The 72089-nt window shown below is 45.1% G+C and overlaps 2 protein-coding genes and 1 long non-coding RNA gene across 4 annotated transcripts; all 3 read right to left on the bottom strand.

Moving 5' to 3' along the window:
* Positions 1–38488: 38488 nt before the first annotated feature.
* LOC127338608 (heavy metal-associated isoprenylated plant protein 28) lies at positions 38489–39522 on the bottom strand. Its single transcript, XM_051364654.2, has 3 exons — positions 39422–39522; positions 39246–39321; positions 38489–39134 (listed from the first exon to the last, which is right to left on the bottom strand). The coding sequence occupies exons 1-3, from the start codon at positions 39425–39427 to the stop codon at positions 38776–38778; spliced, it is 441 nt and encodes a 146-aa protein (XP_051220614.1). The 5' UTR covers positions 39428–39522; the 3' UTR covers positions 38489–38775.
* A 21220-nt stretch (positions 39523–60742) lies between these two features.
* LOC127343946 (uncharacterized) lies at positions 60743–66184 on the bottom strand. 2 transcript variants are annotated; one of them, XM_051370165.2, is made up of 10 exons: positions 65555–66184; positions 65227–65418; positions 64596–64703; positions 64470–64511; positions 64273–64368; positions 64090–64185; positions 63858–63968; positions 61188–61220; positions 61055–61105; positions 60743–60974 (listed from the first exon to the last, which is right to left on the bottom strand). In XM_051370165.2, exons 1-10 carry the CDS (start codon positions 66167–66169, stop codon positions 60876–60878), a joined length of 1443 nt encoding a protein of 480 aa, XP_051226125.1. In that variant the 5' UTR covers positions 66170–66184; the 3' UTR covers positions 60743–60875. The 2 variants fall into 2 exon arrangements, with proteins under 2 accessions (XP_051226125.1, XP_051226124.1); XM_051370164.2 differs by lacking the exons at positions 60743–60974; positions 61055–61105; positions 61188–61220 and adding exons at positions 63077–63510; positions 63591–63641; positions 63725–63757 and having other exon boundaries at positions 65555–66183.
* LOC139838553 (uncharacterized) lies at positions 61448–62352 on the bottom strand. The gene is made up of 4 exons (XR_011755839.1): positions 61916–62352; positions 61790–61831; positions 61594–61689; positions 61448–61506 (listed from the first exon to the last, which is right to left on the bottom strand). It is a non-coding gene; the product is annotated as an uncharacterized lncRNA (long non-coding RNA).
* Positions 66185–72089: the final 5905 nt, after the last annotated feature.

Raw genomic sequence — 72089 nt, 5'->3', positions numbered from 1 at the left:
ATTTCCTTGGCATCCTCGATTGCTGTCAGCCAATAGAATCCTGCCCGAAAAACTTTGGCTGCAATAGCTCGACTACTTGCGTGGTGGCCACATATCCCTTCGTGCACGTCCTTCAGAATTACTCTTCCTTCTTCGGGTGTGACACACCTTTGGAGGACGCCCGAAATACTTCGCTTGTATAATTCTCCTTTGATCACTGTGAAAGCTTTGGATCGTCGAATAACTCGCCTTGCTTCAACTGGATCGTCGGGTATTTCTTTCCTGAGGATGTATGATATATATGCTTGCATCCACGGAGTTTGTACCATCATCACAAGTTCTTGGTCCTCTTCATCCTCCGTGGTTTCTTTGAGAAGCGTCGAAGTTGTCTCCTCTTTTGCTTTTTTCTGCACCTTTTTTGGCTTTGTGGATCTCTCTGCTATTTCTTCCCAAAATACTCCCGGCGGGATTGAGAGGCACTGCGACCCGATGTTTGCGAGGACGTCGGCTTCATCGTTGCTCAATCTACTGATGTGATTTACCTCGCATCCATCAAATAGCTTCTCGAGCTCATTGTACACTTCCTTGTATGCTACCATGCTATCATTGACTGCGTCACATTGGTTCATAACTTGCTGAGCCACCAATTGTGAGTCGCCAAAGATTTTTAGTCGAGTTGCACCGCAAGCTTTCGCCATCTTCATCCCGTGTATGAGGGCTTCATATTCTGCTTCATTGTTAGATGCGTTAGGGAACGTCATCCGAAGGACGTATTTCAACTTGTCGCCTTCAGGTGATATAAGTACTACTCCTGCGCCAGCTCCTTCTACTCTCTTGGACCCGTCGAAATTCATGGTCCAGGTTCTCGACAAATCTGGGGGTCCCGTGTTTTGTAGCTCCATCCATTCTGCAATGAAATCTGGCAGAACTTGCGACTTGATTGCCTTTCTTTTTTCATACGTGATGTCCCGAGGGGAAAGTTCTATTCCCCAAAGGGAGACACGCCCTGTAGCTTCTGGATTGTTTAGTATATTTGAAAGAGGTGCTTCATTGACTACTATTATCGGGTGTGCCGAAAAATAGTGGCGCAACTTCCTTGCCGTTGCAATTACTCCATATGCTAGTTTTTGGTACTGCGGGTACCGCTGTTTGGAAGGCGACAGAACTTCACTGATGAAATATACTGGCCTCTGCACTCCATGAATTTTTCCTTCTTCTTCTCTTTCGACGACTAGCACCGTGCTAACCACTTGGGGGGTGGCTGCAATATAAGCAGGAGAGGTTCCTTTTCCTTCGGCGCCACCAAAATTGGTGGTGTCGAAATTGTGCACTTCAAATCCTCGAAAGCTCTGTCGGCCTCTTCGTTCCACTGGAATTTATCTCCTTGCTTTATCAGAGCGTAAAATGGTAACGCTTTTTCTCCCAGCCTGGCGACGAATCTGCTCAAAGCTGCGACTCGCCCAGTTAGCTGCTGTATCTCTTTCAACTTTGTTGGCTTCCTCATTGTTACTATAGCTTGTATTTTGTCGGGATTTGCTTCAATCCCTCTTGCTGAAACTAGAAACCCCAGAAGTTCTCCTGCTGGGACGTCAAAAGAGCACTTCGTCGGGTTCAATTTTAGGCAGAATTTGTCGAGGTTGTCAAAGGTTTCTTTGAGATCCTCGATCAACGTTGCCCCCTTTTTTGATGTTATGACGACATCGTCGATGTATACTTGCACGTTTTTCCCAATCTGTGTCGCCAAACACTTCTGCATTATCCTCTGATATGTTGCTCCCGCATTTTTTAGAGCAAAGGGCATTGTTCTGTAGCAAAACACGCCGTAAGGTGTAATAAACGCTGTTTTGGCCTCATCATCTTCTTTTAGTCTGATCTGGTTATAACCAGAGTATGCATCCAAAAAGGAAAGACGTTCACATCCTGCCGTGGAGTCGATGATTTGATCGATCCTTGGGAGGGGAAAGTGATCCTTAGGACAATGTTTATTGAGACACGTGAAGTCGACGCACATGCGAAGGACTATCGTGTGTTTCTTTGGCACCATCACTGGGTTAGCGACCCATGTGGCTTCTGTAGATATCTCTTTGATAAAACCAGCATCCTTAAGTCGATCTATTTCTGATAACATAGCTTTGCGGTTTGGTTCCGAAAAACGCCGCAAGGGTTGTTTGATTGGTCTCGCGAGAGGATCTAATTTGAGATGGTGCTCGGCAAGTTCCCTGGGTACTCCTGGCATGTCAGCTGGACACCATGCGAAGATTTTCCAGTGCTCACAGAGAAATTTGACGAGCGCGCTTTCCTATGCGATATCCATATTTGTTGCAATGGACGTCGTCTTTTTCGGGTATGTCGGGTGAATCTGCACCTCCTTAGAATTTTTCTCGGTATTGAAAGTTGATTCTTTATTTGGCCTTCCAACGTCTGGCAGCACGTCGTAGTCAGTCATACTTTTTGACGCCAAATACTCAGCTTGCATCCCGAAAGTTTCTGATAGCCGATGAAAATCCTTGTCGCACTTATCAGCTAAGGCGAAGCTTCCTTTGACTGTGATTGGTCCCTTTGGTCCAGGCAATCTCCACAACAGGTATGTATAGTGTGGTACCGCCATAAATCTAGCATATGCTGGTCGTCCCAACAAAGCGTGGTACTGCGACGGAAAATCCACGACTTCAAATTCGAGCCTCTCGATTCTATAATTTTCTCGGGTTCCGAACTGAACGTCGAGATTGATCTTCCCCAATGGATAACTTGGTTTCTCCGGTGTGATGCCGTGGAACCTTGTGTCTGTTGGCTTCAAGTTTGCTAAGGATATGTTCATCTTCCTCAATGTATCTGCATACATAAGGTTTAAGCTGCTGCCGCCGTCTATGAACACTCGAGAGACATCAAATCCCGCAATAACTGCTGGTAGAATAAGTGCTGACTGCCCTAGTCGAGGAACTTGCTGCGGGTGATCTGCTATGGTGAAGCCAATATCTTGCCCTGACCAGTTGAGATACTCGACTGTTGGTGGAGGCATTTTTTCTGCCATAAACACCTGCCGTGAGATTACTTTCTGAGCTCTATTGGATGGCCTTCCCTTCTGAATCATCGACACCACTCCATTGGAGTTAGGATCAACATAAGGTGGTGGTGGGGGTGCTGCCGCTATTCTGAGCTGATGTCGATTGTCGTCTGTAATCGCGGGAGGTGGTGGCAAGTGAATCTCGCTCCTGGGTTCTCGAGGATTTCTCTGTGCTGCTCGAGCGTTAGCGTGCTCTGCATACCTTAGCATTGCCTGGAAATTACGACAGTCTTTCTGCAGGTGCCCTGACTGTCTTTTTCCATTGCTGTCGAGGAAAAAGTGCATCTGACACGACCCATTCATCATTTCTTCGGGGGAAACGAAAGGCCTTGGGAACCTAGGACCGCTATTTTGCCTGTTGTTGCGAGAATCGTCCCTGTTATCGCCTCATTGCTCACTGCTTCTCTGATAATCATCTCTGTTGTTTCCTCCTGTGTTTGCCCGAAAACCTGCCGAAATTTGTCCTAGAGCGTCATAGTTCTGGTACTGCCGAGGAAATCGTCGCCTCGGTTGATAATTTCGACCACGGTCTTCCTCTGGCGACCTGTGCCTTTTGTTGTGGACACCATCTTCTCCATCTGCCCATCTGTTTGCTATTTCCATTAACGCGGATACTGTCTTTGGGTTGGTCCTTCCCAAATCCTCGACGAAATCTCCGCGCCTGATTCCTGCGACAAACGCATCTATCGCTCTCTCGTCAGATATATTTTCTGCCGAGTTTTTGATGATGTTCCACCTTTGGATGTATTTTCTCATTGGCTCGTCCGGCTTTTGTCGACATGCTCTCAACTCCTCCAACGACGTAGGTTTCTTGCATGTGGACCGGAATTTCTTGACGAACACATCCTCGAAGCTTTCCCAACTGTCGATGGATCCTGGGGTAAGTTTCTTTATCCAAGATCGTGCTGCTCCACTCAGATGCACCTGGATGCTTTGCATAGCTGTTGCTCTGGTTCCTCCTGTGAGCTTTACTGTCTCGAGATAATCAACTAGCCAATCCTCTGGATCTTGAAGGCCGTCGAATTTCTTGAAGTTATCGGGTAACTTGAATCCTGAAGGGACTCGAGTTTTTCGAACTCTCCTCGTGAAACACGGCAAGCCGCACATATCTTCGTCGTTAAGCTCCGGGGATTGCCGATATTCCCTTCTGCTTTGCCGTGCTCTATCGACCCTGGCTTGTGCTACCGTGTCTCTTGCTCCGCTTGGTCCTTCAGGGGCTGCCGCCGTTGCTGCTGCAGGTCGTGGACTATTTTGCCTTGCCGTTCCTTCGGGAGGCGTTGATACAAACGCTGTCCCCATAGCTCCAACTCCTGCTATCGCCATATTGTACAGTGTTTCCCTTGGATCACCTGGAGGTGGTTTAGACGCGAGGATAAAAGCTTGTGTTGCCATATACCCAGCTTCTGGTGTCTTAGGGATAATGTTCCCTCTTGTATCTATCGACATAAAGGACATGTCGAGATTTTGAACCAAGTGCTCTCTTTCTGCTTCGGGTATGTGTTGTAACCTTGATCTTCCTCTGTTCCGAGCCTCCCTGTGGCTATCGCCCGAAGTTCTAGATTGTCGACTTAGATCTGCCCTTCTCCTGTTGGATGCAGAAGCTGCCTCCTTTCTCCTGTTTAACTCAGCTGTCTGTTTTCCAATTCTCTGGCAGCTCGTGCGAGCCTATATTGATATGCTTGTAATTCCTCTGGTGTGGCCGTGGTAGCCATTGGTTCTGTACCGTTCATAGCTCTCGCGGCTCTGTCCCACGCTGCTTGCGAAAGTTGAACTCTGTCTCGCGGCTGTGGCCCGACGTATTTATTGCCCAGGCCTCGTCGCAGATCAGAGGGATCGACGTATGGATTTCCCAGATCGTCGAAAGCCTCAGATGTTTCCTCTTGATCTTCAATAGCATAAATCTGATGATATTTTGTATTCAGATCTATGTTGGGTTTGGTGACATCATCGTTGAGGTTGATGAAGACCTTGCTCACTGTGATAGATTTGTCGATGAAGTCATAACTGTCGACATTGCTGGAGCCATCGCTTATATATGAGTCCGCGGATGACTCAAACGACATGTCGCTGAAGATCTTGGCGAGTTTCTCTCTTGCCCTGGTGCTGACGTAGCGTGTCGACGAAGTTTCTTCTTCTCCTGATTCGGTTGACGATGTATAGCTTGAAAAATCGGAATCGACCGCCGACGATCCCGACGAAATCGGAATTTCGACACGATACGATCCTTCCTTCTCGACGCGAAAGCGAAACCTTCCGAACGTCATCTCCATAGGCTCCGCCAGATACGCATATGCATCCAAACGGGAGGGTGGGTGAGGAACAAAATTGACAAGACCAGCAGTGATCTGTTTACCTCGATCCATTATGTTGCTTGCGGTTGATGATGTCGAAGATCTTGAACGTGCCATCGAGATCAGATCCTTACGCCTCTAGTTCCCACAGACGGCGCCAATTGACAAGGTATCAACTTGTCAATGCCTATGGATTATAGGCTAGGGTTTAGTTGGAAGTAGAGGGCAAGTAGATCTCGAAGGTTTCAGCCGAAAAGTACTCGACGATTATGAAAACTAGGGTTGAAAACAATGATTCGATGATCTCTTCGTCCCTCGACTCCCCCTTTATATAGGAGGCGGAGCCGAGGGATTCGTGTTGTACAAGTTACAGAGTCCGGGACGGTTTCTAACTCATCCCGCCAGATTACAAATAACACTTCCTATTACAACTCTAACTTTCCTTAATATATCTTGGGCTCCCGAATCTTCTTATTCTTCGGGTAGTAGGCCTTCAGCAAACCCCGGGTACTATCTTCAGCAGGCCCATTTGGGATGCCTATGTCAACTGGCCCTCAACTTTTGTGGAAGAAACAACCAAGCCCCGACAAAAATTGCTTGTCTCTAACTCCTACTACCCCACTCTAGCTCAATTTAACAGGCACATACGTAGATTAAGAAAATACTTTGACCATTAATTTGGTTACTAAAAAATAAATTATATATCATAAAATTTATATAATACCTCCATTTCAAGGAATAAGGCGCACGCATATTCCAAAACGAACTTTGACCATAAAAATTAAGCAACAAAATCTTGATTATATGATACGTAATTATTACCGTTGGATTCGTACTGAAAAGAACTTTTTAATGGTACTAATTTCATGCAAACAATTTTGATCTATTTAAAGTAATTCTTGGTCACACAAAAAGCTCGTAACACGAGGGCGCCTTATTCTTTGAAATGGAGGTAGTAGAATTTTAAAATATGATTCTAACATGATAGTTTCTTAAGGAGATATGCCCTAGAGGCAATAATAAACTGGTTATTATTTATATCTCTATGTTTATGATAAATGTGTATATGTCATGCTATAATTGTATTAACCGAAATATTAGTACATGTGTGATATATAGACAAACAAAGAAGTCCCTAGTATGCCTCTTAACTAGCTTGTTGATTAATGGATGATTAGTTTCATAATCATGAACATTGGATGTTATTAATAACAAGGTTATATCATTATATGAATGATGTAATAGACACACTCAATTAAGCGTAGCATAAGATCTCGTCATTAAGTTATTTGCTATATGCTTTCGATACATAGTTACCTAGTCCTTATGACCATGAGATCATGTAAATCACTTATACCGGAAAGTGTTATCACCAGAATTTGACCGAATCAGAGGTGGGCCGCGATCAAGATTGGGCTTGAAGAATATACATGGAAGAAATACGTGAACCGGCCTTATACACGAAGTTTGGGCAGTTTGCCCTTGTATCTGTAAATATAGTAGGATACGTGTCGGTTAGTTAGAGTTTGGCTCGTACACGGTTGGGATTATTCCCACGTTAGAAAGTCTACGGACTATAAATATGTATCTAGGGTTATCAAGAAAAACAACAATCATGTTCATCACAAACCAATCTTGGCGCATCGCCGACCCCTTGTTTCGAGGGTTTCTTCCGGATAAGCATCATGCTGCCTAGATCGCATCTTGCGATCTAGGCAGTATACGTTTATTCGTTGTTCATGCGTTGCTCGTACTGAAGCCTCTTTGATGGCGAGCAACGTAGTTATATTAGATGTGTTAGGGTTAGCATTGTTCTACCGCGCTACATGCTTTCGTCTATGCAACCCTTAAACGTCTAGCCGTCCTTACACCTTTCTTAGGTGTAAGGGCGACACCTTGCTTGATCATTGTTTAGTAGATCCGATCCGTTATGATTGCTCCTTGATTCTTCAAGGACTAGTTTAACATCTGCATAGTTAGGCCTTACAAACAGGTTGAATGATCCAGTAGTACGTAGGGTGTAGTTTGCTAACCCTAAACAAGATGTTCCGGGGATCAACTTAATGTTGGTTTTTAGGCCTTGTCTAGGGTCGGTTTATTATCACCGTGCGTAGCTGCCAGGCTCAATCACGAGTAGGATGTTCCGATTATGTGGTGAAAACCCTAAATCGTCGTAGGTCGTTTTAGCTACATATTGATCGAGCAGGACCACCATGCAATCGTAAACCCTATACGAGTCATGGGTGGATCGGCTCCTTGAGCCGATTCACGGGACAACCTGAGAGCCGATCGAGGCTCGTATTTAATGTTTACGTGTATGCCATGCAGGAAACTTAGCGAAGCAAATCCATCACCTTCCTGATCAGGTATAGATCAGGTGGCACGCCCTTGCACCAGCATCGGGACGTGTGTACCAGGAGCTTTGCGGGCCGTCGCTCGGAGGGACCAGGGCCAGCCGCAGCCCTAAGGTTGTTCCCGGCTCTTCGTGTTGCCAGCCGTAGCTCGCCGGTGGGTTTCAGACGCCAACACATTCTGGCACGCCCGGTGGGACAGTCTTCGACATCAACTGCATCGCCATCTACATCTGAGATGGCGGAAGGTACTCCAGTCACGTACGAGGATCTGCCTGAGGAGCTCAAGAAGAAGTACGACGAGGTCAAAGCTATCCTCGAAGCCGACCTCATCGGCTCTTTCCACAGGACCCGCTCGCACGGCATCAGATGGAGAGGGTTCACACCTGAAGGCGCGCTCGATGGAGTGGACCTATCCACCCCTTCGGAAGAACGCACCAGGTCCTTGCGTCAGGAAATCAATTTCATGGTGGCTCATTCGCTACACCGCCATTCTGAGAGCCTGGTGAACACTTTGGAGCGTGTCGCCCTTCGGGTGCTCCATGAAATCTTGAGGCATCAGTACTCTCCGTCAGGACCTGCTCTAGGGACTCACCAAGGAGAGCTGCCACTCCAGAGCCGACCACCGCTGCCGTTCGCGTTGGCAGCACCAGAGGTGCCGAGTACACCGGCATTCGTCGTCTACAAGATCGGTGGCGATCCTAGCGACTACCAGTTCTTGTATGAGGCGTCTAAGGAGATCCCTCACGGATACACGTGCACATACGTGCCAGACAGAAGTAACTGGGCACTCACGAACCAGGCTGCAACAGCAGGGACTTCCATAACAGCAGGAGGAGCCTCTGGATCAGATCTTGAGAAGCAGACGTGGCTAACTAAGTATGCCACTCCGACGAACGTCCAGAGCTCAACTCCTGCAGCTAGCTCAGATCTTGAGAAGCAAGCGTGGCTAGCTAAGTATGCCACGCCAGCGAATCTTCAGAGCTCCACTCCTGCAGCTAGCACTGCAGATTAGATCAGCACGATCTTGAGAGACCAGTTCGGCATGGTGCCGAAAAGGAGGGCAATCGGCTATTCCAAGCCGTACCCCAATGACTACGATTTGATCCCGCTACCACCCAAATATCGGCTCCCTGAATTCTCCAAGTTTAGTGGGTCAGATGGCTCCAGCTCTATCGAGCATGTAAGCCGATATTTGGCGCAGCTGGGCACGATCTCAGCTGCAGATGCACTACGCGTGAGGTTCTTTGCACAGTCCCTCACGGGATCGGCTTTTGGGTGGTACACATCACTGCCACCAGACTCGATCCGGACTTGGAAGCAGTTGGAGGAACAATTCCACATGCAGTATCACTCAGAAGCTTCCGAGGCTGGCATTGCCGATCTAGCCCAAGTACGACAGAAGCGCGGGGAAATAGTGTCAGAGTACATCCAGCGCTTCAGGACCGTAAGGAACCGATGTTATTCGGCTCGTTTGACTGAAAAGGAAGCAGTCGAATTGGCGGTGGTGGGTCTCGCATCACCCATCAAGGATATGGCTTCCCAAGCAGACTACCCTTCACTGGCGCACATGGTTCAGAAGCTGTCATTATATGAACAGCGCCACCCAGAGCTGTACCAGGACAAATTCAAGCGTGCAGTAGTCCTGGTTCAAACAGAGGAAGATGAAGGGTCTGTGGGAGATCAAGAGGTAGCAGTGGCTGAGTGGACTCGGGGGGCAACCCCCGTGTCCTGCAAATGGGTTAAGCCACAAGGACCGCCCAGAGGGTTTGATTTTGACGTAACGAAAGCTGAGCAAATTTTTGACCTCTTACTTAAGGAGAAGCAGCTGAAGTTACCCGAAGGCCTCAAAATCCCCACGGTACAGGAGCTGAACGGAAAGCCATACTGCAAATGGCATAACACGTTCTCCCATACCACCAACGACTGCAGGGTGTGGCGTCAGCAGATCCAAATGGCGATAGAACAAGGACGTCTAATTTTCAACCAGTACGCCATGAAAGTCGACACACACCCCTTCCCCGCCGTTAACAATGTGGAATACGCTTACCCAGAAGGGTGCCAGCCAGGTTTCTCGTTAAGTATTAACATGGTCGAGCCTGGGCACTACTCTGGTAAGGACAAAGGCGAGAGCAGCCGCTCTCGTAGCAAGGACAAAGAGGAAGCCGCTCCACGCGATCGGCTCCGGCACGATGGCAAACGCTACATCACAGAGGGAGAAGTGAGGAATGTGCGATATCAACGACCTCTCTCTGATCATCTCCTCAACAAATATGTAAGTCAGTACGACCAACGCCGGCGGTACAACAGCGACGATGAAAGGGATCGTCTAGCTAGCAGGGACGCCAGGAGACATCGTCGGCATGATCGCGATGAGGAGAGATACGAGCGCCGTGCCAAGGAAAGGTCAAGCGAACAAGACGACATGGACAAGCACTGGGACTGTCCTTTCTTCAAACACTGCTGGGATTCAGGAATGAGCCGATTGCCTACAATCGGCAACTGCCCAGAATGTAGACAGAAGAAGAAGGGTGCAACAGACGTGTCAGTGTTCAAACGTCTTGGGCCTCTCCCATCTAGGAACAAGCAAACTGAGTCCTCTCGGGAAGAAGACCTCGAGGAGTTGGAAGATGACTATGAAGAACAAGAGGACAAGTACCACCGGCCAAGGTGGTGCCCTGATGGACTCAGCCGTTCCCAAAAGCGTAGGGTTAAGCGACTGCGTGGCTTGGAGGAAGCCGAAAGGTTGTACCTACACACGTTAAGGAAGGCGCGGCCCGATCTGGCCGCGAAAATTCAACGAACCCTAGACGAAGAGGGACGACCACAAAAGATGGAGTGGCGCCCCAAGCAAAGGAAAGCCGATGATGAGACATCGGCTAGTACAAACATGGTGTTCATCCTTCCAGCGGAGTTTTGTGCTCCAGGATTAGACGAAGCACCTGTGGCACAACTTGACTGCGGCCCACGGCCGGTTATCTTTGAGAAGCCACGTGAAAGAAGCTACATACACCTGAAGGCCCTGTACTTACAAGGTTATATCAATGGGCAGCCTGTCAATAGGATGCTGGTGGACACCGGAGCGGCAGTCAACATCATGCCATACTCCATGCTACGTCGGTTGGGACGCTCTAGCTCGGATCTGATCAAGACCAACGTTACACTGAGCGATTTCAACGGCCAAGCATCTGATGCACAAGGTGTTCTGAACGTGGATCTAACAGTAGGGAGGAAAACCATCCCTACGACGTTTTTCATTGTCGACAGCAAGAGCACTTACACTGTCCTGCTAGGGAGAGATTGGATCCACGCCAACTGTTGCATTCCATCTACGATGCACCAATGCCTAATCCAGTGGGATGGGGATGAAGTAGAAGTCGTCCATGCAGACGATACAGCCGAGGTTTCAACGGCTGGCATGAACGTTTGGGAGACGGAAGGCCAAGAGCCACTCTCAGGCATAACTTTGGACGACTGCGAGTACATCGACGTGTCAAAAAACGGGGTGAGGCTGGTCTTATCCACTGGCCTGACCGTGTAACAGGAGCAAAGTCTATGAACGTACATGGGAAGGCCGATCCTTGTGATCGGCCCCAAAAAATAAAACGTAATGATCTTGTCTCAACCATGTCACGTGGTCATAGTGAGGCACGAACAAGATGTAAACCTCTTTTGAGCAATGCAATCAAGATGGGGGCCGATTCCAGCAATCGGCCCATATTATCCTCGCCACACGTTTTCCCTGTGTTCAGTGTCGATCTAACAGGTGACGGAAAGCTAGGGTATGGGTTTACATCGGCTGATGAGCTAGAAGAAGTCGACATTGGTCCTGGGGATAAGCCACGACCAACCTTCATCAGCAAGAAGTTAGATCCACATCTCAGGAGCCAGATGATAGCTCTGTTAAAAGAGTACCCAGATTGCTTTGCATGGGATTACACAGAGATGCCTGGGTTAGACAGGAGCATTATTGAGCATCGGCTCCCTCTCAAGAAAGGATTTCGGCCATTCCAACAACGAGCACGTCAGATGAAGGCCGAAATTCTCGAAGAAGTCAAGAAAGAGATCGAGAAAATGTTAGCCGCCGGTACAGCCGATGCATGGACATCGACTTTAGAATAATGAAAAAGCCGATGCGTAGCCATCGACTCTAGAGGAACAGAACTCAATGGAGCGGATTAACAGAGTACATGGCATCTGAGATGATTCTCCCGTTGGATTTGCTGAATCTGTGCGTTTGAGACCAGGAGATGGCGTGGACACGAATTGGATTTGTTGACCGTGTGAGTAGGCAACTTTTATGGCCTTAAAGCATGTTTATGGCATAAGCCGATGCCCTGCCATCGGTTCTTTGTGCATCGCCTTCGTTTGACAATCGGCAAAATCGACAAAGAAGCAAAATTATTTGGGGAATATTTCTTCATTAATAAAGGATTTCTTACAAAGAAAGAGCCGATTGCTCAAGGAAGGAAGAACAAAAGAAAGGCCTATTGGCCGATCTACTACTACTGCTAGGCCTATGCTACTAGGTCCTAGTCTACGGGCCGTTGCTGCCCTCGTCATCGCCGTCATCGCCGCTGTCGGCGCTACTCCCGGCTGACTCGTCGTCGCTGCTGCCGCGGCCGTCGGCAGGGCCCTCGTTGTCCTCGTCCTCCTCGTCAGCGTCGTCGTCGCTGTCGAAGTCGCTGAGGTTCCCCGTCCAGGGGCAGAAGCGCTTGGCCGGCGGTTCATCGGAGGAGGTGTCGTCGTCCTCCTCCTCCTCCTCCTCCTCGAAGGAGGTGAAGTCGTCCCAGGAGAAGCGATCGTCATCGCTCTCCTCCTCCGTTTCCCCGTCGGCAAGGAAGCGGAGGTCACTTTCCCCGTCGGTCGAGGACTTGTCGTCCTCAGACCAGACAGAGAAGTCGTGACTGGACTCGTCCTCGTCTTCTATGGCGCGGCGAATGTGGGCCTCGTGGGCCTCCTCTGGGTCCCACTCCGGTGTCGGCTCGCGGGAGGGGGAGGACTGGGTGGAAAGACCCGACGAGGCAGAGGAGGAAGAAGACATGGTGGCAGAGGAGGGCTTTTGGAGTGCTAATGCGAAGGGGATGAAGAAGTGAACTGTTCGGCGCGGTTAAATAAAGGGGATATAGTGGAGATTCAATGCCACAGCAGTTTCCGAGGAGGTGGTGCCCAAAGAAAAAAAAACAACGGTCAAATCACGCGGAGAAGTTGAGAAGGCAAGGAATCATGACGAAGGATACTGCGACAGTTTTGCTCTGCCACGACATGACCCGACGAAGAAAAAGCAGAGTGATTTTGGAATTATCAATTCCAAAACCAGGGGGGCATGTGTTATCACCAGAATTTGACCGAATCAAAGGTGGGCCGCGATCAAGATTGGGCTTGAAGAATATACATGGAAGAAATACGTGAACCGGCCTTATACACGAAGTTTGGGCAGTTTGCCCTTGTATCTGTAAATATAGTAGGATACGTGTCGGTTAGTTAGAGTTTGGCTCGTGCACGGTTGGGATTATTCCCACGTTAGAAAGTCTACGGACTATAAATATGTATCTAGGGTTATCAAGAAAAACAACAATCACGTTCATCACAAACCAATCTTGGCGCATCGCCGACCCCTTGTTTCGAGGGTTTCTTCCGGGTAAGCATCATGCTGCCTAGATCGCATCTTGCGATCTAGGCAGCATACGTTTATTCGTTGTTCATGCGTTGCTCGTACTGAAGCTTTTTTTATGGCGAGCAACGTAGTTATCTTAGATGTGTTAGGGTTAGCATTGTTCTACCGCGCTACATGCTTTCGTCTATGCAACCCTTAGACGTCTAGCCGTCCTTACACCTTTCTTAGGTGTAAGGGCGGCACCTTGCTTGATCATTGTTTAGTAGATCCGATCCGTTATGATTGCTCCTTGATTCTTCAAGGATTAGTTTAACATCTGCATAGTTAGGCCTTACAAACGGGTTGAATGATCCAGTAGTACGTAGGGTGTAGTTTGCTAACCCTAAACAAGATGTTCCGGGGATCAACTTAATGTTGGTTTTTAGGCCTTGTCTAGGGTCGGTTTATTATCACCGTGCGTAGCTGCCAGGCTCAATCATGAGTAGGATGTTCCGATTATGTGGTGAAAACCCTAAATCGTCGTAGGTCGTTTTAGCTACATATTGATCGAGCAGGACCACCATGCAATCGTAAACCCTATACGAGTCATGGGTGGATCGGCTCCTTGAGCCGATTCACGGGACAACCTGAGAGCCGATCGAGGCTCGTATTTAATGTTTACGTGTATGCCATGCAGGAAACTTAGCGAAGCAAATCCATCACCTTCCTGATCAGGTATAGATCAGGTGGCACGCCCTTGCACCAGCATCGGGACGTGTGTACCAGGAGCTTTGCGGGCCGTCGCTCGGAGGGACCAGGGCCAGCCGCAGCCCTAAGGTTGTTCCCGGCTCTTCGTGTTGCCAGCCGTACCTCGCCGGTGGGTTTCGGACGCCAACAGAAAGGTACTTTGATTACACCAAACGCCACTGCGTAAATGGGTGGTTATAAAGGTGGGATTAAGTATCCGGAAAGTATGAGTTGAGACATATGGATCAACAGTGGGATTTGTCCATCCCGATGATGGATAGATATACTCTGGGCCCACTCGGTGGAATGTCGTTTAATGTCTTGCAAGCATATGAATAAGTTCATAAGAGACCACATACCACGGTACGAGTAAAGAGTACTTGTCAGGAGACGAGGTTGAACAAGGTATAGAGTGATACCGAAGATCAAACCTCGGACAAGTAAAATATCGCGTGACAAAGGGAATTGGTATCGTATGTGAATGGTTCATTCGATCACTAAAGTCATCGTTGAATATGTGGGAGCCATTATGGATCTCCAGATCCCGCTATTGGTTATTGGTCGGAGTGAGTACTCAACCATGTCCGCATAGTTCACGAACCGTAGGGTGACACACTTAAAGTTGGATGTTGAAATGGTAGAACTTGAATATGGAATGGAGTTCGAATATTTGTTCGGGGTCCCGGATGAGATCCCGGACATCACGAGGAGTTCCGGAATGGTCCGGAGAATAAGATTCATATATAGGATGTCATTTTATGTGAATTAAAATGATGCGGAAGGTTCTATGGAAGGTTCTAGAAGGTTCTAGAAAAGTCTGGAAGAAACCACCAAGGAAGGTGGAGTCCCGGTGGGACTCCACCACCATGGCCGGCCAACCCTAGTGGGGGAGGAGTCCCAAGTGGACTCCCCCATAGGGGGCCGGCCACCCCCTCCATGGAAGGTGGAACTCCCACCTCAAGTGGGAGTCCTAGCTTGGGTAGGTTTCCCTATTCTATGGAAGGTTTTGGGTTCGGGTCTTATTCGAAGACTTGGAGTCCAACACTTGGGGTTCCACCTATATAATGAGGGGCCAAGGGAGGGGGCCGGCCACCCCAAGACCACAAGCTGGCCGCCCCCCTTAAAGTGGCCGGCCACCCCCTCCCAAACCCTAGCCCCCCCCCTCTCCTCCATATCTCCCGCGTAGCTTTAGCGAAGCTCCGCCGGAGTTCTCCACCGCCACCGACACCACGCCGTCGTGCTGTCGGATTCAAGAGGAGCTACTACTTCCGCTGCCCGCTGGAACGGGAGGTGGACGTCGTCTTCATCAACAACCGAACGTGTGACCGAGTACGGAGGTGCTGCTCGTTCGTGGCGCCGGAGCGATCGTGATCAAGATCTTCTACGCGCTTTTGCAAGCGGCAAGTGAACGTCTACCGCAGCAACAAGAGCCTCATCTTGTAGGCTTTGGAATCTCTTCAAGGGTGAGACTCGATACCCCCTCGTTGCTACCGTCTTCTAGATTGCATCTTGGCTTGGATTGCGTGTTCGCGGTAGGAATTTTTTTGTTTTCTATGCAACGTTATCCTACAGTGGTATCAGAGCCGTGTCTATGCATAGATGGTTGCACGAGTAGAACACAATGGTTTTGTGGGCGTTGATGCTCTTGTTATCTTTAGTTTGAGTACTTTGCATCTTTGTGGCATAGTGGGATGAAGCGGCTCGGACTAACTTTACATGACCGCGTTCATGAGACTTGTTCCTCGTTCGACATGAAACTTGTATTGCATAAGAGGCTTTGCGGGTGTCTGTCTCTCCTACTATAGTGAAGATTCAATTTACTCTTCTATTGACAACATTAGTATCACCGTTGTGGTTCATGTTCGTAGGTAGATTAGATGTTACTCGAAAACCCTAAACCACGTAAACTATGCAAACCAAATTAGAGACATCTAACTTGTTTTTGCAGGGTTTGGTGATATGATATGGTCATAATGTGATAATGAATATGTATGAGATGATCATTATTGTATTGTGGCAACCGGCAGGAGCCTTATGGTTGTCTTTAAATTTCATGTTGAGTAGTATTTCAAAGTAGTTGTAATAGTTGCTACATGAGGTGAACAACCATGAAGACGGCGCCATGGACCTTGACGCTACGCTGACGATGATGGAGATCATGCCCGTTGATGATGGAGATCATGTCCGTGCTTTGCAGATGAAGATCGAAGGCGCAAAGACTAAAGGGCCATATCATATCACATATGAACTGCATGTGATGTTAATCCTTTATGCATCTTATTTTGCTTAGATCGCGACGGTAGCATTATAGGATGATCCCTCACATTAATATCAAGATAATAAAGTGTTCTCCCCTCGTATGCACCGTTGTACAGTTCGTCGTTTCGAAGCATCTCGTGATGATCGGATGTGATAGATTCAACGTTCACATACAACGGGTGTAAGCCATATTGCACACGCGGAATACTTGGGTTTGCTTGACGAGCCTAGCATGTACAGACATGGCCTCGGGACAACGGAAACCGAAAGGTTGAACACGAGTCATATGGATGATATGATCAACATGTTGATGTTCACCATTGAAGCTACATCATCTCACGTGATGATCGGTTTTGGTGTAGTGGATGTGGATCGTGTACCACTTAACAACTATGAGGGATGTTGTATTAAGTGGGAGTTCATTAATAATTAGATTAAAACATGAACTAATTATCATAAACATAGTCTGAGTAGTATTTTGAATTAATTTTGTAGTATTGGCATCCGTTTTCTACCATGCGCTAGTCTTGTAATTGAAATAGAAATACTGTTAAGTCTGATAAGAAACTTTACGGACTGGTACCGTATTGTTAAAAAATCAAGAAATGATTAAGTCCTATTGCAAACTTTTAGTAAACCTCACATTGTTGATTCAAAGAGTTGTGGTTTCAATTAGTACCTAAAGTTATCTTGTCTCCGTAAAACTTGAAGTTCAAATCTGTTTGAAAAGTAAGGAGCTGAAAATTTAATTTTCAGAAATAATCAAGGTATGAGATATATGTGATATCTAAGACCTTATTGCAAGATGATAGAATATAATTTGGTGAGACTACATAAACTCATAAGTTTTATGGGAGTGTACGAAGGTTGAAGACGCAAGGCGTCCCAATCCTCCAACTATTGGGGTGATACGTCTCCGACGTATGGATAATTTCTTGTGTTCCATGCCACATTATTGATGATATCTACATGTTTTATGCACACTTTATGTCATATTCGTGCATTTTCTGGAACTAACCTATTAACAAGATGCCGAAGAGCCGATTCTTTGTTTTCTGCTGTTTTTGGTTTCAGAAATCCTAGTAAAGAAATATTCTCGGAATTGGACGAAATCAACGCCCAGGGTCCTATTTTGCCACGAAGCTTCCAGAAGACCGAAGAGGAGACGAAGTGGGGCCACGAGGTGGCCACACCATAGGGCGGCGCGGCCCAGCCCTTGGCCGCGCCGACCTATAGTGTGGGCCCCTCGTGTGGCCCCCTGACCTGCCCTTCCGCCTACTTAAAGCCTCCATCGCGAAACCCCCAGTACCGAGAGCCACGATACGGAAACCCTTCCAGAGACGCCGCCGCCGCCAATCCCATCTCGGGGGATTCAGGAGATCGCCTCCGGCACCCTGCCGGAGAGGGGAATCATCTCCCGGAGGACTCTACGCCGCCATGGTCGCCTCCGGAGTGATGAGTGAGTAGTCTACCCCTGGACTATGGGTCCATAGCAGTAGCTAAATGGTTGTCTTCTCCCCATTATGCTTAATTGTCGGATCTTGTGAGCTGCCGAACATGATCAAGATCATCTATCTGTAATTCTATATGTTGCGTTTGTTGGGATCCGATGAATAGAGAATACTTGTTATATTGATTATCAATTTATGTCTATGTGTTGTTTATGATCTTGCATGCTCTCCGTTACTAGTAGATGCTCTGGCCAAGTAGATGCTTGTAACTCCAAGAGGGAGTATTTATGCTCGATAGTGGGTTCATGTCTCCGTGAATCTGGGGGAGTGACAGAAACCTCTAAGATTATGGATGTGCTGTTGCCACTAGGGATAAAACATTGGTGCTATGTTCAAGGATGTAGTTACTGATTACATTACGCGCAATACTTAATGCAATTGTCTGTTGTTAGCAACTTAATGCGGAGGGGTTCGGATGATAACCTGAAGGTGGACTTTTTAGGCATAGATGCATGCTGGATAGCGGTCTATGTACTTTGTCGTAATGCCCAATTAAATCTCACTATACTCATCATAATATGTATGTGCATGGTCATGCCCTCTTTATTTGTCAATTACCCAACTGTAATTTGTTCACCCAACATGCTGTTTATCTTATGGGAGAGACACCTCTAGTGAACTGTGGACCCCGGTCCTATTCTTTACATCGTGATACACCCATCTCCGCAATACTTGTTTTACTGTTTTCTGCAAACAATCATCTTCCACACAATACGGTTAATCCTTTGTTACAGCAAGCCGGTGAGATTGACAATCTCACTGTTTCGTTGGGGCAAAGTACTTTGGTTGCGTTGTGCAGGTTCCACGTTGGCGCCGGAATCTCTGGTGTTGCGCCGCACTACATCCCGCCGCCATCAACCTTCAACGTGCTTCTTGACTCCTACTGGTTCGATTAAACCTTGGTTTCTTACTGAGGGAAACTTGCCGCTGTGCGCATCACACCTTCCTCTTGGGGTTCCCAACGGACGTGTCAACTACACGCATCAAGCAAATTTCTGGCGCTGTTGCCGGGGAGATCAAGACACACTGCAAGGGGAGTCTCCACTTCCCAATCTCTTTACTTTGTTTTTGTCTTGCTTAGTTTTATTTACTACTTTGTTTGCTGCACTAAATCAAAATACAAAAAAATTAGTTGCTAGTTTTACTTTATTTGCTATCTTGTTTGCTATATCAAAAACACAAAAAATTATTTACTTGCATTTACTTTATCTAGTTTGCTTTATTTACTACTGCTAAAATGGCTACACCTGAAAATACTAAGTTGTGTGACTTCACAACCACAAATAATAATGATTTCTTATGCACACCTATTGCTCCACCTGCTACTATAGCAGAATTCTTTGAAATTAAACCTGCTTTACTGAATCTTGTTATGCGAGAGCAATTTTCTGGTGTTAGTTCTGATGATGCTGCTGCCCATCTTAATAATTTTGTTGAACTATGTGAAATGCAAAAATATAAAGATGTAGGTGGTGACATTATAAAATTAAAATTGTTCCCTTTCTCATTAAGAGGAAGAGCTAAACATTGGTTGCTATCTCTGCCTAAGAATAGTATTGATTCCTGGACTAAATGCAAGGATGCTTTTATTGGTAGATATTACCCCCCTGCTAAAATTATATCTTTGAGAAGTAGCATAATGAATTTTAAACAATTAGATACTGAGCATGTTGCACAAGCATGGGAAAGAATGAAATCTTTGGTTAAAAATTGCCCAACCCATGGACTGACTACTTGGATGATCATCCAAACCTTCTATGCAGGACTAAATTTTTCTTCGTGGAATTTATTGGATTCAGCTGCTGGAGGTAACTTTATGTCCATCACTTTGGGGGCGGCTACAAAGCTTCTTGATAATATGATGATCAATTACTCTGAATGGCACACGGAAAGAGCTCCACAAGGTAAGAAGGTAAATTCTGTCGAAGAAACCTCTTCCTTGAGTGATAAGATTGATGCTATTATGTCTATGCTTGTGAATGATAGGACTAATGTTGATCCTAATAATGTTCCGTTAGCTTCATTGGTTGCACAAGAAGAACATGTTGATGTCAACTTCATTAAAAATAATAATTTCAACAACAATGCTTACCGGAACAATTCTAGTAATAACTATAGGCCATATCCTTATAATAATGGTAACGGTTATGCTAATTCTTATGGGAATTCTTACAATAATAATAGGAACACACCCCCTGGACTTGAAGCTATGCTTAAAGAATTTATTAGTACACAAACTGCTTTTAACAAATCTGTTGAAGAAAAGCTTGGGAAAATTGATATACTTGCTTCTAAAGTCGATAGTCTTGTCTTTGATGTTGATCTTTTGAAATCGAAAGTTATGCCTAATAGGGATATTGAAAATAAAATTGTTACTACAGCAAATGCCATCCAAGTTAGAATTAATGAGAATATAAGATTGATGGCCGAATTGCGTGCTAGGTGGGATAGAGAAGAAAATGAAAAACTAGCTAAAGAGAAAAATGTAGCTAAAGTTTGGACTATTACCACCACAAGTAATGTTGATTCTTCACATGTTGCTGCACCTCCTACTATTAATGGTAAAATAATTGGTGTTGGCAATGTTTCTACTCCTAGTGCAAAGCGTACAAAACTGCCCGAAACTGCTAAAAGCTATTAAACTGCCTGTGATAAAACTGCTGAAATTTTTTCCAACATTGGGGATGATGATCCCATTGATTTAGATTATAATGGTTTGAATTTTGATGATTGCCACATCTCTGAAGTTATAAAGTTCTTGCAAAAACTAGCTAAAAGTCCTAATGCTAGTGCTATAAATTTGGCTTTCACGCAACATATTACAAATGCTCTCATAAAAGCTAGAGAAGAGAAACTAGAGCGCGAAGCCTCTATTTCTAGAAAGCTAGAGGATGGTTGGGAGCCCATCATTAAGATGAAGGTTAAAGATTTTGATTGTAATGCCTTATGTGATCTTGGTGCAAGTATTTCTGTTATGCCTAAGAAAATTTATAATATGCTTGACTTGCCACCGCTGAAAAATTGTTATTTGGATGTTAATCTTGCTGATCATTCTACAAAGAAACCTTTGGGGAAAGTTGATAATGTTCGCATTACCGTTAACAATAACCTTGTCCCCGTTGATTTTGTTGTCTTGGATATTGAATGCAATGCATCTTGTCCCATTATATTGGGAAGACCTTTTCTTCGAACTGTTGGTGCTATCATTGATATGAAGGAAGGTAATATAAAATATCAATTTCCTCTCAAGAAAGGCATGGAACACTTCCCTATAAAGAGAATGAAGTTACCTTTTGATTCTATTATTAGAACAAATTATGATGTTGACACTTCGTCTCTTGATAATACTTGATACACACTTTCTGCGCCTAGCTGAAAGGCGTTAAAGAAAAGCGCTTATGGGAGACAACCCATGGTTTTTACTACAGTACTTTGTTTTTATTTTGGGTCTTGGAAGTTGTTTACTACTGTAGCAACCTCTCCTTATCTTAGTTTAGTGTTTTGTTGTGCCAAGTAAAGTCGTTGATAGTAAAGTTCATACTAGATTTGGATTACTGCGCAGAAACAGATTTCTTTGCTGTCACGAATCTGGGCTGTTTTCTCTGTAGGTAACTCAGAAAATTATGCCAATTTACGTGAGTGATCCTTAGATATGTACGCAACTTTCATTCAATTTGAGCATTTTCATTTGAGCAAGTCTGTTGCCTCGATAAAATTCGTCAATACGAACTGTTCTGTTTTGACAGATTCTGCCTTTTATTTCGCATGGCTCTTTTGCTATGTTGGATGAATTTCTTTGATCCATTAATGTCCAGTAGCTTTATGCAATGTCCATAAGTGTTAAGAATGATTGTGTCACCTCTGAACATGTTAATTTTTATTGTCCACTAACCCTCTAATGAGTTGTTCTAAGTTTGGTGTGGAGGAAGTTTTCAAGGATCAAGAGAGGAGTATGATGCAATATGATCAAGGAGAGTGAAAGCTCTAAGCTTGGGGATGCCCCGGTGGTTCACCCCTGCATATTCTAAGAAGACTCAAGCGTCTAAGCTTGGGGATGCCCAAGGCATCCCCTTCTTCATCAACAACATTATCAGGTTCCTCCCCTGAAACTATATTTTTATTCCATCACATCTTATGTGCTTTTCTTGGAGCGTCGGTTTGTTTTTGTTTTTTGTTTTGTTTGAATAAATGGATCCTAGCATTCACTGTATGGGAGAGAGACACGCTCCGCTGTAGCATATGGACAAGTATGACCTTAGGCTTTACTCATAATATTCATGGCGAAGTTTCTTCTTCGTTAAATTGTTATATGGTTGGAATTGGAAAATGATACATGTAGTAAATTGCTATAATGTCTTGGATAATGTGATACTTGGCAATTGTTGTGCTCATGTTTAAGCTCTTGCATCATATGCTTTGCACCCATTAATGAAGAAATACATAGAGCATGCTAAAATTTGGTTTGCATATTTGGTCTCTCTAAGGTCTAGATAATTTCTAGTATTGAGTTTGAACAACAAGGAAGACGGTGTAGAGTCTTATAATGTTTTCAATATGTCTTTTATGTGAGTTTTGCTGCACCGGTTCATCCTTGTGTTTGTTTCAAATAACCTTGCTAGCCTAAACCTTGTATCGAGAGGAATACTTCTCATGCATCCAAAATCCTTGAGCCAACCACTATGCCATTTGTGTCCACCGTACCTACCTATTACATGGTATTTCTCCGCCATTCCAAAGTAAATTGCTTGAGTGCTACTTTTAAAATTCCATCATTCACCTTTACAATAAATAGCTCATGGGACAAATAGCTTAAAAACTATTGTGGTATTGAATATGTACTTATGCACTTTATCTCTTATTAAGTTGCTTGTTGTGCGATAACCATGTTTCTGGGGACGCCATCAACTACTCTTTGTTGAATATCATGTGAGTTGCTATGCATGTTCGTCTTGTCTGAAGTAAGGGAGATCTACCACCTTATGGTTAAGCATGCATATTGTTAGAGAAGAACATTGGGCCGCTAACTAAAGCCATGATCCATGGTGGAAGTTTCAGTTTTGGACATATATCCTCAATCTCATATGAGAATAATAATTGTTGCCACATTGATACGCGTACAGCACGCGTCCGTTGGGAACCCCAAGAGGAAGGTGTGATGCGTACAGCGGCAAGTTTTCCCTCAGTATGAAACCAAGTTTTATCGAACCAGTAGGAGCCAAGAAGCACGTTGAAGGTTGATGGCGGCGAGATGTAGTGCGGCGCAACACCAGGGATTCCGGCGCCAACGTGGAACCTGCACAACACAATCAAAGTACTTTGCCCCAACGAAACAGTGCGGTTGTCAATCTCACCGGCTTGCTGTAACAAAGGATTAGATGTATAGTGTGGATGATGATTGTTTGCAGAAAACAGTAGAACAGTATTGCAGTAGATTGTATTTCAGTATAGAGAATTGGACCGGGGTCCACAGTTCACTAGAGGTGTCTCTCCCATAAGATAAACAGAATGTTGGGTGAACAAATTACAGTTGGGCAATTGACAAATAAAGAGGGCATGACCATGCACATACATATTATGATGAGTATAGTGAGATTTAATTGGGCATTACGACAGAGTACATAGACCGCTATCCAGCATGCATCTATGCCTAAAAAGTCCACCTTCAGGTTATCATCCGAACCCCCTCCAGTATTAAGTTGTTAACAATAGACAATTGCATTAAGTATTGCGCGTAATGTAATCAGTAACTACGTCCTCGAACATAGCACCAATGTTTTATCCCTAGTGGCAACAACACATCCATAATCTTAGAGATTTCTGTCACTTCCCCAGATTCACGGAGACATGAACCCACTATCGAGCATAAATACTCCCTCTTGGAGTTACAAGCATCTACTTGGCCAGAGCATCTACTAGTAACGGAGAGCATGCAAGATCATAAACAACACATAGACATAACTTTGATAATCAACATAACAAGTATTCTCTATTCATCGGATCCCAACAAACGCAACATATAGAATTACAGATAGATGATCTTGATCATGTTAGGCAGCTCACAAGATCCGACAATTAAGCACAATGGGGAGAAGACAACCATCTAGCTACTGCTATGGACCCATAGTCCAGGGGTAGACTACTCACTCATCACTCCGGAGGCGACCATGGCGGCGTAGAGTCCTCCGGGAGATGATTCCCCTCTCCGGCAGGGTGCCGGAGGCGATCTCCTGAATCCCCCGAGATGGGATTGGCGGCGGCGGCGTCTCTGGAAGGTTTTCCGTATCGTGGCTCTCGGTACTGGGGGTTTCGCGACGGAGGCTTTAAGTAGGCGGAAGGGCAGGTCAGGAGGCGGCACGAGGGGCCCACACCCTAGGTCGGCGTGGCCAGGGCTTGGGCCGCGCCGCCCTATGGTGTCGCCACCTCATGGCCCCACTTCGTCTCCTCTTCGGTCTTCTGGAAGCTTCGTGGCAAAATAGGACCCTGGGCGTTGACTTCGTCCAATTCCGAGAATATTTCGTTACTAGGATTTCTGAAACCAAAAACAGCAGAAAACAGCAACTGGCACTTCGGCATCTTGTTAATAGGTTAGTTCCAGAAAATGCACGAATATGACATAAAGTGTGCATAAAACATGTAGATATCATCAATAATGTGGCATGGAACATAAGAAATTATCGATACGTCGGAGACGTATCAGCATCCCCAAGCTTAGTTCTGCTCGTCCCGAGCAGGTAAAACGATAACAAAGATAATTTCTGGAGTGACATGCCATCATAACCTTGATCATACTATTTGTAAAGCATATGTAGTGAATGCAGCGATCAAAACAATGTATATGACATGAGTAAACAAGTGAATCATATAGCAAAGACTTTTCATGAATAGTACTTCAAGACAAGCATCAATAAGTCTTGCATAAGAGTTAACTCATAAAGCAATAAATCAAAGTAAAGGTATTGAAGCAACACAAAGGAAGATTAAGTTTCAGCGGTTGCTTTCAACTTGTAACATGTATATCTCATGGATATTGTCAACATAGAGTAATATAATAAGTGCAATATGCAAGTATGTAGGAATCAATGCACAGTTCACACAAGTGTTTGCTTCTTGAGGTGGAGAGAAATAGGTGAACTGACTCAACAATGAAAGTAAAAGAATGGTCCTCCATAGAGGAAAAGCATCGATTGCTGTATTTGTGCTAGAGCTTTTATTTTGAAAACATGAAACAATTTTGTCAACGGTAGTAATAAAGCATATGTATCATGTAAATTATATCTTACAAGTTGCGAGCCTCATGCATAGTATACTAATAGTGCCCACACCTTGTCCTAATTAGCTTGGACTACCGGATCATCGCAATGCACATGTTTTAACCAAGTGTCACAAAGGGGTACCTCTATGCCGCCTGTACAAAGGTCTAAGGAGAAAGCTCGCATTGGATTTCTCGCTATTGATTATTCTCAACTTAGACATCCATACCGGGACAACATAGACAACAGATAATGGACTCCTCTTTTATGCATAAGCATGTAACAACAATTATTATTCTCATATGAGATTGAGGATATATGTCCAAAACTGAAACTTCCACCATGGATCATGGCTTTAGTTAGCGGCCCAATGTTCTTCTCTAACAATATGCATGCTTAACCATAAGGTGGTAGATCTCTCTTACTTCAGACAAGACGAACATGCATAGCAACTCACATGATATTCAACAAAGAATAGTTGATGGCGTCCCCAGAAACATGGTTATCGCACAACAAGCAACTTAATAAGAGATAAAGTGCATAAGTACATATTCAATACCACAATAGTTTTTAAGCTATTTGTCCCATGAGCTATATATTGCAAAGGTGAATGATGGAATTTTAAAGGTAGCACTCAAGCAATTTACTTTGGAATGGCGGAGAAATACCATGTAGTAGGTAGGTATGGTGGACACAAATGGCATAGTAGTTGGCTCAAGGATTTTGGATGCATGAGAAGTAATCCCTCTCGATACAAGGTTTAGGCTAGCAAGGTTATTTGAAACAAACACAAGGATGAACCAGTGCAGCAAAACTCACATAAAAGACACATTGTAAACATTATAAGACTCTACACCGTCTTCCTTGTTGTTCAAAACTCAATACTAGATATTATCTAGACTTTAGAGAGACCAAATATGCAACCAAATTTTAGCATGCTCTATGTATTTCTTCATTAATGGGTGCAAAGTATATGATGCAAGAGCTTAAACATGAGCACAACAATTGCCAAGTATCACATTATCCAAGACATTATAGCAAATTACTACATGTATCATTTTCCAATTCCAACCATATAACAATTTAACGAAGAAGAAACTTCGCCATGAATACTATGAGTAAAGCCTAAGGACATACTTGTCCATATGCTACAGCGGAGCGTGTCTCTCTCCCACAAAGTGAATGCTAGGATCCATTTTATTCAAACAAAACAAAAAACAAAAACAAACCGACGCTCCAAGAAAAGCACATAAGATGTGATGGAATAAAAATATAGTTTCAGGGGAGGAACCTGATAATGTTGTCGATGAAGAAGGGGATGCCTTGGGCATCCCCAAGCTTAGACGCTTGAGTCTTCTTAGAATATGCAGGGGTGAACCACCGGGGCATCCCCAAGCTTAGAGCTTTCACTCTCCTTGATCATGTTGCATCATACTCCTCTCTTGATCCTTGAAAACTTCCTCCACACCAAACTTAGAACAACTCATTAGAGGGTTAGTGGACAATAAAAATTAACATGTTCAGAGGTGACACAATCATTCTTAACACTTCTGGACATTGCATAAAGCTACTGGACATTAATGGATCAAAGAAATTCATCCAACATAGCAAAAGAGGCAATGCGAAATAAAAGGCAGAATCTGTCAAAACAGAACAGTTCGTATTGACGAATTTTATCGAGGCACCAGACTTGCTCAAATGAAAATTCTCAAATTTAATGAAAGTTGCGTACATATCTGAGGATCACTCACGTAAATTGGCATAATTTTCTGAGTTACCTACAGAGAAAACATCCCAGATTCGTGACAGAAAATAAATCTGTTTCTGCGCAGTAATCCAAATCTAGTATGAACTTTACTATCAACGACTTTACTTGGCACAACAAAACACTAAACTAAGATAAGGAGAGGTTGCTACAGTAGTAAACAACTTCCAAGACACAAAATAAAACAAAGTACTGTAGTAAAAACCATGGGTTGTCTCCCATAAGCGCTTTTCTTTAACGCCTTTCAGCTAGGCGCAGAAAGTGTGTATCAAGTATTATCAAAGGGTGGTGCATCTACAGCGGGATGCGGAGTTTTCTCAACCATGCATAGTATATTGGATACATAAGTTTTAGCGTCTCCCTTTTCATTAGTCTTGGGCTTGCTACTCTCATCAAACAAATTTTTAGGAACAAGCCAAGCATAGTTATTTTCTAGTGCTTCATGCATTGCTAGGAGCTTACATGGTATTGGTGCTTTGATCTCCCCACCATCATTAATATTATTAGTGTACTTTATTCTATCCATATCCATCTTTTCAAGGAGACTAACAAAATTGGTATGAGAACCAAGCATATCATATTTAGCAAAGACCTTTCTAGCCTCTCTTGCTATACCACCAAATTCTCTAAGAAGGGTTTCTAAAACAAAATCTTTCTTTTCCCCTTCTTCCATATCACCTAGTGTAAGAAACATGTGTTGGATTATAGGATTGAGATTAACAAATTTAGTTTCCATCATACGAACTAAAGCAGCAGCAGCAATTTCATAAGTAGGAGCAAGGTCTACCAAGTGTCTATCTTCAAAATCATCAACGGTACTAACATGGTTGAAAAATTCTTCTATATTATTTCTCCCAATTATAGACCCGCGCCCTACCGGCATGTTTTTTACGGTAAAATTAAAGGGAAACATAATGAAATAAGTAAAGTAACTGCAAGTAACTAATTTTTTTTTTGTGTTTTTGATATAGTAAACAAGATAGCAAATAAAGTAAAACTAGCAACTAATTTTTTTGTATTTTGATTTAGTGCAGCAAACAAAGTAGTAAATAAAACTAAGCAAGACAAAAACAAAGTAAAGAGATTGGGATGTGGAGACTCCCCTTGCAGCGTGTCTTGATCTCCCCGGCAACGGCGCCAGAAAAAGAGCTTGATACGCGTACAACACGCGTCCGTTGGGAACCCCAAGAGGAAGGTGTGATGCGTACAACGGCAAGTTTTCCCTCAGTATGAAACCAAGGTTTATCGAACCAGTAGGAGCCAAGAAGCACGTTGAAGGTTGATGGCGGCGAGATGTAGTGCGGCGCAACACCAGAGATTCCGGCGCCAACGTGGAACCTGCACAACACAACCAAAGTACTTTGCCCCAACGAAACAGTGAGGTTGTCAATCTCACCGGCTTGCTGTAACAAAGGATTAGATGTATAGTGTGGATGATGATTGTTTGCAGAAAACAGTAGAACAATATTGCAGTAGATTGTATTTCAGTATAGAGAATTGGACCGGGGTCCACAGTTCACTAGAGGTGTCTCTCCCATAAGATAAACAACATGTTGGGTGAACAAATTACAGTTGGGCAATTGACAAATAAAGAGGGCATGACCATGCACATACATATTATGATGAGTATAGTGAGATTTAATTGGGCATTACGACAAAGTACATAGACCGCTATCCAGCATGCATCTATGCCTAAAAAGTCCACCTTCAGGTTATCATCCGAACCCCTTCCAGTATTAAGTTGCTAACAACAGACAATTGCATTAAGTATTGCGCGTAATGTAATCAGTAACTACATCCTCGAACATAGCACCAATGTTTTATCCCTAGTGGCAACAGCACATCCATAATCTTAGAGATTTCTGTCACTTCCCCAGATTCACGGAGACATGAACCCACTATCGAGCATAAATACTCCCTCTTGGAGTTACAAGCATCTACTTGGCCAGAGCATCTACTAGTAACGGAGAGCATGCAAGATCATAAACAACACATAGACATAACTTTGATAATCAACATAACAAGTATTCTCTATTCATCGGATCCCAACAAACGCAACATATAGAATTACAGATAGATGATCTTGATCATGTTAGGCAGCTCACAAGATCCGACAATTAAGCACAATGGGGAGAAGACAACCATCTAGCTACTGCTATGGACCCATAGTCCAGGGGTAGACTACTCACTCATCACTCCGGAGGCGACCATGGCGGCGTAGAGTCCTCCGGGAGATGATTCCCCTCTCCGGCAGGGTGCCGGAGGCGATCTCCTGAATCCCCCGAGATGGGATTGGCGGCGGCGGCGTCTCTGGAAGGTTTTCCGTATCGTGGCTCTCGGTACTGGGGGTTTCGCGACGGAGGCTTTAAGTAGGCGGAAGGGCAGGTCAGGAGGCGGCACGAGGGGCCCAAACCCTAGGTCGGCGCGGCCAGGGCTTGGGCCGCGCCGCCCTATGGTGTCACCACCTCGTGGCCCCACTTCGTCTCCTCTTCGGTCTTCTGGAAGCTTCGTGGCAAAATAGGACCCTGGGCGTTGATTTCGTCCAATTCCGAGAATATTTCGTTACTAGGATTTCTGAAACCAAAAACAGCAGAAAAAACAAGAATCGACACTTCGGCATCTTGTTAATAGGTTAGTTCCAGAAAATGCACGAATATGACATAAAGTGTGCATAAAACATGTAGATATCATCAATAATGTGGCATGGAACATAAGAAATTATCGATACGTCGGAGACGTATCACACATGCTTATGCATTCAAGTGGAGTCCATTATCTGTTGTCTATGTTGTCCCGGTATGGATGTCTAAGTTGAGAATAATCAATAGCGAGAAATCCAATGCGAGCTTTCTCCTTAGACCTTTGTACAGGCGGCATAGAGGTACCCCATTGTGACACTTGGTTAAAACATGTGTATTGCGATGATCCGGTAGTCCAAGCTAATTAAGACAAGGTGCAGGCACTATTAGTATACTATGCATGAGGCTTGCAACTTGTAAGATATAATTTACATAACTCATATGCTTTATTACTACCGTTGACAAAATTGTTTCTTGTTTTCAAAATCAAAGCTCTAGCACAAATATAGCAATCGATGCTTTTCCTCTATGGAGGACCATTCTTTTACTTTTATTGTTGAGTTAGTTCACCTATTTCTCTCCACCTCAAGAAGCAAACACTTGTGTGAACTGTGCATTGATTCCTACATACTTGCATATTGCACTTATTATATTACTCTATGTTGACAATATCCATGAGATATACATGTTACAAGTTGAAAGCAACCGCTGAAACTTAATCTTTCTTTGTGTTGCTTCAATGCTTTTACTTTGAATTATTGCTTTATGAGTTAACTTTTATGCAAGACTTATTGATGCTTGTCTTGAAGTACTATTCATGAAAAGTCTTTGTTTTATGATTCACTTGTTTACTCATGTCATATACATTGTTTTGATCGCTGCATTCACTACATATGCTTTACAAATAGTATGATCAAGGTTATGATGGCATGTCACTCCAGAAATTATCTTTGTTATCGTTTTACCTCGCTTCGGGACGAGCGTAACTAAGCTTGGGGATGCTGATACGTCTCCGACGTATCGATAATTTCTTGTGTTCCATGCCACATTATTGATGATATCTACATGTTTTATGCACACTTTATGTCATATTCGTGCATTTTCTGGAACTAACCTATTAACAAGATGTCAAGAGCCGATTCTTTGTTTTAAACTGTTTTTGGTTTCAGAAATCCTAGTAAAGAAATATTCTCGGAATTGGACGAAATCAACGCCCAGGGTCCTATTTTGCCACGAAGCTTCCAGAAGACCGAAGAAGAGACGAAGTGGGGCCACGAGGTGGCCACACCATAGGGCGGCGGGGCCCAGCCCTTGGCCGCGCTGACCTATAGTGTGGGCCCCTCGTGTGGCCCCCTGACCTGCCCTTCCGCCTACTTAAAGCCTCCGTCGCGAAACCCCCAGTACCGAGAGCCACGATACGGAAACCCTTCCAGAGACGCCGCCGCCGCCAATCCCATCTCGGGGGATTCAGGAGATCGCCTCCGCCACCCTGCCAGAGAGGGGAATCATCTCCCGAAGGAGTCTACGCCGCCATGGTCGCCTCCGGAGTGATGAGTGAGTAGTCTACCCCTGGACTATGGGTCCATAGCAGTAGCTAGATGGTTGTCTTCTCCCCATTATGCTTAATTGTCGGATCTTGTGAGCTGCCGAACATGATCAAGATCATCTATCTGTAATTCTATATGTTGCGTTTGTTGGGATCCGATGAATAGAGAATACTTGTTATGTTGATTATCAATTTATGTCTATGTGTTGTTTATGATCTTGCATGCTCTCCGTTACTAGTAGATGCTCTGGCCAAGTAGATGTTTGTAACTCCAAGAGGGAGTATTTATGCTCGATAGTGGGTTCATGTCTCCGTGAATCTGGGGGAGTGACAGAAACCTCTAAGATTATGGATGTGCTGTTGCCACTAGGGATAAAACATTGGTGCTATGTTCAAGGATGTAGTTACTGATTACATTACGCGCAATACTTAATGCAATTGTCTGTTGTTAGCAACTTAATACTGGAGGGGGTTCGGATGATAACCTGAAGGTGGACTTTTTAGGCATAGATGCATGCTGGATAGCGGTCTATGTACTTTGTCGTAATGCCCAATTAAATCTCACTATACTCATCATAATATGTATGTGCATGGTCATGCCCTCTTTATTTGTCAATTACCCAACTGTAATTTGTTCACCCAACATGCTGTTTATCTTATGGGAGAGACACCTCTAGTGAACTGTGGACCCCGGTCCTATTCTTTACATCGCATACAATCTACTGCAATACTTGTTTTACTGTTTTCTGCAAACAATCATCTTCCACACAATACGGTTAATCCTTTGTTACAGCAAGCCGGTGAGATTGACAACCTCACTGTTTCGTTGGGGCAAAGTACTTTGGTTGCGTTGTGCAGGTTCCACGTTGGCGCCGAAATCTCTGGTGTTGCGCCGCACTACATCCCGCCGCCATCAACCTTCAACGTGCTTCTTGACTCCTACTGGTTCGATTAAACCTTGGTTTCTTACTGAGGGAAACTTGCCGTTGTGCGCATCACACCTTCCTCTTGGGGTTTCCAACGGACGTGTCAACTACACGCATCATGGGGCACTAATAATATTCGCATATCCATGAAGTGATTGTCCTTAGTATGCACCGTTGCTAAGACTCGTCGTTTCGAAGCATCACGTGATGATCGGGTGTTATAGATTCTACGTGTGCTTACAACGGGTACAAGCCAGATTTGCACATGCGAATACTGAGGTTAAACTTTACGAGCCTAGCATGTACAGACATGGTCTCGAAAATTCGTCATGATATGATGGATAAAATTATGAGTGAAATTGTTCATCATATTAAAAGGTTATTAATAGAGAAATCCGGAACACTTGTCATATGATGATCTACTTCAAAGTAAGAACCTCAAGGTTATTGGTATTTGACCAACAAACCTAGAAGTTATCGATGTTGAAGTGTTTTTCTGAATAATGAGGAAAGCTAAAAGAGAAACTGCAAAAGATAGTTTGGTAGAAAGAAAGAAAAGACTAGAAAGTCTAGCTCAGGTGTATATAAATGATATACATGTTATGGTTGTATTCCTAGTTAGGTCACACTATGAAATTCTTGGGTATTAGTACTATATTGGTTGGTATGAAGTGTCATACAAAACAACACAATACAAGAATACAATGGCCTAAGTGACTAACAAGGAATATGATAGGAATACACGTCTGGAACAAAATGAAGTGTTATTATGTTCGTCGTTGGCATTCTATCTAGCCCTTAGAATTTATAATAAAGAACTTAATAATTGTTATTTTGCTCTGGTCAAATGAAAACAATGAGTTGTTCAAATTATGACATTACTCCATGTACGATGGATAAGTTATTATAAATCTTAATGGTCAAACACACATACATAACACTGACGCTAAAATGCCATAAGGCAAATGATTTGAATTCCACTTATTTGTGGAACCGCCATTTAGGTCATGTTAGAAAGGAACGCATGAAGGAACTCCATGCAAATGGATTTTTGGAGTCATTTGATTTTTGAATCATTTGGCGCTTGCAAATCTTTTCTAAAGAGAATGATTAAATACCGTTCATAGGCCAAGAGTTGAACGGGCAACAAACTTAGTGGAAAAATACATGATGATGTATGTGGTTCACTGGGCATAATTGTGTGCGGGAGATTCTTATACTTCATGAAAACTTTCAACAATGAATTGAGTATACATGTGGATATATTCAATAAGGAAGAAGTTTGAAACATTTGAATGGATTCAAATAAATTTCAGCATGAAGTAGAAATCATCGTAATAGAAAAGTCAAATATCTATGATTGGATCATGGTGAAAATATTTGAATTACGAGTTTTAGCGAACATCTAAGAGAGTCATGAAATTGTTCTACAACTCACATTTCTTGGAGTATCATAATGATGATATAGTATCCGAGAGATGTATCCAAACCTTGTTGGATTAATGATGAGATAAAATATTATGACGCCATTATATTTTTGTGGATTATGCTTTAGTGACTACCGCTTTTACACTGAATAGAGCATCATCATGATCCGTTGAAATGACACCATACAAGTTATGGTATGGGTATAAACCCTAATAGTCTTTTCTTTAAATTTTGGTCTAAAAGTTAACAACCAAAATCGGATGAATGTCTTTGTTGGTTATCCCAAAGAATTGATTGGGAATTCTTCCCACAAGACAAAGACAAAAGTGTTTGTCAATGTTTCTTATTTCCGAGAAATTGTTTCTAGTGAAGTATTTGAGTGGGAGGACAATATAATTTGATAAGGTTTATGAACCTGAGCATAATGATTAGAGTAGCGCAGCATCGGAATTGGTTTCGGAAGCGGCCACGACGATCATGGCTCCCATGACTACAAAGTGTTTTAGCCATGGAGATCGAAGTACATATTGAACCTTGTAGGTATGGTTTACTTTGTGATCAAATAAATGATTTGTGGACAAAGGATTGATTTTGAACAATGATAAACCAACTACAAACAAAGAAGTTATGATGGGCCCTGACTCCGTTAAAATGGCTATACGTCATGAAATCCAAGATAGATGAATACTTTTTGAAAGTAAATGGATCTATAAAATTGATGGACTTGAATGAAATATCCTTGAAGAAGTTCAACTTTTCGAAAAGTTGTTTACGATAAAGTTCAAAGAGTTGACTACGATAAGATTAGACCTTCCGTAGCAATGCTTATAGTCTATGTGGATTATTCTAGTAATCACTACATATTTCTTTTATGAGATATGTTAGTAGGATGGCAAAATACATTACTTATCAGAAGTGTGTATTAAAGGTGTATACAAGATACAACCAAGAGTTTTGCTGGTCCGTGGAATACTAGATAGGTATACGAACTTCAATTGGATGAAGTAAGTATCACGGAGTTGGAATCTTCACCAGATGAAATAGTCAAAGAGTTTTTGATTTCATCAGAGACGATGAAGAGGCTTGCATTTGCAAGAAATTAAGTGGGAGCGCTAAGACATATTTATAATACTTTATGTAGGTGACATATAGTTGGTTATAAATGATGTAATTATATACTTGATTAAAAGGTTTCATTGAGAAATTAATTTCAATGAAAGGATATGGACTGAAACATATCTAGTGTCAAGATCTATGAAGATAGATTGAAACACAAAATAAGTTTAAGTCAAAGTACATAGAATGGATATTAAAATAGTTCAATATAGAAATATTAAGAAAATATTCTTGTCATGTGAAGTTTTAACAAGACTTGAGTGTATCTGACACTCAATGAGTAAAAACACATGAGTGATTATAGATCACGAATAAAATGTACACAATCAGATGTTCTATGCTCTAAAAGTGTTATGAGCATGTACCGGAATGATTCATGTGATGATTATTGAAAAACAGTAAGAATATTCTTGAGTACTTAAGAAGAACCAAGTATATATATATATAATTTTGTATGGAGAAATGACAAACAAATCGCTGTAAGGTGTTACACCGATATTGGTTTTGTCACATATAAAATATAATTTCAATCTCAAATTTGACTAAGTGTTGTTTAAAAGGTAGCACAATGAGTTAGAAGTTGTCTATGTTAGATTTAGAAGAGTTCTAAATATTGTGACGGATTATACAAACTAAAGGCAGAGTATGTCATTGTTTTGATAATGACTGAGGATGTTAAGTCAAGAAGTTCTTTGAGAACTTGGTGTAGTTCCGATAGTGTCAGAACTTTGAAGCTATATTGTGTGTGACAATATTAGTGACATATTTCAGACCGCGGAATTAAGGTTCCACCAGAAGACCAAACATATTTAATGCCGACTCATTAGGAAATGAGTGATGCGTTGTGACGCAAATGAATTGCAAAATACATACGTTTCTGAGCGTGTCAGATCCGTTGACTAAAACCTCTCCCGTGAGCAAAATATGATAAAGCACCAGAAGGCCAAGGTGTTATATCTTTACAAATGTAAACTAGATTATTGACTCTAGTGCAAGTGGGAGACTGAAGGAGATATGCCCTAGAGGCAATAATAAAGTGGTTATTATTTATATCTCTATGTTTATGATAAATGTTTATATGTCATGCTATAATTGTATTAACCGAAACATTAGTACATGTGTGATATATAGACAAACAAAGAAGTCCCTAGTATGCCTCTTAACTAGCTTGTTGATTAATGGATGATTAGTTTCATAATCATGAACATTGGATGTTATTAATAACAAGGTTATATCATTATATGAATGATGTAATGGACACACCCAATTAAGCGTAGCATAAGATCTCGTCATTAAGTTATTTGCTATATGCTTTCGATACATAGTTACCTAGTCCTTATGACCATGAGATCATGTAAATCACTTATACCGGAAAGGTACTTTGATTACACCAAACGCCACTGCGTAAATGGGTGGTTATAAAGGTGGGATTAAGTATCCGGAAAGTATGAGTTGAGGCATATGGATCAACAGTGGGATTTGTCCATCCCGATGACGGATAGATATACTCTGGGCCCTCTCGGTGGAATGTCGTTTAATGTCTTGCAAGCATATGAATAAGTTCATAAGAGACCACATACCACGGTACGAGTAAAGAGTACTTGTCAGGAGACGAGGTTGAACAAGGTATAGAGTGATACCGAAGATCAAACCTCGGACAAGTAAAATATCGCGTGACAAAGGGAATTGGTATCGTATGTGAATGGTTCATTCGATCACTAAAGTCATCGTTGAATATGTGGGAGCCATTATGGATCTCCAGATCCCGCTATTGGTTATTGGTCGGAGTGAGTACTCAACCATGTCCGCATAGTTCATGAACCGTAGGGTGACACACTTAAAGTTGGATGTTGAAATGGTAGAACTTGAATATGGAATGGAGTTCGAATATTTGTTCGGAGTCCCGGATGAGATCCCGGACATCACGAGGAGTTCCGGAATGGTCCGGAGAATAATATTCATATATAGGATGTCATTTTATGTGAATTAAAATGATGCAGAAGGTTCTATGGAAGGTTCTAGAAGGTTCTAGAAAAGTCCGGAAGAAACCACCAAGGAAGGTGGAGTCCCGGTGGGACTCCACCACCATGGCCGGCCAACCCTAGTGGGGGAGGAGTCCCAAGTGGACTCCCCCATAGGGGGCCGGCCACCCCCTCCATGGAAGGTGGAACTCCCACCTCAAGTGGGAGTCCTAGCTTGGGTAGGTTTCCCTATTCTATGGAAGGTTTTGGGTTCGGGTCTTATTCGAAGACTTGGAGTCCAACACTTGGGGTTCCACCTATATAATGAGGGGCCAAGGGAGGGGGCCGGCCACCCCAAGACCACAAGCTGGCCGCCCCCCTTGAAGTGGCCGGCCAGCCCCTCCCAAACCCTAGCCGCCCCCCTCTCCTCAATATCTCCCGCGTAGCTTTAGCGAAGCTCCGCCGGAGTTCTCCACCGCCACCGACACCACGCCGTCGTGCTGTCGGATTCAAGAGGAGCTACTACTTTCGCTGCCCGCTGGAACGGGAGGTGGACGTCGTCTTCATCAACAACCGAACGTGTGACCGAGTACGGAGGTGCTGCCCGTTCGTGGCGCCGGAGCGATCGTGATCAATATCTTCTACGCGCTTTTGCAAGCGGCAAGTGAACGTCTACCGCAGCAACAAGAGCCTCATCTTGTAGGCTTTGGAATCTCTTCAAGGGTGAGACTCGATACCCCCTCGTTGCTACCGTCTTCTAGATTGCATCTTGGCTTGGATTGCGTGTTCGCGGTAGGAAATTTTTTGTTTTCTATGCAACGTTATCCTACAGTTTCTATATACATACAATTCATATTTTGTTAACTACATTAGTGGTCAAAGTTTATCTTAAACTTCATACGCGCATGTTCAACTGAAATGGAGGGAGTAGGTATTAATAGCAAGAATGCATTTCTTGTATAAAAAAAACAATGTCATCACTTTTCCCATAATCTCTTGCATGTCATTAAAAAGTTGATGTCCTCATCTTCTAAGAAAGCCTTTAGACGCGCCCCTAAATGAGGGCCTACTCTATTTTAGAGGGTGTGGGGCCAAAAATTCAAGGGTGCTAAATTAGGGATGCCCCCAAAAAATTCCTCAAATTCCCAAGTTAAGTATGACTAGTTTCACCTGGCATGTTGATGTCACCATTGCTCCTCCACCACCATGTGCCGCGCCGCTGCTCCCTTATTTCATGATATCGTGGTTGGTCGACCCCTCCTCTTACTCTTTCTTGCCACAACATTTTCCTCCTTGCCTTGGCTATGTTGACACATGCCCCTCCCGATTAGGGCTATGTCTGAATTCTGGGAGGTGGGATCCCATTACATGTCAAGCGGTGGCGACTATTTCCTCCCCTTCTCTTGTCCTCCCACAAACCTCCTTCTTTTCCCACAATCTATGTTCGGTGTACCTTGTCTTGGTAACAAGTGGAATTACAAGAAACTTAATAACACATTAGAACATTTTTTTAAACATATTTAAAATATTTAGTACTACAAATAAAAATCGTGTGTATTTTTTCGATGCAGAGGCACTTTTTTTTTAAAATATCTTAGTACTGCTTATATGCCACAGTATTATTTTCAACACTACTGTGATCAACTCTAGGCAAGGGAATGTGTGGAAGGTGAGTTATGATATGCTCACCGTGCGGTTATTAGACTGGGAATAAACTATCGAGCAAGGAATATTACAGTCGTGTACGGTGTACCACCGTTTGTGCATAAGTGCTCGTATAGTGGCATGCTACAGGAATAACAAAAAGTTGCATGGAGAACCAACCTGAGGTTGGGTGGTTAGGAGGATGGTTGTATCCCCAGCCCACCAGAGTTCAAACCCCAGGTTTGACATCTGTGTGTCTCATAAAGGTGGAATATACATTCAGTGGGAGGCGACGTTCCCGTCGACAGCGAGGCGCCTGTGGTGACTTCGTCAATTTCAAGATCCAATCCGCCGACTCAGTCTTTCGGAGGTGCTCATAGGGGTAGGGTGTGCGTGTGTGCGTTCATAGGGGTGAGTGTATACGCGTGTATATGAGCGTCTACGTTTGTACTGTGTTTCTCAAAAAAAAACAAAAAGTTGCATGCTTAAGTTGCTCGTATACTGGCATGCTACACGAATAACAAGATATTGTTCCATTTGGCTCATCTATTGGCCATATGCCCGCACCTTCCAAGTCTACACCATTCAGACTTCATATACATACGGCTTCTCAATATGCCTAAACAAACGATTTGAAATCGTGGAATCTGTTCGAACTTTTTCCAAAAGATTGTGCTTAATTTACAGATAGAGGATAAATTAAGTCCTCATACTAGAGTAAAACTTATCCAGGTGATGGTCGTGCTGGTCACATCCGCATGGTCACATGACGGAGCAGCCTCCCGTGTTCTCGTCGCTGAAGTAATCCGTGGCCCTGGTGCCGACGACGGACGAGTTGGCGCCGTAGAGGCGCGAGTCGTCGTAGCCGTGCTTGTAGTAGTTGTACGAGGAGGTGGGCCCCGCCGCGTACGTCTGGGCCCCGCCCGGGTGGTGCTGGAGCTGGTGCTGCGCGAGGAGCTGGACGGCGCCGCCCGCGACGCCGGCGGCGATGTACGGCGCCGTCGGCCACAGCACGGCTCGCTTGCCCGTCCTCCGCACCGCCTTGAGCACCTTCTTCTGCTCCACATCCCCGTTCACCGTCACCTTCTGCATCTCCATGTCGATCTCCACTTCGTCCACTCCTGTGATCACCAGATGGTCGATTAGTTTCATCTTCAAAGATCAAACAGACAGCAACTAGCTCTAGTACGTAGTGGTCTTGGATAGAAGCTGTATATATACACAGCGCGTACCTTCTAACCTTTCCACCGCCTTCCTGATCTTCTTCTCGCACCCGGCGCAACACATATGCACGCACATCTCCACGATCTTCAAGGCGATGAACCAACGCAGCATCAGAATCAAGGTACCATGAACCCATAACGGTGCAAATCACAAAGCATTCAGGGATATGGGGAGATTAGCTTACTGTCATCTTCTTTCGCGAGCTCTGTGCGTGCTTCCCACGATCGCTTGGGGAAGTGTGAGGCGTTGACAATTGGTAGGAGTATCCAACAGCAGGAGCTGTGTGTCAACTGCCAAGTTGCGTATCTCCTGTTCCCCTGTATGTATATATATATACACGCGCTCGGCACTCCGCTCCCATGTGGCGTACCCGTGAAGCATGGGCGCGGCGGTTGATCGAGCTGCGATCGACGTCGGCGTAGGCGGGCGTCGACGCGTCGTGGACAGACGAGCTATTTCACGTGCAAGCTGCACCGACTGCTTCGTCCTCCCTCCACATTCCGCGCTATAAAAAACGACAATGCTGAAGACTCAACGCTGGCGGAGCTGAGAGCAAGCAACGAGCGCCGGCCTGTCGCTGCTGGCATGTGAGCTCGGCTCTCGATCGCACTACGGGAGAAACTTCATGTGCCGACGGCCAGCCCATGTGCCGACGGCCAAATGTCGGGGCCGTCGGCACAGAGGCCCTCGTCGACCGGCGACGGAGTTGACCGTCGGCGCAAGGTCACCGTCGGCACACTGCTGTCTAAACCGACGGTCACCGTCGGCGCAAACCGGACCGTTGGCACAGAAAGTTGGCGCCCGAAGGTCACCGTCGGCACAGCCGCGGCCGTCGGTACACGCGCAGACAGGCGGGCCCAGCCGTTAGGCTGTCACGGCGCCGTCTACAGTGTGCCGACGGTAGCCCACGGCGCAACGGCGGCCGTCGGCACAGGGACTGAAAACTGGGTCCCCCTTCTGCTGTGCCGACGGTCACCCACGGCACAAACAAGGCCGTCGGCACAGCCATTTATGCACATTTTTTTGTTTTTCCATTTTTTTTGCATCAAAGAGATAATTATTAATCACAATCATTTTTTTTGTTTATTTATTTCTCACTGCTATTTTGGCGAACCCCTTTGCGGGAAACCTATATATATGTATAAGGGCGGTATAGAACCCCTTCGCCAGAAATCGAACCTCGGAGGGGGTGAATGGCCCACACACGATACAAAATACTTAAGACCCACACACGATACAAAATACTTAAATAACTAGACTCACACACATACCAAAGCGCTTACAGAACTAGACCCACATACGAACCGAAATAGTTAAAGAACTACACCCACACAGAGGAAGCAAAACACTTAAAGAAACTACACCCACACACATGAACCAAAACACTTAAAGAACTAGACCCACACACAAACCAAAGCATTTAAAGAACTACACCCACACACGAACAAAACACTTAACACTGGGTCGACACATGACCCGCTAGACACACGGACTCGACACACACATATTAATCAGAGAAGTCGAAATCTTCATCCTCGCTGGGGGTGTCCTCTGAAGCGGTGGTTGTGAGGTTCCACAACCACCGTTCATCATTCCCCGCACATGTGGACGCCTCTCCTTTGGCGTACTGCCTTCAACCTCGGCCTTCCTCTGCCGCTTTCCCGCACTCCTCTCTCTCTGTACGTCCGCTTCTCCTTCCGTAATGCGCGCGTTGCCTCGACGTCTCCGGGATGGTCTGCGCCACCGTGCCATGAACCGCTCGTCCGCCTCGGTGGTATCAATCCGCCGGCCAGCCCCCGTACCGCCGCGCTTCACCCTGTGAGCGAAGTAGTGGCTCAGTAGAGAGACTCTGAGCTTCCGTCAGAGACCTGACCTCCGGGAAGTTCATTTCGTGGCGCGGCCGGCCAAACCTCCAAGCCGCAACGTCGTATGCGCGGGCAGCAACCTCCTTCGTGTAGAAGGTGCCGAGCCACACACGCGTACCACCGGCGGTGATTTCAGCCGCGAAATGTCCCGCAGGCCGCAGGCGAACGCCGATGAAGCCCGTGTTGCTACGGCGACGAGGAGCCATCTCAGCGGCAGCTCAGCTCAGAGGATTTTGTGGTTCTATTGGATGAGAGAAGTGATGAAGGGAGAAATGTTGCTGGTGCTGTTAGTGGAGAAGCCATGGCTATATATAGGCCGACGAGGGGCTGAAACGGCGGGAAAACATGGCGGGAGAGAATGGGCGGGAAAGGGTGGGCGGGAAAAAAGGGCGGGAGAGAAGGAGCGGGAAAGGGTGGGCGGGAAAAAAGGGCGGGAGAGAAGCAGCGGGAAAAGGGTGGGCGGGAAAAAAAGGGCAGGAGAGATTCTGCATGTATAGGGGGGAACTCCCTCGGAGGTGAACCGGATGGCATGCACAAAAGTGATTTGAGATGGTTCTATATCCAATGCTACCCCCTCCGGGTGTGCCCGGCTTCTCGGACATGGGGTTCCTACACTTAGGCAGATTCTGCATGTATAGGGGGGAACTCCCTCGGAGGTGAACCGGAGAGAACCTTGGGATCATAGGGTATGATCCTTGTTTCCACATATACCTATGACCTAACCAAGCTCAAACGTAGGCATACGCCCACCGGGGGACCCCCGATGGGATGCAGTCAAAGGGGTAGACGGCGCGGTCAACAGAACTAGGGTTTCGTCAGAAATCGAGCATCAGACCTAGGGAATGGCCCCAAAAGTTGTGTGTATCCACATGGCATGCACAAAAGTGATTTGAGATGGTTCTATATCCAATGCTACCCCCTCCGGGTGTGCCCGGCTTCTCGGACATGGGGTTCCTACACTTAGGCAGATTCTGCATGTATAGGGGGGAACTCCCTCGGAGGTGAACCGGAGAGAACCTTGGGATCATAGGGTATGATCCTTGTTTCCACATGTACCTATGACCTAAGCAAGCTCAAATGTAGGCATACGCCCACCGGGGGACCCCCGATGGGATGCAGTCAAAGGGGTAGACGGCGCGGTCAACAGAACTAGGGTTTCGTCAGAAATCGAGCATCGGACCTAGGGAATGGCCCCAAAAGTTGTGTGTGTCCACATGGCATGCACAAAAGTGATTTGAGATGGTTCTATATCCAATGCTACCCCCTCCGGGTGTGCCCGGCTTCTCGGACATGGGGTTCCTACACTTAGGCGGGTCTGCATGTATAGGGGGAACTCCCTGAGGTGAACCGGAGAGAACCTTGGGATCATAGGGTATGATCCTTGTTTCCACATGTACCTATGACCTAAGCAAGCTCAAACGTAGGCATACGCCCACCGGGGACCCCGATGGGATGCGATCAAAGGGGTAGACGACGCGGTCAACGTAACTAGGGTTTCGTCGAAATCGAGCATCGGACCTAGGGAATGGCCCCAAAAGTTGTGTGTGTCCACATGGCATGCACAAAAGTGATTTGAGATGGTTCTATATCCAATGCTACCCCCTCCGGGTGTGCCCGGCTTCTCGGACATGGGGTTCCTACACTTAGGCGGATTCCCGCATGTATAGGGGAACTCCTCGGAGGTGAACCGGAGAGAACCTTGGGATCATAGGGTATGATCCTTGTTTCCACATGTACCTATGACCTAATCAAGCTCAAACGTAGGCATACGCCCACCGGGGACCCCGATGGGATGCGATCAAAGGGGTAGACGGTGCGGTCAACGTAACTAGGGTTTCGTCGTAAATCGAGCATCGGACCTAGGGAATGGCCCCAAAAGTTGTGTGTGTCCACATGGCATGCACAAAAGTGATTTGAGATGGTTCTATATCCAATGCTACCCCCTCCGGTGTGCCCGGCTTCTCGGACATGGGGTTCCTACACTTAGGCGGATTCTCGCATGTATAGGGGGAACTCCCTCGGAGGTGAACCGGAGAGAACCTTGGGATCATAGGGTATGATCCTTGTTTCCACATGTACCTATGACCTAACCAAGCTCAAACGTAGGCATACGCCCACCGGGGACCCCGATGGGATGCGATCAAAGGGGTAGACGGCGCGGTCAACGTAACTAGGGTTTCATCAGAAATCGAGCATCGGACCTAGGGAATGGCCCCAAAAGTTGTGTGTGTCCACATGGCATGCACAAAAGTGATTTGAGATGGTTCTATATCCAATGCTACCCCCTCCGGGTGTGCCCGGCTTCTCGGACATGGGGTTCCTACACTTAGGCAGTTGCGTCTTGTATAGGGGGGAACTCCCTTGGAGGTGAACCGGAGAGAACCTTGGGATCATAGGGTATGATCCTTGTTTCCACATGTACCTATGACCTAACCAAGCTCAAACGTAGGCATACGCCCACCGGGGGACCCCCGATGGGATGCAGTCAAAGGGGTAGACGGCGCGGTCCAACGTAACTAGGGTTTCGTCAGAAATCGAGCATCGGACCTAGGGAATGGCCCCAAAAGTTGTGTGTGTCCACATGGCATGCACAAAAGTGATTTGAGATGGTTCTATATCCAATGCTACCCCCACCGGGTGTGCCCGGCTAAACGGACATGGGGTTCCTACATTTAGGCAGATTCTGCATGTATAGGGGGGAACTCCCTCGGAGGTGAACCGGAGAGAACCTTGGGATCATAGGGTATGATCCTTGTTTCCACATGTACCTATGACCTAAGCAAGCTCAAACGTAGGCATACGCCCACCGGGGGACCCCGATGGGATGCGATCAAAGGGGTAGACGGCGCGGTCAACGGAACTAGGGTTTCGTCAGAAATCGAGCATCGGACCTAGGGAATGGCCCCAAAAGTTGTGTGTGTCCACATGGCATGCACAAAAGTGATTTGAGATGGTTCTATATCCAATGCTACCCCTCCGGGTGTGCCCGGCTTCTCGGACATGGGGTTCCTACACTTAGGCAGATTCTGCATGTATAGGGGGGAACTCCCTCGGAGGTGAACCGTAGAGAACCTTGGGATCATATGGGATGATACTTGTTTCCTCATGTACCTATGACCTAAGCAAGCTCAAACGTAGGCATACGCCCACCGGGGGACCCCCGATGGGATGCAGTCAAAGGGGTAGACGGCGCGGTCAACAGAACTAGGGTTTCGTCAGAAATCGAGCATCGGACCTAGGGAATGGCCCCAAAAGTTGTGTGTGTCCACATGGCATGCACAAAAGTGATTTGAGATGGTTCTATATCCAATGCTACCCCCTCCGGGTGTGCCTGGCTTCTCGGACATGGGGTTCCTACACTTAGGCAGATTCTGCATGTATAGGGGGGAACTCCCTCGGAGGTGAACCGGAGAGAACCTTGGGATCATAGGGTATGATCCTTGTTTCCACATGTACCTATGACCTAACCAAGCTCAAACGTAGGCATACGCCCACCGGGGGACCCCCGATGGGATGCAGTCAAAGGGGTAGACGGCGCGGTCAACAGAACTAGGGTTTCGTCAGAAATCGAGCATCGGACCTAGGGAATGGCCCCAAAAGTTGTGTGTGTCCACATGGCATGCACAAAAGTGATTTGAGATGGTTCTATATCCAATGCTACCCCCTCCGGGTGTGCCCGGCTTCTCGGACATGGGGTTCCTACACTTAGGCAGATTCTGCATGTATAGGGGGGAACTCCCTCGGAGGTGAACCGGAGAGAACCTTGGGATCATAGGGTATGATCCTTGTTTCCACATGTACCTATGACCTAACCAAGCTCAAACGTAGGCATACGCCCACCGGGGGACCCCCGATGGGATGCAGTCAAAGGGGTAGACGGCGCGGTCAACAGAACTAGGGTTTCGTTAGAAATCGAGCATCGGATCTAGGGTTTAGGGTTAGGGTTAGGATTAGTGTTAGTATTTGAGATGATATATTGTGTTCTTATTATTTGGAATAAATAGTGATAATGTTTATTTTAAAAAACTAAAAAAAAACTTGTGCCGACGGTCACCGTCGGTCACCGTCGGCACAACCTAAACCCTATTATTTGAGATGATATAGTATTAGTATTTGAGATTATATATTCTTTTTTTACTATTTGGAATAAATAGTGACAATGTTTATTTAAAAAAAATAAAAAAAATAAAAAAAATAAAAAAATAATGGTGCCGACGGTGGCCGTCGGCACAGCCGGCCTGCCTTAACACGGCCAGACCGACACGCGCGCGCCTCAGCCCCACACTCTTCTCCCCCACAGCCCGCAAGCCACCACTGCCGCCGCCCGCCACCACTGCCGCCGGCCGTCCCCTTCCCAGCCGCGCGCGCCACTCGGTCGCCGCCCGCCGGATCCCGACCCGCCGCCCCACCAGCCGCCGCCACCGGTTGCCGCCGCCCGCCGTCCCCTTCCCACCCCCACCCGCCGCCACCACCAGCCGCCGCGCCACCGTCCCCACCGCCGCTGTCGTCCCTTCCCCACCGCCGCGCCGCCGTCCCTTCGCCACCGCCAGCAGCGGCCGACGCCGCCCCGGCCGGCCTCCCTCACCCGCCCGACCAGCAGCTGCCAGCTCCACCCCGGCCTCCCCGACCCGCAGCTGCCGGCGCCCTCGGCCCGACCTCTCCTACCTCGCCCTCGGCCGCCCTCCCCCTGCCGCCATGGTAAGCGCCGCAGCCCCTGTAGTTGTAGGAATTAGGAAATATTTTAGTTGTAGGAATTAGGTATATGGATTTGTAAATAGAAATAGAAATTGAAATTTAAATGGTAATTGAAATGGTAATTGAAATGGTAATTGAAATTGAAATGGAAATTGAAATGAAAATTGAAATGGAAAGTGAAATGAAGAAAATTAGAATTTTGTAGAAATGCATTTGTTATATCAATTGATGAATTTGCATTGATTTATTATTATTATTTTAACTAGGTCCCGTAGTGAGCATCCCGCGTGACGACACCGGATCTTGCGGCGCATCGCTACGGCCGTCGACATCGCCGGTTGTTCGACTACTTCCTCTACAGTCGAGGGTGAGCTGAATTGCCGACTCCCCCTCCGCATTTTTTATGTCATTAGATTTAATTTCTCCGTCAAGTCGCGTAACCTAGGTGTCAATTCCCGTCCGCAAGCGTTACGCGGATAAATATGCATTAGTGGTCAGCATATTTTGAACCGTAACGCTTGTGGCATTTACGGGACAGTCGCCGGACCCGTAGTTGGGTACGTTTTCCATGTTCTGCTCGGGTGCGAGACAGGATTTCGTCAGCGCCTCCCTGTTGTTCTCCGGATGCACATCCTCTCGGCTTTTTGCCGAGACGTGTATCGGGAGAGCAGCGGGGAGGTGCTGCCGAAATTCTGTCTCGCACCCGAGCAGAACGTGGAGAACGTACCCAACTACGGGTCCGGGGGCTGCTAGGAGCCCACCTAGTAGAGATGTAGGTTGATGCACGCGTTTTCGCCGGTAGAAAAGTAAAAATATGATGCATTCAATTTCATGCTACTATTTGTTGTTTGTCACGCAATAAAGCAGGATGGCTGATAATGAGTGGATGTACAGTGGCCGTGTTAGTTCGACTCAAGTGACAGATGAATGGAAATGGAAGACCGATTTGTTAGTGAAGGAGTTAGCTCGTGGTTCGAAGGGGATTGTTCGTCCCCGTTGCCCTTGCAATGTCTGCAGGAGGCGTTGATACGTCTCCGACGTATCGATAATTTCTTATGTTCCATGCCACATTATTGATGATATCTACATGTTTTATGCACACTTTATGTCATATTCGTGCATTTTCTGGAACTAACCTATTAACAAGATGCCGAAGTGACAATTCCTGTTTTCTGATGTTTTTGGTTTCAGAAATCCTAGTAACGAAATATTCTCGGAATCGGACGAAATCAACGCCCAAGTTCCTATTTTCACCGGAAGCATCCAGAACACCCGGGAATGACCAGAGGGGGGGCACTGGGCCCCCAGACCATAGGCCGGCGCGGCCCAGGCCCTGGCCGCGCCGCCCTATGGTGTCGTCGCCCCTTCGACCCTCCTGCGCCGCCTCTTCACCTATTTAAAGCCCCTGGATCGAAAACCCTGAGGCGTTCGACGAAACCCACAGAAACCTTCCAGAGCCGCCGCCATCGCGAAGCCAAGATCTGGGGGACAGGAGTCTCTGTTCCGGCACGCTGCCGGAACGGAGAAGTGCCCCCGGAAGGCTTCTCCATCGACACCGCTGCCATCTCCACCGCCATCTTCATCACCGCTGCTGCTCCCATGAGGAGGGAGTAGTTCTCCATCGAGGCTCGGGGCTGTACCGGTAGCTATGTGGTTCATCTCTCCCATGTACCTCAATACAATAATCTCATGAGCTGCTTTACATGATTGAGATTCATATGAGTTTTGTATCACTATTCATCTATGTGCTACTCTAGCAATGTTATTAAAGTAGTTCTATTCCTCCTGCACGTGTGTAAAGGTGACAGTGTGTGCACCGTGTTAGTACTTGGTTTATGCTATGATCATGATCTCTTGTAGATTGCGAAGTTAACTATTGCTATGATAATATTGATGTGATCTATTCCTCCTACATATGCATGAAGGTGACAGTGTGCATGCTATGTTAGTACTTGGTTTAGTCTTTTGATCTATCTTACACTATAAGGTTACTTAAATATGAACAAATTGTGGAGCTTGTTAACTCCGGCATTGAGGGTTCGTGTAATCCTACGCAATGCGTTCATCATCCAACAAGAGTGTAGAGTATGCATTTATCTGTTCTGTTATGTGATCAATGTTGAGAGTGTCCACTAGTGAAAGTGTAATCCCTAGGCCTTGTTCCTAAATACTGCTGCGTTACTACTGCTTGTTTACTGTTTTACTGTGTTACTACTGCTGCAATACTACCACCATCAACTACACGCCAGCAAGCTATTTTCTGGCACCGTTGCTACTGCTCATATATATTCATACCACCTGTATTTCACTATCTCTTCGCCGAACTAGTGCACCTATTAGGTGTGTTGGGGACACAAGAGACTTCTTGCTTTGTGGTTGCAGGGTTACATGAGAGGGATATCTTTGACCTCTTCCTCCCTGAGTTCGATAAACCTTGGGTGATCCACTTAAGGGAAAACTTGCTGCTGTTCTACAAACCTCTGCTCTTGGAGGCCCAACACTGTCTACAGGAAAGGAGGGGGAACGTAGACATCAAGCACTTTTCTGGTGCCGTTGCCGGGGACCAGAAAGCTACACAACAGGGATTTCCTCCCTCGTCAACCACGCGCCAGTCCTGGACAGCATCAAGTATTTTCTGGCGCCGTTGCCGGGGAGGAAAGGTAAAAGGTACTCACACTCCGGATCTCGGCTACTAAGCTATTTCCCGGCGCCGTAAGTACTCGAAGCTATTTCCTTTAGATCCTGTAATTGCAACTTTTTGTTTCTTGTTTACACTAGTTTGGCATAATGGACAAGAATGATCTTCTTATTCTATTTCCTGATTTAAAACATGGATTGTTTGATGCGAAAATTAAAAAACCTATGGAATCTTATTTGCATGCTGGTAGTAATATTAGTATGAACGCTTTGAACACCATTGTTGATAATAATATAGAAAGTTCTAAGCTTGGGGAAGCTGGTTTTCATGATCTTTTTAGTCCCCCAAGCATTGAGGAGAAAATTTTCTTTGATGATACTTTGCCTCCTATTTATGATGATTATAATGATATTGGTCTTTTAGTGCCGCCTACTATGGAGAGTAATTTTTATGATGATAATACTATGCCTCCTACACTTGATGAGAATAATAATGATAGCTACTTTGTTGAATTTGCTCCTATTACAATTAATAAGAATAACTATGCTTATGTTGGGAGTAGTAATAATTTTATGCATGAGACTCATGATAAGAATGCTTTATGTGATAGTTATATTGTTGAGTTTGCTCCTTACACTACTGAAAGTTATTATGAGAGAGGAAAATATGGTTGTAGAAATTTTCATGTTACTAAAACACCTCTCTATGTGCTGAAATTTTTGAAGCTATACTTGTTTTATCTTCCTATGCTTGTTACTTTGCTTTTCATGAACTTGTTTATTTACAAGATTCCTATGCATAGGAAGCATGTTAGACTTAAATTTGTTTTGAATTTGCCTCTGGATGCTCTCTTTCGCTTCAACTACTATTTCTTATGAGTGCATCGTTAAAACTGCTGAGCCCATCTTAATGGCTATAAAGAAAGAACTTCTTGGGAGATAACCCATGTGTTATTTTGCTACAGTAATTTGTTTTTATTTTGTGTCTTGGAAGTTGTTTACTACTGTAGCAACCTCTCCTTATCTTAGTTTAGTGTTTTGTTGTGCCAAGTAAAGCCGTTGATAGAAAAGTTCATACTAGATTTGGATTTCTGCGCAGAAACAGATTTCTATCTGTCACGAATCTGGGCTGTTTTCTATGTCGAAAAATCAGAAAAATATGCCAATTTACGTGCGTGTTCCTCAGATATGTACGCAACTTTCATTAGTTTTGAGTTTTCTGATCTGAGCAACGGAAGTATTTATTAGAAATTCGTCTTTACGGACTGTTCTGTTTTGACAGATTCTGCCTTTTATTTCGCATTGCTTCTTTCGCTGTGTTGGGTGGATTTCTTTGTTCCATTACCTTCTAGTAGCTTTGAGCAATGTCCAGAAGTGTTAAGAATGATTGTGTCACCTCTGAACATGTGAGTTTTTGATTATGTACTAACCCCTCTAATGAAGTTTATGAGAAGTTTGGTGTGAAGAAAGTTTTCAAGGGTCAAGAGAGGAGGATGATATACTATGATCAAGAAGAGTGAAAGCTCTAAGCTTGAGGATGCCCCGGTGGTTCACCCCTGCATATATCAAGAAGACTCAAGCGTCTAAGCTTGGGGATGCCCAAGGCATCCCCTTCTTCATCGACAAATTATCAGGTTCCTTCTCTTGAAACTATATTTTTATTCGGTCACATCTTATGTGCTTTACTTGGAGCGTCTGTATGCTTTTATTTTTGTTTGTGTTTGAATAAATTGGATTACATCATGCTTGTGTGGGAGAGAGACACGCTCCGCTGTTGCATATGAACACATGTGTTCTTAGCTTTTAGTATTCATGGCGAAGTTTCTTCTTCGTTAAATTGTTATATGGTTGGAATTGAAAATGATACATGTAGTAATTGCTATTAATGTCTTGGGTAATGTGATACTTGGCAATTGTTGTGCTCATGTTTAAGCTCTTGCATCATATGCTTTGCACCCATTAATGAAGAAACACTTAGAGCTTGCTAATTTGGTTTGCATAATTGGTCTCTCTAAGGTCTAGATAATTTCTAGTATTGAGTTTGAACAACAAGGAAGACGGTGTAGAGTCTTATAATGTTTATAATATGTCTTTTATGTGAGTTTTGCTGCACCGGTTCATCCTTGTGTTTGTTTCAAATAAGCCTTGCTAGCCTAAACCTTGTATCGAGAGGGAATACTTCTCATGCATCCAAAATACTTGAGCCAACCACTATGCCATTTGTGTCCACCATACCTACCTATACTACATGGTATTTTCCGCCATTCCAAAGTAAATTGCTTGAGTGCTACCTTTAAAATTCCATCATTCACCTTTGCAATATATAGCTCATGGGACAAATAGCTTAAAAACTATTGTGGTATTGAATATGTAATTATGCACTTTATCTCTTATTAAGTTGCTTGTTGTGCGATAACCATGTTCACTGGGGACGCCATCAACTATTCATTGTTGAATTTCATGTGAGTTGCTATGCATGTCCGTCTTGTCTGAAGTAAGAGAGATCTACCACCTTATGGTTAAGCATGCATATTGTTAGAGAAGAACATTGGGCCGCTAACTAAAGCCATGATCCATGGTGGAAGTTTCAATTTTGGACATATATCCTCAATCTCATATGAGAAAATTATTAATTATTGTTACATGCTTATGCATAAAAGAGGAGTCCATTATCTGTTGTCTATGTTGTCCCGGTATGGATGTCTAAGTTGAGAATAATCAATAGCGAGAAATCCAATGCGAGCTTTCTCCTTAGACCTTTGTACAGGCGGCATAGAGGTACCCCTTTGTGACACTTGATTAAAACATGTGCATTGTGATGATCCGGTAGTCCAAGCTAATTAGGACAAGGTGCGGGCACTATTAGTATACTATGCATGAGGCTTGCAACTTGTAAGATATAATTTACATGATACATATGCTTTATTACTACCGTTCACAAAATTGTTTCATGTTTTCAAAATCAAAGCTCTAGCACAAATATAGCAATCGATGCTTTTCCTCTATGGAGGACCATTCTTTTACTTTCATTGTTGAGTCAGTTCACCTATTTCTCTCCACCTCAAGAAGCAAACACTTGTGTGAACTGTGCATTGATTCCTACATATTTGCTTATTGCACTTATTATATTACTCTATGTTGACAATATCCATGAGATATACATGTTACAAGTTGAAAGCAACCGCTGAAACTTAATCTTCCTTTGTGTTGCTTCAATACCTTTACTTTGAATTATTGCTTTATGAGTTAACTCTTATGCAAGACTTATTGATGCTTGTCTTGAAGTGCTATTCATGAAAAGTCTTTGCTTTATGATTCACTTGTTTACTCATGACATATACATTGTTTTGATCGCTGCATTCACTACATATGCTTTACAAATAGTATGATCAAGATTATGATATTATGTCACTTCAGAAATTATCTGTGTTATCGTTTTACCTGCTCGGGACGAGCAGAACTAAGCTTGGGGATGCTGATACGTCTCCGACGTATCGATAATTTCTTATGTTCCATGCCACATTATTGATGATATCTACATGTTTTATGCACACTTTATGTCATATTCGTGCATTTTCTGGAACTAACCTATTAACAAGATGCCGAAGTGCCAGTTGCTGTTTTCTGCTGTTTTTGGTTTCAGAAATCCTAGTAACAAAATATTCTCGGAATTGGACGAAATCAACGCCCAAGTTCCAATTTTCACCGGAAGCACCCAACACCCGGGAAGGACCGGAGGGGGGCACTGGGCCCCGGACACCATAGGCCGGCGCGGCCCCGGCCCTGGCCGCGCCGCCCTATGGTGTCGTCGCCCCTTCGACCCTCCTGCGCCGCCTCTTCGCCTATTTAAAGCCCCTGGATCGAAAACCCTGAGGCGTTCGACGAAACCCACAGAAACCTTCCAGAGCCACCGCCATCGCGAAGCCAAGATCTGGGGGACAGGAGTCTCTGTTCCGGCACGCTGCCGGAACGGGGAAGTGCCCCCGGAAGGCTTCTCCATCGACACCGCTGCCATCTCCACCGCCATCTTCATCACCGCTGCTGCTCCCATGAGGAGGGAGTAGTTCTCCATCGAGGCTCGGGGCTGTACCGGTAGCTATGTGGTTCATCTCTCCCATGTACCTCAATACAATAATCTCATGAGCTGCTTTACATGATTGAGATTCATATGAGTTTTGTATCACTATTCATCTATGTGCTACTCTAGCAATGTTATTAAAGTAGTTCTATTCCTCCTGCACGTGTGTAAAGGTGACAGTGTGTGCACCGTGTTAGTACTTGGTTTATGCTATGATCATGATCTCTTGTAGATTGCGAAGTTAACTATTGCTATGATAATATTGATGTGATCTATTCCTCCTACATATGCATGAAGGTGACAGTGTGCATGCTATGTTAGTACTTGGTTTAGTCTTTTGATCTATCTTACACTATAAGGTTACTTAAATATGAACAAATTGTGGAGCTTGTTAACTCCGGCATTGAGGGTTCGTGTAATCCTACGCAATGCGTTCATCATCCAACAAGAGTGTAGAGTATGCATTTATCTGTTCTGTTATGTGATCAATGTTGAGAGTGTCCACTAGTGAAAGTGTAATCCCTAGGCCTTGTTCCTAAATACTGCTGCGTTACTATTTGCTTGTTTCTTGTTTCTTGTGTTACTACTGCTGCAATACTACCACCATCAACTACACGCCAGCAAGCTATTTTCTGGCACCGTTGCTACTGCTCATATATATTCATACCACCTGTATTTCACTATCTCTTCGCCGAACTAGTGCACCTATTAGGTGTGTTGGGGACACAAGAGACTTCTTGCTTTGTGGTTGCAGGGTTGCATGAGAGGGATATCTTTGACCTCTTCCTCCCCGAGTTCGATAAACCTTGGGTGATCCACTTAAGGGAAACCTTGCTGCTGTTCTACAAACCTCTGCTCTTGGAGGCCCAACACTGTCTACAGGAAAGGAGGGGGAACGTAGACATCAGGCGTCATCCTAAGGATATTCTAGAGATGACTAAACACCTTTGGTGGAATGGGTATATGCGTGACTACAACCCGCCGGTCGACTTTTCTCGGCACGAACGTGATAGAGGTGAGGTGATGCGGCAGCGGATCGATAAGATGAGCCAACCGCGAGGGCCTTCATTGATATGATGGCCTCAGCTAGGAGGCCTCTATACCTGGGTGCAAAAATGTCTCAACTTGATGGCATCACGCAGTTGCTAGCCGACAAGTGCATGTTTGAGAGTACTCGAGCATCCTTTGAAAAGACTCTGAGCACAGTAGGTAACATGTTGCCTGAAGGTCATTGCTTGCCCAAGACCATGTACGAAACGAAGAAAATCTTGAAAGCATTGAAAATGGATTATGTAACATATGATGTCTGTCCAAAACTTTGCCTTTTGTTTTGGAAAGACTATGCGGATGACAAGTACTGTGCCAAGTGTGGTCACTCTAGGTATCATGAGGTAGATGTAGGCAATGGTCAGAAGAGGCAGACAAAAGTAGCCATAAAGATTCTTCGTTATCTCCCATTCATCAAAAGAATCCAGCGGCTTTACATGTTCGAGGAGACTGCCAAGCAGATGACATGGCATAAGACCGGGATAAGATTGCAAGACGAGAAGAAACGGGTACCCATGGTACATCCATCTGATGGTCAATCATGGAAGCGCTTCGATGAAAAGCACCCAAATGAGGCAAGTGAGGCTCGGAATGTTAGAATTGCGATAGCAACCGATGGATTCAACCCATATGGTATGTCGACTGCCACGTACAGCTGCTGGCCCGTGTTTGTTATTCCGCTCAATCTCCCTCCCGGAGTCGTAATGCAAAGGAAGAACATATTCTTGTCGATGATCCTTCCAGGGCCTGAATATCCAGGGAAGAAATTGAGTGTCTTAATGCAACCACTTGTGGATGATTTGCACCACTCGTGGCATCACGGTACATTGACATACGACCGAGCATCAAAGAGAAACTTCATCATGAAAGTTTGGTTCCACTATTCGATGCATGACCTACCCGGGTACGCCCTATTACGTGGGCATAGTACAGCTGGTAAGTTTCCATGCCCGAGTGTGCGAGCACGAACTAGAATTCAGGCACCTAAAAGCTGGACACAAATATGTTGCCTTTGACAAACACCGCAAGTTCCTCGATCCAGGGCATCGGTTCAGATACGACAAGAAAAACTTCACGAAAGGCGTAGTTGTGCTTGAACATAAAGAAATACCAAAGTTCAATGGTGCAAGCTGTTGATGCTTGAGCTACGTGCTCTCCGGCCTAGTAAGGAACCCGGCCACCAATTTGAGGGATATGGTAAAACGCACAACTGGACTCACATAGCGAGGCATAACAGAGCTCGAGTATTACAAGGACCTTGAACTTCCCCATAATATCGATATGATGCACACCGAAAAGAATTGTGGGGAGGCATTCCTTAACACCTGCCGCAACATACCGTGCAAGTCAAGGGATAATGTTTCAGCTAGAGTCGATATTGAGGAGATATGTGACAGGTGGCTCTACACATGCAGCCTCCTGAGGGCAATCGAAAAGGTTGGTTAAAGCCGCATGCCAAGTACTGTCTTGATAGCGCCGACAAGAAGGAGGCATTTACGTGGCTCAAATATGACGTGATGTTCCCTGATGGTTATTGTTCGAATATGAGTAAGGGAGTCAATCTTGCTACAGGAAAAATAAACGGGCTCAAGAGTCACGACTATCATATATGGATTGAGCGGCTGATGCCGGTGATGCTTCGAGGGTATCTCCCCGATCATGTCTGGCGAGTGCTTGCGGAGGTGAGCCATTTTTTCCGCACGGTCTGTGCTAAGCGGATATGTACCGAGGTGATTGAGAAGCTGGCAGCAGCAAGTGCCGGACATGCTATGCAAGTTAGAGATGATATTCCCCCAGGCTTCTTCACTCCGATGTTACATCTCATCGTGCATCTCGCCAACGAGGCACTCTTGGGGGGACCGGTGCAGTATCGTTGGCAGTTTTGTATTGAGAGGGAGTTCAAATATATTCGGTACAAATGTGAAAACAAAAATAAGATTGAAGCATGCATAGCTGAGGCAACTCTCCTCCATGAGATGGCAGACGCCACGACAATGTACTATGCCAATGATGTGCCCATTAAGCATAACCCGGTCGCTCGGTACAATTCCGATGAGCCCAACCGTGACCCAAAGCTCTTGCTCTTCAAATATCCCGGTGGCAAGGCCGGTGCCTCAAAAGTGGAGAACATTTCGCCAGAAGAGAAGGATTGCATAATGCTTTACATGCTTATGAACATGGAGGAAGTGGTCGATTTCATGAGGTAAAATGATGAACCAATTACTTTGCAACCAGTAACTTGGTTTTGGTCTAATACATATTTTCTCCTTTCAGCCAATTCCATGATGAAATGTGGTCAGGAAGAAATGGTCCCACTCCCACGCAGTGGTACACTCTTCTGAAAGAGGGTGCCCCGCCCTTAAATAAAAGCTTCGTGAACTGGTTCCATGAAAAAGTAATTTCTCAAATGTTCCTCTTACTTTGCAATCCGTGACTTGTCTTATTACACGTAACTAATGCACAAAATAATCTGAACTGAACTTGTAGGGAGCTGATCCCAACGTTGAGATGACAGATGAGTTGAGATGCGTTTCCCAGGGTTTTAACCGTAGAGTCCATACGCATGAGAAGTATGATGTAAATGGGTATCGCTTCCATACGGAGTTTCACCAGAAGAACCGGCCTAATGCAAAAACAATAAATACTGGGGTCTACACCCGCGGAGCCGATGATCTTGATTACTATGGAAGGTTACAAAAGGTATACGAGTTGACATTCAACAACGCAAACATAGAACTCAAGCTCTTTGTGTTCAAATGCCACTGGTTTGACCCACACGGTGGAATGAGAAGCACCCCCTCCATTGGTTTAGTTGAAGTTAGGCCTACAACCACCTACAGCGGATCCGACGTCTATGTTGTGGCTCACCAAACCAAGCAAGTTTATTATTTGTCCTACCCATGTCAGAATGAGGAACTCATGGGCTGGGAAGTCGTGTTCCGTGTATCGCCACATGGTAAGCTACCCATCCCCTCCGAGGACGATTACAACAACATTGACCCCGGTAACATATGAGGGAATTTTCTATCAAGAGGAAGAGCGGTTCGGGGCTCTTCAAATAGACATAGGTCTTCGTGGATCTCCACAACGATGTACAAATGCGTGGTGAGACCGTGGTGGACCTGAAGGACATAGCTATGCTCACCAAGCGCCATGCGAACAAAGACAACATTGTCGAGACTCAACCGGAACCCAATGCCGACCATGAATACTCATATGATACTGATTTTGATAGTGAGGCTGAGAACCCAATGCCTAGAGATGAGAGTGGTGATGAATGGTGAGGGTCTTTTATGCTTAGCACCTACATTATCATTATGCTTAATACATACATTTGTCATTATGCTTAGTACCTACATTATCATTATGCTTAATACATACATTTGTCATTATGCTTAATACCTACATTTTTCATTATGCTTAGTACCTATATTTGTCATTATGCTTAGTGTTTACTCATTTTCAACATGCTTATTAATTATTTTCTCTTTTCTTATGCAGGTAATTGCCCAATATGAGCGGACGGAAGGCATCATCGAGCTCCTTGCTTGATCGGATGCATCGGCGGAAGCCGGGGCCGGGTGCTTCCGGACGGAGTGGAAGACCCATTGTTCCCACCCGGCGTTACGAAGACGCAGACGGAGGACGGGGAGGACGAGGGGGAGGACGAGGCGGAGGACGAGGGGAGGAGGACGAGCTGGAGGACGAGGGGGAATGCACGGCTCCTTCTAGCCGACATTCCCTCTCGCTTCGGCTCAGTGGCTTCACAGTCTATGGACGAGGAGGAGGACACTAGGGAGGAGGAGGAGGACACTAGGGAGGAGGAGGAGGAGTCTAGGGACGAGGAGGCTTCGACGGAGATGGCTCCGAAGAAGTTGCGGATTCGTGGGGAAGCGCAGGTTCCCGATGAGAGTAAGGAACCTGCTACGGAGGATGAGAAGTGGCTCCTTGTCCCAGGAAAGATAGAGTAAGTAGTAAGGTGATTTCATTTTCGTTATGACACTTAGCATTTTCTAATGTTTGATAATTGTGCAGGAATTTCACATACACGGGGAAGAATGTCCGCGTGCCAGGGAGTCTGATTGGAGCTGCTATTAGGAAGTACTGGCCGGGGATGTACACTCCGGTCCTTGGGGGCGAGTCCAAGCTAGCCTACACTTGGGAAGACTTTGAGATAGCGCCTTACCCTGGCTTTACTTCCGCCGCCGACGCCGTGATCAAGAAGTTTTGGGTACGTAATGCATACTCTTTGGGTTTCGTTCATATGTAGTTGATAACCCCACCGTGATAACTCATGCCTCTCACACTTTCTGTTATGCTTGATTGCAGCGCAATTATAGGGTGGCGACTGAGCATAAGGACAGGGCGGACGTGGTGCTCCGTAACATGTGTCGGAAGTTGACACGGCAACAGTGGTACAACCAGAGGATCACGTGCATCGGCCACTTCTATGTTGAGCAGGGCGTAAGGTACACAAAGCCTGAGATTGTGCAGGGACTCGCCCCGGCTATGACGATAGAGGAGTTCATGTCGGTAAGTAATTGTCAATGCGATTCTATGTACTGCGGCTAACTTGCAACTATATTGTTTATTCTTCAAATGAGTTTTGATTTTGCAGGTTGTACCACATTGGGCTGATAATAATAAGAGGGCCGCCTTCATGGAGTTGGTCAAGAATTGGGTCGGCGAAAACCCCGATTTCAAGGCCGTGAGCGACCGGAACAAGGGCAACCGTGGGAATCAGGGAACACACACTGCGGGGAGCAGCAGCACCGATCGCTATCGGGAGCGTCTGGTACATATAAAAATGGAACAAGCTGCATTTTTTTGATTTTCGATGATATGCATAACATTTGTTTTGTGATGCGGGGAAGAAGCTCGGGAGGGAACTTGGTGAGATGGAAGCGTGGATGCACATGAAGGCTGGTGACGCCCGTCCGAACGAGCCTCGGCCCGCGCACGAGATGTACTACGGCAAGGCCAAAGAGAACAAGGAAAGATCTTTGCGAGGAGTACGCCAAGCTCCATCCGAGAGGTGGAGGACCCTATGACCGAGTCGGTCGACGAGGTGGCGATGATCTTTGGCGGGGGTCCGGCCAGCCGCATGGACGTCTGCCCGCTGCCTTGTCAGGGTTTCAAGCCTCGAGAGGAACTTCACGCAGATCAAGGCTACCCTCCTCCGGCAGCCTACGCTACCTCCTCGCGGACTACATGCCGTTCTCGGGTAGAGGTAGATGTAAGTCATCCACACTTTCATCCTCTGTTTTGACTCTTGTTCCTGAATGGCTATGTTGATGAGACGCATTATTTCTGAAATTGTAGACTCAGCTCGAGGAGGCCTATGCAGTAGCTTACGAGGAGTATCTCGAGAAGATTAAGGAGCATGACCTTGTGAAAGATGCCTATGTCCAGTGGACGAGCAACCAGATGGCGGTAAGTTTCAATCTCTATGGTTGCAAAACATCATAAGTCCCCATGTTTGAATCTGAGCTATCTCTCCCGTTTCTTGCAGAGTTTCACTCGGTTCATGATGACTGGAGTGCGAGAGGAACCACTCCCAGAGCCACCTCATCCGGGGCCGACGCCAGTGTTCCCGTCCAAGGAGGAGTTCTATATCATGTACAAGCGTCAACGTCAGTTGACCCCGGTAAGTTGCTAACTTGGCTAAGTTGCTAACTTGGTGTGACATGGCTAAGTTGCTAACTCCCTCCAACATGTAGGGATTGGGAGAATCCGGGAACGACACTCCTTGTGGTACGCCGATGCACCCCGGTCGCCATTCTCCTGGTGCTTCTGCCGAACCTCGGCATTTTTCTGCTTCCGGTGGCTCTCGTCGTGGTTCTACCTCCCCGAGCACCGTCGAAATACAGCGGCCTCACTTCACCCACTCGGAGCTAGATCGTATGTAGCTAGATCGTCACTCGGGTGGTGCACCACCATAGTTTCTACATTGTACTAGCTACATGACACATGCTATATGTGTAGAATGATCTATGTAGGATGACTATATGTACCGTATTGCTTGTGTGCTATATTTGTACTAAATTTGGGATTTGGTGCCATATTTGTGCTATATCTGTGATGTGAGCTATATGTGTGCAATTCGTATATGATACTGCTATTTTATATGTAATTGCTGTGCAAATGGAGCAAAATCAGGAAAATTAAAAAAATTTGGGCAGCAGCTGTGCCGACGGTGTCACCGTCGGCACAGGCCCATAGCTGTGCCAAATGGCAGGGTCTGTCTTAAGCCGACGGTGACACCGTCGGCACAGCTGCTACCAGCGCGCGTTTTCCCAGTTCAAATCGCCACGTTTTCCCGCCGGTTCGAAAAAAAAAAGGTGAAAGCGTGCGACGGTGAAACCGTCGGCACAGGTGGGCACGTTGACGGCAGCCGGCGTGACGGCGAGCTGGGTGTGCCGACGATGGGCAGGCCGACGGCCACCGTCCAGCCGTCGGCGTACGCCTGTGCCGACGGTGTCCTGCTACGCCGACGGTGCCCGCGCGAACCCCGACGCCATCTGTGCCGACGCCGGTACGCCGACGGTCACCGTCGGCAGAGACGGTGCCGACGGTGGACTTACCTGTGCCGACGGTGCGGGGCCGTCGGCCCACGGCGTCTCCCCCGTAGTGTCGATGCCGCGTTTCGTCCGAGTGAAGCACGGGGGAGCCGCGTGGTCAGGCCGGTCGATTCGCAATTCAGCTCAACACACCTATCAGTGGATCGATGGATGGAGGGAGCAGCCAGCGAGCACGATCCACGGATCCACGGCACCGCATGTGTGCGGATGCAGTACGTCTCAGGTCTGCCGTTCAGCCTGCTAATGAGGTTCTATCTAACGAACCAAACACTTATATTTCAACTCTTGCAAATAGTAATTCCCAATAAATCAAAGAACTATTGTGTTAATTAAGCTTATGAAATCTAACGTGGAGAAAATGAAACAAAACACAAAAGTAATGAAGAAACAAATCACAAGTGTGTACTACCAGCTAATAGGACAGTATCATCTTTATCCCAAACCCCTCTTCTGAACCTTGACGCTGCCTCCATCTCTTCATCTTCTATAAGCCGGTTCCCCCTCCTCCGTCCGGTATCGTCGGTGTCGAAAGGGGTGGCCCCTCCATTTGCGCCCACTAACGTCTGTCCAATCGACAACAGACGAATCGAGCGGGTCTAGCGCCCGACCCTGCCTTAAAATTCGTGCAAGCTCACAACAGGGAACACGGCTGCCTTTCAAACTCGCGATTTTTGTATTCCTGGAGCCGGGAAACGACTTTCCCAGCAACCAAACTCGCCCAAGCAACAAACAAAACTACGCAGCTGCTATCTTGGCCTTCGGAATCAATCCCAACAGTTCTGCAATCCTCAGCTTCTTCCTGGCATATTGCTCATACGTTCCTGACGACCCACGCTGGAAATGGAAAGAGTGAGCTACTACATACAAAACTGCAAGTCGATACAAAGTTGTTTGACAATATCTATCCAACATACCGTCCAACGAATTGTGTGTGCAATCAGCTCACGTGCTTTATACTTTGGAACCTAGAGACACAAAGAAAAAAGATCACACACGAGAATATAACAGGAACCAATGGATGCTAGACAAACACCATACTATACTTACACTGTGACTAATGCCTTCCGTGCACTTACGAAACTACAAAGAAAGAAGACCAAATCAATTTGCATTGTAAGAGATATGCTGATTGTAATAAAATGAATGCACATATAGAACATCTGTGGAACGAAAAACCTACTGCTCGCTCCATTTGGGAATCGCCATAAGTCAGCTCATACTTCATACTGCGGTCATGTGCTGGAAACAACTTCTCACCATAAACTTGATCCAGAGCATCTGTGAAGCGCAGCTGAACATTTTCCATCAAGATACCATCAAGATCTTTCACAAACATGAGATATATGCGCGTCTTCCATATATACTCCTGAATTAAATCAAAAGAATGCAATTGTCAAATACAACCATAACTAGGGCTGAACATCTAAATGAGCAAGGGACAAAGGAATCATACATGAAAACCAATAGCTGCTAGTTCCATAGTCATATTGGGAAACCCAACAGCAATCCTAAGTGCTTGTAACATAGCCTTTGAACGTATTTCCGCCCACTAAATAATAGAACAGGAAAGTTATTGTGTTGCTGCAACGTTTATACATAGTTTTTTTTTTTGCTATTTCATGGTTTTGGGAGGTCACATATGCATATACCTCATAAGAAGACTCCTTTATCAGCACATAATGTTCAAACCACTGTCAAGTACAAACGTTGTTAGTCCAAGAAAACAAAAATACTGAGCAAAGTTGTAAACTTGAACTAGCTGATAATTGGCATACTTTAAGTTCCTTCACAATTGTTTCCCAGTACTGGAGATAATCTCTATCAGCTTCAGGGGTGCTATAATATGCTACGTATCTCCTCCAGCTTGTATACTCATCGCCACCCTGCACCCAAAAACAACAACAGGAAAACAACATACCCTCAGAATAACAAGCACTGGACATAAGCGAACAGGATGCTCTTAAGAGTACTTACGCAGTGCAGGAAGATCTAAATAACACATACTCGAACATGGCAAAAATAGCAAAAAAGGTCTGGTTTTTCTATTTATTGTAGATTGCATGTATTATGATCAACTATTTTACCCCAATTTATGCAAGCACCCATATTCTAATATGCAATTAATCTCCAAATGCTGCAATTTTCCTAGTTTTACTGTTGAGTTTCTACAAGAAACTTATGCCACTTGATCTGAGAGGTTGCTTACATAAATTCCTTCATCATGTGCAATCTCTTCTTTATGCATTGCTCATTTTTGTTTCAGCATTTTATTTGTTCCTGCAGCTCATAGCTTACGACATGTTGTGACCATGCAGCACTGTTTCTTCCACGTGCGGTTTGAGAACATAGATACGTATATTATTTGGCAAGAACCGGGTAACCTGACGCTGCCGTTTTCTGTTACACCTGTGCATTGTTTCTTCCAACCTATGTTCAGATAACATATTGGAAAATCGGCATGCTTCATCAGCATGACTCGTGCGCGGTTATTATGTAGGGCGTTTTCATCCCTGCAGCGTGATTTTGGTGGACGTGCTTAACGCTTCAAGTACTCTTGATTAACCTGATAATTAGTAGCTGAGGCATACAGGGGGGTAAAGTGCAGTTCTTCATCTGTCTACTCTTGCAAAACAAAAATTGGATGGCAGATCAGCTTTCGTGCAAGAGGTTGGCAATAGGATGATGCTTGTACCTTTTGTGATCAAACTCTTGACTCTTGAGATGGAGGCACACTTCACTCTAAACTGCCCCTTTGCCAAGTAGATTCAGGGGCTTAGAATCAGATAGTCACGTACGTGCACTTAAATAGGCCTAGCATTGTCTTTTTTTAATGTCATTTTCCCCTTGTATCATGTAAAAGGGTCAAAAATGGGAATTGGTGTCATCCGCCTACTGATGAAACAGCGGTGATGATCCCAAATAGAAAAAAGGCGGAATGGGCACACAACTACGGTTTGGAATACTTTATTCTGCAGCAATATTTCATGATGACATTTGAACAATCCGCTCTGCTGGTACATCCGTTACAAATGTGAGACAAGATACCCATCGTAAAAGAAAGAACATACAAAAGGTAGTCAGATTTTCTCCATACATAGATCCGTAACAGACGTTGCTAGGATGCTAGGAAAAAGGTAGCCTAGAATCTTTATGGAACCAGCGCCATACATAGGTAAATACCAGACGTTGCTAGGATGCTAGGAATAAGGCAGCCTGGAATCTTCATGGAACCAGCGCCATGACATCAAAAGAGACCGAGCAACAAACAAAACTACGCAGCTTCTATCTTGTCCTTGGAAATCAATCCCAACAGTTCTGCAATCCTCAGCTTCTTCCTGGCATATTGCTCATACGTTCCTGACGACCGACGCTGGAAATGGAAAGAGTGAGCTACTACATACAAAACTGCAAGTCGATACAATGTTGTTTGACAATATCTATCCAACATACCGTCCAACGAATTGTGTGTGCAATCAGCTCACGAGCTTTATACTTTGGAACCTAGAGACACAAAAGAAAAAAGATCACACTCGAGAATATAACAGGAACCAATGGATGCTAGACAAACGCCATACTATACTTACACTGTGACTAATGCCTTCCGTGCAGTTACGAAACTACAAAGAAAGAAGACCAAATCAATTTGCATTGTAAGAGATATGCTGATTGTAATAAAATGAATGCACATATAGAACATCTGTGGAACGAAAAACCTACTTTTCGCTCCATTTGGGAATCGCCATAAGTTAGCTCATACTTCATACTGCGGTCATGTGCTGAAAACAAATTCTCACGATAAACTTGATCCAGAGCATCTCTGAAACGCAGCTGAACAATGTCCAAAGAAAAATAGACAACACTAAGGTAAGTAGCGAAAGTAATCACAAAACACAATCATCAGTAAAAATAACAATGTTGAGTTCTGAAAGGACTATTGTACAACGCTGACCTGATGATCCTCATGGGTCCGCTTCCAAATCTCAAAAAAGATACCATCAAGATCTTTCACAAACATGAGATTTATGCGCGTCTTCCATATATACTCCTGAATTAAATCAAAAGAATGCAATTGTCAAATACAACCATAACTAGGGCTGAACATCTAAATGAGCAAGGGACAAAGGAATCATACATGGAAACCAATAGCTGCTAGTTCCATAGTCATATTGGGAAACCCAACAGCGATCCTAAGTGCTTGGAGCATAGCCTTTGAACGTATTTCCGCCCACTAAATAATAGAACAGGAAAGTTATTGTGTTGCTGCAACGTTTATACATATTTTTTTTTTTTTGCTATTTCATGGTTTTGGGAGGTCACATATGCATATACCTCATAAGAAGACTCCTTTATCAGCACATGATGTTCAAACCACTGTCAAGTACAAACGTTGTTAGTCCAAGAAAACAAAAATACTGAGCAAAGTTGTAAACTTGAACTAGCTGATAATTGGCATACTTTAAGTTCCTTCACAATTGTTTCCCAGTACTGGAGATAATCTCTATCAGCTTCAGGGGTGCTATAATATTCTACGTATCTCCTCCAGCTTGTATACTCATCGCCACCCTGCACCCAAAAACAACAACAGGAAAACAACATACCCTGAGAATAACAAGCACTGGACATAAGCGAACAGGATGCTCTTAAGAGTACTTACGCAGTGCAGGAAGATGTAAATAACACATACTCGAACATGGCAAAAATAGCAAAAAAGGTCTGGTTTTTCTATTTATTGTAGATTGCCTGTATTATGATCAGCTATTTTACCCCAATTTAATTATGCAAGCACCCATATTCTAATAAAATTAATCTTCAAATGCTGCAATTTTCCTAGTTTTACTGTTGAGTTTCTACAAGAAACTTATGCCACTTGATCTGAGAGGTTGCTTACATAAATTCCTTGTACAGGAAGTTACATTGATATTTCCTTAACTGTCTGATGTTTCAAAGAGAGATTAAGCAATTTTTTGATATTGTCCATTCAAAGGGAAAATCAATAAGAAACTGGTTACCAACTGCATGCGTGGTTACAGATAAAATGTAGACGCATTACAGAAATATAAATCTAGCGAATACACAATATACTTACATCATTGAAAAGGACTAGCCGCTGGTAGTCGGTCAAGTACTTTTTGTAACAGAGGTCAGTATCAAAATACCAACCAAATAAGCCATCTCGGACGTAGTGAAAAAAGTAATTGTTGTCCACAATGAACTCTGGAGGGTACTTGTGTTCCAATTCAACATCATCCAGCTCGTCAAGTGGCTTTCCTTTCAAGAGCTACACAACAGATGGAGTAGGTACATAAGAGGGCATGCATGATTTTCCATGCATGCGTGTAGTATATATGATGATAGATTAATAATAACAAACAGATAGGAGGAGGATTGGCACATAAGAGGACTAATTAACTAACCAGGCAAGCTTTGATGCGATAAAGTGCATGCTTGAGATGGAGCTTGTTGGTCTCGTCTTGTTCGAGTTCATGGTAAGTGTCAATTTCAGGGATGCGAGCCGCTAGTGTTTCACAGTCTGCCATGTATTCCTCATCCGTGATACCAATGTCCGGTATAGTACTAGTACAAGTGGAACCCATGTCAACAAGGGGCGGGGAATCATCAGATGATTCTCCATCTGGTCCGCTCAAGAAAATCTGGCACTGGTATTCTAGCCAAGCAGCTCGCGATTCATCAGTGTGGAAAGATGTACGAGTAAGGGCTAGGAGAATTTCTTCACTGGAAGGGAAACCGGGCAAGTCGGAGCCGTCTGGTAACCGCAATCGAGCGAGGCGCATGGCGATCATTTCATGGTAGGAGTACCTTGGCTCTGGTGAGGACATAACAGGCTCGTCGGGGAGATGGGGCGGCGGAGAGCCTCCATCCACACGGCTGCTGCTGCTATCCGAATCGACAAGGGAATCAGATGCGCCATCTTCTTCTTGAGTAAGGCGCGGGCGGGAGAGTTGTTGTTGAAGAGAAGGACTCGTGCGTCGGCGGCGCCTCTTGTTCTTGTGCGGCATCGGCATCGGCATCCGATCGACGATCACAGGGGTGAAATACTCCAGTACGTTGTGACGGAGACGGGACTACGGGAGGGGGTCGCGATTCGGCTCATAGGGTTTCGTGTGGATGGGGAGACACGTGGAGCAATTTAGGAGAGGAACCGAATACTCGCCCTTCCTCGCGTTTGTGGCTGCTGGCGAGTGGCGACCCACGCTGCCGACAACGCCGGCCGTACCGCCTCTCGCAGCCACTATAGAGCTCTGTCGTCTTATTCTTCCGATCCCGTAGCCGCCGCGAGTTCCGTCCCGACGCCAAGATCCCTTCGCTGCCCGTCTTATTTTTTTGGGAAAATTTGCTACAGGATACCGGTATTTTCTGGCGTTTGCCAAAACATACCGCTCGATTGTGTTTTTGCCAGTATTATAATTCTGTGGCACATTTGCCAGAACACACCACCTGGCCGAAAACGGAAAGTTTTGCATTTTATCTTCAAAATCAGTCATTCCAGGTAAAAGTGCAAAACTGAAGATAAAATGCAAAACTTTCCGTTTTCGGCTAGGTTGTGTGTTCTGACAAATGTGCCACGAAATTGTAATGGTGCCTAGCAAAGACACAATCGAGCAGTGTGTTTTGGCAAACGACAGAAAATAACGGTGTCCTGTAGCAAATTTTCCCAATTTTTTTTTGGGGAATTCGGAGAGTTTTATTCAGCTATAACGGAGCTTGAGTGATCAGCGTGAAGACTGACCACCAGAAACTCAGGGATACAATCAAGCCAGCTGCTCGTTCCCATCAAGGTGCAAGCTAGCTTAGCACAAAGATGAACCGGATTGTTTGCCGATCGAAGAACATGTTGAATAGTAAACGAACTAAAACTGCGAACTAACTCTCCAACTTCTTATAAAACTGGTGCCACGACCGAGCGACAGCCATGACGAGAATTCTAGAGATTGACAATCTCCAAGTGAAAGTGCATGGAGCCCCCATGTGTGGTTTTGGTAATTAATGACAATCCCTATGGACTAATGTTTGCATTGAGTTATATTTGTAGGAGTTGTCCATAGGCAATTCTTTAACCATTTGTTGGCTTCAAGGTTGCAATAAGAAGAATTTGATAAAGGATATCAAGTGTCAAGTATGTCTTGAAGATGAAGATGAAGTGAGCCCTCAAGTTACTTCAAGACATCAACATGATGAAGAATGAAGAATGAAGTGCAAGTTCAAGATGAGCCAACTCGAAGAGTTCATAATCTTGAAGCTTGCCATGAAGTGCAAGTTCAAGATGAGCCAACTCGAAGAGTTCATAAGCTTGAAGCTTGCCATGGAAAAATGAAGTGCAAGTTCAAGATGAGCCATCTCGAAGAGATCCTTTGCTTGAGTCTTGCCATCCATATGGTGATCATGGATATGTGAAGATGCGCCGAAGAAGAAGCTCTCCCATGGTGGATTATGGGGGAGCAATCCACAAGACTTCGTCAAGCAAGCACAAGCAAGAAAGGCGTTCCATCTTATTGAGGTCAAGATCGTCGTCATCAAGCTCAAGTGGAATGCGCAAGTATAAGGTTTGGTCTTGATAGGGTTTCTTTCTCACCGGTCTCATAGTGTAGTTGGAGACCGGTTTATAGTTTAGTTGCCGTACTATCAAGAGGGCTCTCGAGTGAGTAACTCGATCGTATCGTTCGGAGAGAGCTCAAACCTTTGCATCCTTGCATCATCTTTCTTGGTTGTTATTTGGACCTTATCCATGTGATGTTTTAGAGCTTGTGCTTATTCTCATGACAAGCTCTAGTTCATCGAAAACGGATTTCACATAGATCACTTGTTGCGTTTTCGAGTTTGGTTTATCATCTTTCTTGGTTTTATTTGGATCTTATCCATGTTATGTTTTAGAGCTTGTTCTTATTCTCATGACAAGCTCTAGTTCATCGAAAATGGTTTTTGCATGGGCAACTTGTTGCATTTTCAAGATTGGAGGTTTTACCGGTATGTCTTTTTTAGATAGGTCAAACCTTTCATCATATGTTTCTATCCTAACTTACTGGACTATGATAGTTCCCTGCATGATCTTGTAGAGCTTGTTACTAGCTTCGAAACGAGCCCAAGGTCATCAAAATCGGAGTCCGGATGCAAAAGTTATTCAAGTTTCCGTGAAGCAGTTTTTTGGCCGGAAGTTGGCCGGAAGTTCCGGTGGCTGGAAATTCCACCCTACTTCCGCCGAACTTCCGGAAATGACGATTCTGCACACAAAAAACATACTGTAAGCTTTCCGGGGTGTTATCACCAGATTTTAACCAAATCAGAAGTGGGCCGTGATTGAGATGGGCTTAGCAAATATACGTAGAAATTATTCATGAATCAGCCTTGTATAAAGAGTTTGGGCTAAATTGCCCGTGTATCTGTAAATATAGTAGGATACGTGTCGGTTAGGATTAAAAGGTAGAGTTTAGCTCGTACATGGTTGGGATTGTTCCCACGTTAGGAAGTCTACAGACTATAAATATGTATCTAGGGTTATTGAGAAAGGAGGACGATCACGTTCACAACAAACCGATCTAGGCGCATCGCCACCCCTTGTTTCGAGGGTTTCTTCCGGGTAAGCGCTATGCTGCATAGATCGCATCTCGCAATCTAGGCAGAATCTTGTTTATTCGTTGTTCATCTGGTGCTCGTACTGAAGCCTTTTTGATGGCGAGCAACACCGTTATCATGGATATGTTAGGGTTAGCATCGGTACTTTCTTGATGTATTCGATTAGTCATGCTACCCTTGGATATCTAGACACCCTTGTACCGATCTTAGGTGCAAGGGTGGCACCTTGCTTAGTCATTGTTTAGTAGATTCGATCTGTTATGATTGCTCCTTGTTCTTCAAGGATTAGTTTGATATCTACATAGTTAGGCCTTGCAAACGAGTTGAAGGATCCAGTAGCACGTAAGGTGTAGTTTGCTAGTCCTAGAAAAGATGTTCCGGAAATCAACTCCACGTTGGTTTTTAGGCCTTGTCTAGGGCTGGTTTATTATCATCTTTCGTGTCTGCCAGGCTCAATTACGTGTAGGACGTTCCGGTTATGTGGTGAAAACCCTAGATCATCGTAGATCGTTTTAACTTAATATTGATCAAGCAGGACCACCATGTTATCGTAGATCTCATACGAATCATGGGTGGATCGGCTCCTTGAGCCGATTCACAGGACAACCTGAGAGCCGATCGAGGCTCGTATTTAATGTTTACGTGTATGCCATGCAGTAAACTAGTCGAAGCAATCCATCACCTTCCTGACCAGGTATAGGTCAGGTGGCACGCCCTTGCACCAGCATCGGACGTGCGTGCCGGAGCTTTGCGGGCCGTCGCCCGAGGGACCAGGGCCCACCAGCAGTCCTGGGAGCCTCCCGGCTCTTCGTGTTGCCCGTCGCTACTCGTCGGTGGGTTTTGGTGGTCAACACGGGGATGCCCTACTTCACCCGGAAGTTGGCCGGTACTTCCGGGGGGCGGAAGTTCCGTCCCAAATGACCGGAAGTTCCGGTTTTTGACGAGTTTTGTGCATAACGGGCAGATTTCTCTTGCCCTATTTAAGGGGGTCTTCTTCCCCAAAGGTACCCATCCGTTTGAGCTCGTTTTTGCCCCCATTGTTGACCTTCTTTGAACTTGCTATCTCCCTCTCCCTCCCATGAATCTTGCATCTATTTGAGAGAAAGATAGAGGAGATCTAGATCTACATCTTCACCAATCAAATCCCTCTCTTTGTGAGGGGAATCCACTAGATCTAGATCTTGGAGAAATTTGGTGTTCCTCCTCCTATTTGTTCTTCCTCTCTTATTCCCCCAATAGCTTTGTAGCTTTGTTGGAATTTGAGAGAGAAGTACTTGAGCATCTTTGTGGTGTTCTTGCCATTGCATTTGGTGCATCGGTTTGAGTTCTCCACGGTGATTCATGGAAGTGAAAGCAAGAAAGTTGTTACTCTTGGGTTCTTGGAACCCTAGACGGATTTGAGGCCTTTGTGGCGATTTATTGGGAGCCTCCAATTAAGTTGTGGATGCGTGCCCCAAGCTTTGTGTAAGGCCCGGTTTCCGCCTCGAAGGAAATCCCTTAGTGGAACCGTGACCTAGGCCTTTGTGGCGAGGGTCACCGGAGATTTAGGTGAGGCGTCTTCGTGGCGTTCGGTGTGTGGTGTGAGTACCGCATCTTGGGGTGAGGCCGTTGTGGCGTTGGTGTGCATCGAGCAACCACACCTCAAGGTGAGCCTCTTGTGGCGTTCGGGAGCACTAAGCCACCACACCTCTCTGATAGGTCCAATTTGCATCACTATTTTGTATCATAATTTGCTGTTATTCATTGATATATTTCATATTTGGGTTCAATACTTATGTTATTTCATCTATTTTGCATGTTTCATCATTATTGGAGGGCTGATACGTCTCCGACGTATCGATAATTTCTTATGTTCCATGCCACATTATTGATGTTATCTACATGTTTTATGCACAGTTTATGTCATATTCGTGCATTTTCTGGAACTAACCTATTAACAAGATGCCGAAGTGCCGATTCTTTGTTTTCTGCTGTTTTTGGTTTCAGAAATCCTAGTAAGGAAATATTCTCGGAATTGGACGAAATCAAAGCCCAGGGGCCTATTTTCTCACGAAGCTTCCAGAAGTCCGAAGGAGAGACGAAGAGGGGCCACGGAGGGGCCACACCATAGGGCGGCGCGGCCCCCCCCTTGGCCGCGCCGGCCTGTAGTGTGGGGCCTCCGTGCCGCCTCTTGACCTGCCCTGCCGCCTATAAAAAGTCTCCGTGACGAAACCCCCAGTACCGAGAGCCACGATACGGAAAACCTTCCAGAGACGCCGCCGCCGCCGATCCCATCTCGGGGGATCCAGGAGATCGCCTCCGGCACCCTGCCGGAGAGGGGAATCATCTCCCGGAGGAGTCTACGCCGCCATGGTCGCCTCCGGTGTGATGTGTGAGTAGTCTACCCCTGGACTATGGGTCCATAGCAGTAGCTAGATGGTTGTCTTCTCCCCATTGTGCTATCATTGTCGGATCTTGTGAGCTGCCTAACATGATCAAGATCATCTATCTGTAATTCTATATGTTGCGTTTGTTGGGATCCGATGAATAGAGAATACTTGTTATGTTGATTATCAAAGTTATGCTATGTGTTGTTTATGATCTTGCATGCTCTCCGTTATTAGTAGATGCTCTGGCCAAGTTGATGCTAGTAACTCCAAGAGGGAGTATTTATGCTCGATAGTGGGTTCATGTCTCCGTGAATCTGGAGGAGTGACAAGAACCACTAAGGTTACGGATGTGCTGTTGCCACTAGGGATAAAACATTAGTGCTATGTTCAAGGATGTAGTCACTAGTTACATTACGCACCATACTTAATGCAATTGTCTGTTGTTAGCAACTTAATACTGGAGGGGGTTCGGATGATAACCTGAAGGTGGACTTTTTAGGCATAGATGCAGTTGGATGACGGTCTATGTACTTTGTCGTAATGCCCAATTAAATCTCACTATACTCATCATGATATGTATGTGCATGGTCATGCCCTCTTTATTTGTCAATTGCCCAACTGTAATTTGTTCACCCAACATGCTGTTTATCTTATGGGAGAGACACCTCTAGTGAACTGTGGACCCCGGTCCAATTCTCTTTACTGAAATACAATCTACTGCAATATTGTTCTACTGTTTTCTGCAAGCAATCATCTTCCACACAATACGGTTAATCCTTTGTTACAGCAAGCCGGTGAGATTGACAACCTCACTGTTTCGTTGGGGCAAAGTACTTTGGTTGTGTTGTGCAGGTTCCACGTTGGCGCCGGAATCCCTGGTGTTGCGCCGCACTACATCTCGCCGCCATCAACCTTCAACGTGCTTCTTGGCTCCTCCTGGTTCGATAAACCTTGGTTTCTTTCTGAGGGAAAACTTGCTGCTGTGCGCATC

The sequence above is a fragment of the Lolium perenne genome, chromosome 3 (genome assembly GCF_019359855.2).
Source record: "Lolium perenne isolate Kyuss_39 chromosome 3, Kyuss_2.0, whole genome shotgun sequence".
Lineage (NCBI taxonomy): Eukaryota > Viridiplantae > Streptophyta > Magnoliopsida > Poales > Poaceae > Lolium > Lolium perenne.
Note: the sequence above shows the minus strand (reverse complement) of the source record. Positions and strands in the feature narration are given on the sequence as shown.

Coding starts and splice junctions, on each gene's coding strand:
- LOC127338608 (XM_051364654.2), bottom strand. Junction 39,135..39,245: donor GGCGGTGGAAAGGTTAGAAG/GTACGCGCTGTG, acceptor TGGTGATCACAG/GAGTGGACGAAGTGGAGATC.
- LOC127343946 (XM_051370165.2), bottom strand. CDS start 66,169: ATGCCGATGCCGATGCCGCACAAGAACAAGAGGCGCCGCCGACGCACG. Junction 65,419..65,554: donor ATCGCATCAAAGCTTGCCTG/GTTAGTTAATTA, acceptor TCTGTTGTGTAG/CTCTTGAAAGGAAAGCCACT. Junction 64,369..64,469: donor TAAAGGAGTCTTCTTATGAG/GTATATGCATAT, acceptor TCTATTATTTAG/TGGGCGGAAATACGTTCAAA.